General features: G+C 43.1%; 1 protein-coding gene across 2 annotated transcripts; it reads left to right on the forward strand.

The window, feature by feature from the left end:
- Positions 1-15,723: 15,723 nt before the first annotated feature.
- LOC137356119 (Fc receptor-like protein 3) lies at positions 15,724-49,294 on the forward strand. Of its 2 annotated transcripts, XM_068021916.1 has the most exons (13): positions 15,724-15,820; positions 16,193-16,307; positions 20,464-20,493; positions 24,203-24,454; positions 27,318-27,584; positions 34,849-35,151; positions 37,236-37,502; positions 41,361-41,462; positions 41,942-41,972; positions 43,624-43,715; positions 46,803-46,868; positions 47,290-47,321; positions 48,515-49,294. In XM_068021916.1, the coding sequence occupies exons 2-13, from the start codon at positions 16,277-16,279 to the stop codon at positions 48,767-48,769; spliced, it is 1,728 nt and encodes a 575-aa protein (XP_067878017.1). In that variant the 5' UTR covers positions 15,724-15,820; positions 16,193-16,276; the 3' UTR covers positions 48,770-49,294. The 2 variants fall into 2 exon arrangements, with proteins under 2 accessions (XP_067878017.1, XP_067878018.1); XM_068021917.1 differs by lacking the exon at positions 24,203-24,454.
- Positions 49,295-72,089: the final 22,795 nt, after the last annotated feature.

The raw sequence follows: 72,089 nt of genomic DNA on the forward strand, positions 1-72,089 counted from the left end.
GCAGGAACTGGAGCGACATCTAAGAGGCATCTAGACAGATACTTGAATGAGCAAGGCATGGAGGGATATGGGATTAATGCAGGCAGGTGGGATTGTATAGATAGACATTACAGTCGGCATAGATGTGGTGGGCCTAAGGGCTTGTTTCTATGCTGTACGACTCTATGACTCTATGACATCCACTCATTGCTAATTACACACAGAGCGGAACTCGATTCTCCGTAGATGACTTATCAAATACATTAAAAATGTTAAACACGTTGATTAAGTCATATTTGCGAACTCAACAGTTTATCATAAAGTGTGTGATGCATCAAGGTAAATGAAAGGAAGCGTGGAACATATTAGCTGCCAAAATGGAGTAGTTGTCCTTGCAGGCAGAGGCACATGATGGAGTGCAGTGCTTCTGTTGCTTTTTGTTGTTGGCTCAGGGCTATCCATGGCGTCAGCTGAGGTACTCATATTATCAGTATGAGGTTGCGTCAAATGTTTCTCCATTTCAAAGTAAGTTACTCACATATTATCAGTAATTAGCTTTTTTGCGTGTCTTTTTGTTGAACAGAAGTATACAGCTGCCAGAAATGGCGGCAAATGCGAAATGTGTTCAAAGAGGTATATTTCTATTGACTTTTGTTTGCTCTAAATGGCACCCGTGAGCCTTTTGTGGAGCTTTCAGGCACAGTAAACAAGAGCATGTTGTTTTGATTTTAACAGTCTGTCTCGGAAGCAGGGCTGACCGGTGGTACAATAATGCCCTGGGTGAAATGTTACTTTGCCTCACTTGCTCTCAGTTTAAGTAAGCCGTACATAAAATATTGGAGAACTTGCATTCTATCATTCAAGGGTGAACGTATCTGGGCCCAACTACCAGCCTTGTATCTGTGGGTCCTTCTGCCGATCTGTGGGCCGCTCCCAGAACTCATCCATTTGTGCTCCTCTCCTAGATGAGGCAGCTGATGCACGCTGAGCTGCAGATAGGGCGAAGCACATTGCGGCCCAGCACCCAGGCTCACACGAAGCCCGCCTCTGGCCTCCGCGCAGCGTCTAAAATTCCAACTGGACCCTCGGTGCAGGCAGAACTCAGTATGAGTATAACGACCCCTACGTAAGACAGCCCGTGCACACTGACATTTGAGGAGGGGTAGTGACACAACTCGTGATGTATCGAGGCAGAAATCCAAACTGGAATAGACAGACAGGAAGAGAGAAAGGTGAATATAGAGACATTCACATACTGTACTATTACCATCCCTGGTTATGTATAGTCCAACCAGCAGGACAGAAATAAACAGATGCACTGTTATACCACGGAGGTGAGATAAAAATGAAGAAGAGACTATAATAGTGATCACGTTCTATGAACTGAGCTAGAAACAGAAACGGTGATGGAGACAGAGATGGAGATAAAGGTAGTCATAGAAATCAAGATACAAATTGAGATGGATAGTGAAGTGATAGAGATGACAATGCAGGACACTTGAGAACGGAATTGCTTTTGAGGGAAGGACTGTGATGGAGCTATGGATAAATGGAGATCGAGACACAATTTGGCATAGACAGAGACTCAGAACAACGATGAATATAGAGGCAGTCCTAGACAAAAGGAAGTGAAAGAGACGGTCCCGATGTAGGCAGTAATTGTTTGAAATAGTGATAGTGATATCGCTGGGGTAGTTGTACACTGGCAACGAGTGGGAAGGTTGCTTGGCAGCCATAAATGTGTTTTGCTCAAGCGACAGAACTTACAAAGCAGCATTAATCATTTACAGTTTCCGTGGTAATAAAGCAAATCTATCATGCATAAAGCGTCTGTCATGAACTCATGGCATGCCATTTCGATTCAGAAACAATGCATTGCTTTGGAATTGCAATGGGACTTTCAATGTAAGTAAATTCACCAGATTAAAAAAAATAATTCATTCCTGGGGTGGCCGTCGCTGGCTGGGCCAGAATTTATTGCTTGTCCCTAATTGCCCTTGAGAAGGTATTGGTGAGCTGCTTTCTTCAACCAATGCAGTCCATGAAAGGTAGGTACACCTACAGTGCTGTTAGGAAGGGAGTTCCTGCATTTTTGATCCAACGACAGTGAAGCAACGGCGACATAGTTCCAAGTCAGGATGGTGTGTGGCTTGGAGCCGTACTTCCAGGTGGTGGTGTTCCGACGCATCTGCTGACCTTATGTTTCTAGATGGGAGAGGTCACCGGTTTGGAAGGTGCTTCCCGACTCGACTTGATCCGTTGCTGCAGTGCATCTTGAAGATGGTACCCACTGCTGCCACTGTGTGTCGGTGGTAAAGGGAGTGAATGTCTGTGGACGGGGTGCCAATCATGCGGGCTGCTTTATCCTGGATGGTGTCTAGATTCTTGAGTACTGTTGCAGCAGCACCCATCCAAGGAAGTGGAGAGTATTCCATCACACTCCTGGCTTGTGCCTTGCAGATTGTGGACAAGCTTCGGGGAGTTAGGAGGTGAGTTAATGAGCGCAGGAATTCCATTTTCCGATCTGTTCCTGTAGCGACGGTACTTATATGACTACTCCAGTTCAGCTTCTGGTCAATGGTAAGCCCTAAGATGTTGATAGTGTTGGATTCGGCGATTTCAATGCCGTTGAATGTCAAGGGAAGATGGTTAGATTCTCTCTCGTTGGAGATGGTCATTGTCTGGCACTTGTGTATGCGAATGTTACTTGCAATTTGTCAGCAGAAGCCTGGAAAAGAGGCGTCATGACACGGCAATGATACCAACTGCACGATAATGTCAGATATTCAATTCAAATGTTTTGAAATGTAACAGCTACCTTACCGTTTTAATCAGAACTTAGTACAATGCTAGATCTAAGCGCGCTTGGTGAAGGAAACAACATATTTTGCTTTCTATGAGTCTCTCTCTGACTGAAAGATCCAACCCACTGAGCACTGTTTCCAAACTGCATAGTTTATTTTTGTTTGTGCAATTCATTTGTCTTGCTTAAAGAAAATGCTTCGAAATTTCATTTTTTTGTAGTTTTCTTAATATAAATTAACGGTTGTATGCACTTCTAATTGCAGCATTGGCTCGGTGGTAAGTTTCATTCCCGACTTTTGCTAACGATGCCGAAATTCACGTTTATTCGTTCTGTTTCCCCATGCCAATCTTTGCCCAAATCTTTGACTCGTGATTTCATGTAGAACAAGCACGGTTCGTCTTGGCAACCTGCCATAATTTAAAGTTAGACACTCAGAAGCATGCAGAAAAGAGAGAGAGAAAGCAACAAATACTGAGTCAGAGGCAGTAATGAGAAAGAACAATAGAGAGAGAGGGAGTGAGATAATAAATTACAGGGGGAAAGAGGCAGATATGCACAGGGAGTAACAGAATCAACGGGATGCAACAGCAAACAGAGACAGAGTGATAACACCAGAAGGGGTAATAAGGAATGGCAGAGACATAGACATAGATTAACCAACAAACTAGGCATAGACACGGGGGCATATAAAGCGAGAGATATACAGACTCAAATGCGGACGCTGACCTGGACATAGAGAAGGATAGAGTGAGATCTTCCAACAGATGAACAGATATAGAGTCAGAAAGAGTAACTTTCTGGGAGGGAGGGAGAGACGGTGAGCAAGAGAGAGTGAGAAAGGTGCAGAAAGAGCTAGAGAAAGGAAAACCTTCAGGGAGACAAAAATACAGAAAGACAGAGGAATAGTCAGAGCGATAGTTTTTATTTCAGTTATTCCTTGATGTAAAGTGTGCCTGGTTGGCAAATCCAATAGTTTTCTGCCCATCTCTAATTGCTGTTAACAACTGACAGACTTGCTCAGCCATTTCAGAGTGCAGGTAAGAGTGACCACAATACTGTGGGTGGGGAGTCACATGTAAACAGACCAGGTATGGATGGTAGATTTCCTTCATTAAAGGATATTATTGAAGCAGTTGTTTTTTTTTTAAGGACAATTGTTGATAGCTTTCAACTCCCGATATTATGAAACAATTGAATTTACATTCCACAGGCTGCCGTAGCTGCATTTAAGCCGATGTCCCTTGACAGTGGCCTGGGCTGCTAGATTAAAGGTTCTGGGACATTACCACTAGACCACTGTCCGCAGATGCCAAACAGTTTGTGACAAAGAGCAGGGAGACAGAGATAGCGAGAGAGTGACAATGAAATGAATTAAATGGAGACAAAAACACAGAGGGATGAAGCAGCAGTGTTCACGGCAACTCGCCTTCACTACAGTCAGTTTTTGTTTTGTTATTTTCTAGTGTCAATCAGAAAGCATAAAGTAAGGTGTTGGCATGATATTATTTCCAACTGCTACCTGTCAGTGAATTAAAAAAAGCCGAAGGGAAAACAGTTCCAATATTATAATTTACCCTAAACCTATACCTTAAGAATTATCTGGCAGCGAACTTTATAGAAATTTGTAGCAGTACATCTTCACTCTAAGTTTCATTCGCAGTTTGCTCGAATTGCAACAGGAAATCGTGTGTTGTTAGTGCTTCCACTAATATTTTGCAATATAACCTAAATACCGCATTGTTGACATGACTGCATTAATGTAGTACTTGAAGCAGTCACGCACCGGAAGCTTAATTGGATGGTTAATCAAGGTTTTGGTCGTCGAACAGTTAGATACAAATACAATTCCACTCACCTACAGTGTAATCTTTTGCAAATGTATTTGCAACGCTTGCAGCAAAGATGCACTGCCTTTTTAATGTCATTTCCTGTCGACTGCGGTGTGAAGGACGTTTTGTGTGGTCTGCTGTTTGGTCAGCTATGTTTTCACCGACAATGGTAAGCCTGACAAACCAGACATGAGTAAAGGTGATGATGGTTGAGACGGGAATAGAAGCGAATGAAGAGAAAAATGTCATTCAGCCACTCGAGCCTGATCTGCAGTTTATTTAGATCATGGGTGGTCTGTTTTCCACTCCATTTCTGCCTCCACCCTCCTCCTCCGCATATTTCCCTTTCACATCACAATCTTACCCTTGAAATATTTATCAATCTAAGTTGAAGTCCCCTATTGTCCGTGAACTTTAGTATCATTTTGGGAAGATAGGTACAGAATTTTGCTTGCGTGTAAGTGGAAAGATACTTGCTGAATTCTCTCCAGACTTGCTTGGCTCCAATTTTAATATGACTTTCACTCATTGCTAATTCCACACACAGAGTAACTCGATTCTCTGTAGCTAACTAAACAGATCCATTAAAAAATGTTAAACACATGGATTAAGTCATATTTGTGAACTCAACAGTTTATCATAAAAACGTGTGAGACCTGAAGATAAATCAAAGGAAGCGTAGAACATATTAGCTGCCAACACAGAGTAGTTGTCGTTGCAGGCTGAGGCACATGGTGGACTATCCAATCTCTCCTCATAGCTTAAATGTTCCATCCCGGACAACATCCTGGTGAATCGACAATTCACCCCCTCCAATGCAATCACATCCTTCCTATAATGTGGCGACCAGAATTGCACACAGTACTCCAGCTGTGGCCTTACCAAAGTTCTGTACAACTCCAACATGACCTCCCTGCTTTTCTAATCTGGGCCTCGATTGTTAAAGGCAAGTGTCCCATATGCCTTTTTCACCATCCCATTAACCTGCCCTTTTGCCTTCAGAGCTCCATGGACAAACACGCCAAGGTCCCTTTGTTCCTCAGAACTTCCCAGTGTCAGGCCATTCATTGAATACTTCCATGTCGCATTACTCCTTCCAAAGTGTATCACCTCACACTTTTCAGCGTTAAATTCCATCTGCCACTTTTCTGCCCATTTGACCATCCTGTCTATATCTTCCTGTAACCTAAGACACTCCACCTCACTGTTAACCACTCAGCCAATCTTTGCGTCATCCGCGAACTTGCTGATCCTACCCCCCACATAATCATCTATGTCGTTTATATAAATGACAAACAATAGGGGACCCAGCACAGATCCCTGTGGTACGCCACTGGACAATGGCTTCCAGTCACTGAAACAGCTGTCTGTCATCACTCTCTGTCTCCATACAGCGAAGTCAACTTTGATTCCACCTTATCAATTTACCTTGCATCCCATGTGCATTTGCTTTCTTGATAAGTCTCCCATGTGGGACCTTGTCAAAGGCTTTGCTGAAATCCATGTAAACGACATCAACTGCACTACCCTCATCTAGACACCTGGTCACATGCTCAAAAAATTCAATCAGATTTGTTCGGCATGATCTCCCTCTGGCAAAGCCATGCTGACTATTGCTAATCAAATTTTGCCTCTCCAAGTGGTTAGATTCCTTCAGAATTTTCTCTAATAGTTTCCCTACCACTGACGTGAGACTCACTGGTCTGTAGTTCCCTGGCTTATCTCCACATCCTTTCTTAAATAGTGGGACCACATTAGCTGTTCCCCAGTCCTCTGGCACCTCCCCCGTGGCCAGAGAGGAATTAAAAATTAGGGTCAGAGCCCCTGCAACCTCCACCCTCGCCTCCCACAGCATCCTGGGACACAAATCGTCCGGACCTGGAGATCTGTCTATTTTTAAGCCTTCCGAAACCTCCAATACCTTGTCACTCCCGATGACAATTTGCTCAAGAACCTCACAGTCTTTCTCTCTAAGTTCCATATCTACATTCTCTTTCTCTTGGATGAAGACATATATGAAGTATTCCTTCAACACCCTATCAATGTCCTCTGACTCCACCCATAAATTTCCCCCTTGGTCCCTAATGGGCCTATTCTTTCCCTGGTTATCCTCTTCCCATTGATATACTTACAGAACATCTTGGGATTTTCCTTACTTTTAACAGCCAGAGCTTTCTCATATCCCCTCTTTGCTCTCCTAATTGCTTTCTTAAGCTCCATCCTGCACTTTCTGTACTCCACTAATGTTTCCATTGATTTGTTCTCCTTGTATTTGCCAAAAGCTTCTCTTTTCCTTCTCATCATACCCTGAATGTTTCTGGTTATCCATGGTTCTCTGGGCTTGTTGCTCCTACCTATTATCCTAGAGGGAACATGTTGGGCCTGCACCCTCCCCATTTTCTTTTTGAGTGCCGCCCACTGCTCGTCTGTAGATTTCGCAATAAGTAACTCTTTCCAGTCTACCTTGGCCAGATCCTGCCTTATTTTACTAAAGTTCGCTCTCCCCCAATCCAAATACTTTTTTTGCAACCTGTCTATTTCTTTCTCCATAACAATCTTAAATTGTACCATGTTGTGGTCGCTATCGCCAAATTGGTCCCTCACCAACACACATCAACCACCTGTCTGGCTTCATTCCCCAGAATTAGGTCCAGCACTGCACCCTCCCTTGTTGGATCCCCTGAATATTGAGCTAAAAAGTTCTCCTGTATACATTTTAAGAACTCTATTTCATTTAAGCCCTTAACACGATGACAATCCCAATTAATGTTGGAAAAGTTGAAATCACCTAATATAATTAATTACCCTATTACTTTTACACACCTCTGCAAATTGCGCAAATATTTGCTCCTCAGTTTCCCGCTGACTATCAGGGGGTCTACAATAAACACCTAGCAATCTGGCTGTCCCTTTTTTATTCCCAAACTCTACCCATAAAGCTTCATTTGATGCACCCTCCAAAAAATAATCTCTCCTTACTGCAGTAACTGACTCCTTAAGTAATATTGCAATGCCCCCTCCTCGGTTACCCCCTCCTCTGTCTTGCCTGAAGATTCTATATCCCGGGGTATTGAGCTGCCAATCCTGCCCCTCCCTCAACCATGTCCCTGTGATGGCTACTCTATCACAATTCCACGTGTCAATCATTGCCTTTAACTCATCCGTTTTATCTGCAATACTCCAGGCATTAAAGTAGAGGCCTTGCATCCTGTTCTTACTCACTTGAAACTTACTTCCACTGTATTCCCTATGACTTGTTCGCTTTCCTGTGTTTAGCAGTGTCCCTATTCTGTTCGGAGTCTGCATCCCCTCCCCCTGCCAAATTAGTTTAAATTCCTCCCAACAACACTAGCAAAACCGCCAGCAGGGATGTTAGTCCCCCTCTAGTTCAGATGTAGACCGTCCCGCTTGTACAAATCCCACCTTCCCCAGAAATGGTCCCAGTGGTCCCGGAAACTGAAACCCTCCTTCCTGCACCAACTCTTAAGCCACGCATTCATCTGTGCTATTCTCCTATTTCTATACTCGCTAGCACGTGGCACTGGGAGTAATCCAGAGATTACAAACTGGGAGGCCCTGCTTTTTAGTCTACTGCCTAACTCCCTGAATTCTTGATGCAAGACCTCATCCCTCTTTACACCTATGTCATTGGTACCAACATGTACCATGACGTCTGCCTTATCACCCTCCCCATTCAGGATGCCCTGCAGCCGTTCAGTGGCATCCCGGGCACTGGCACCAGGGAGGCAACACACCATCCTGGAGTCACGTTGACGGCCACAGTAGCGCCTATCTGTTCCCTTGACTATAGAATCCCCTATTACTATTGCACTTCCTCTCTTTCCCCCTTCCTGTGCAGGCAGGCTGCTTGCAGTGTCTGAAGCTTGGCTCTGTCCGCACTCCCTGGAGGAACCAGCCTCATCAGCCTCCTAAATGGAATACTGATTTGCAATCAGGACCCCTGGGGACTCTGAACTACCTGCCTTATTCCTTTGGACTGCCTGGTGGTCACCCATTCCCTTGCTTCCTCAAGTCTCTCCAGCTGCGGTGTGACCACCTCTCTGTACATGCTATCCACAATGCTCTCAGACTCGCGGATGCTCCACAGTGTTTCCAGCCGCCGTTACAACTCTGAAACCGAGCTTCCCAAGAGCTGCAGCTGGGCACAGTTTCTGCACACATGCTGGTCTCGGGGACTGACAATGTTCCCGGATTCCCACATGCAGCAAGAGGAGCAAATAACGGCTTCAAGCTCTCCTGTAATGATTAAACCCTTGAAATTTAAAACTTTAGAAGATTATAATTTTTCAAAAAAACAACAAAGTCTTGCTAAAACAATGACTTACAACTCAATTCACTTTGAAAATTACCTAGCAGGACTAACTCACCAGTCAGCTGTGCTGTTTGGAAACTGTCGATACCCTTCACTCTGAGGACAGGTAGAAAATGAAAGGACCTCCTCCCTCCCTCCTCACCGAACATCCTCAGTCACCAAACTTCCACTTTAACAATCTAATGCAACCCAAGACAGCACTCCAGTGCAAACAATGTCAGCACTGCAAAATGGCTCACTTTTATACTGACTGAATGTAGCCCCTGAAAACTGTTTAACGCCAATTCTGTAATTAACAAGGTGCAGCTGCAAGCAGGGCCTGAGGGGAACTCTGTTTAAAGCTGGTCTAAAACTCACCTTCCCCAACCCAAACAGCAACTGCTAAATTAATCTGCTAAATAAAAGACAGACTGGACTTAAGATAAAATTAACCCTTAATTATCCTCAGTCACCAAACTTCCACTTTAACACTCTGATGCTACCCAAGTCAGCACTCCAGTGCAAACAAGTTCAGATTCAGCTCCAGTACAGCTTCTGGTCAATGGTAAGCCCCAAGATGTAAATGGTGGGGGATTCGGCGATTGTAATGCCATTGAATGACAAGGGAAGATGGTTAGATTCTCTATCGTTGGAGATGGTCATTGTCTGGCACTTGTGTCATGCGAATTTTACTCGCAATTTGTAAGCACAAGCCTGGAAAAGAGGTGTCAAGACACGGCAATGATACCAACTGCACCATAATGTCAGATATTCAATTCAAATGTTTTGAAATGTAACAGCTACCTTACCGTTTAAATCAGAAATTAGTACAATGTTCGAATTCAGTGCGCTTGGTGAGGGAAACAACACATTTTGCTTTCAATGAGACTCTCTCTGATTGAAGTATCTAACACACTGAATACTGTTTCCAAACTGCATAGTTTAATTTTGTTTGTGCAAATCATTTGTCTTGCTTAACGCAAATGCTTCGAAAATTTATTTTTCGTCGTTTTCTTAATTTAAATTAACTTTTGTATGCACTTCTGGTTGCAGCATTGGCTCAATGATACGTTTCATTCCCGCTTTTTGCTAACAATGGCGAAATTCGCGTTTATTCTTTCTGTTTCCCCATGCCAATCTTTGCATAAATCTTTTACTCATCATTTCATGTAGAACAAGCATGGTTCGTCTTGGACACCTGCCATAATTTAAAGTTAGACACTCAGAAGCACGCAGAAAAGAGAGAGAGAAAGCAAAAAATACTGATTCAGAGGCAGTAACTAGAGAGGGGGAATGAGAGAACAAATTACAGGGGAAAGAGGCAGATATGCACAGGGAGTAACAGAATCAACGGGATGCAACAGCAAACAGAGACAGAGAGATAAAACCGGAAGGCGTAATAAGGAAAGGCAGAGAGATAGACATAGATTGACCAACAAACTAGGCATAGACACGGTAGCATATAAAGCGAGAGATAGACAGACTCAGATGCGGACGCTGACATGGACAGAGAGAAGGAGAGAGTTAGACCGTTCGACAGATGAACAGATATTGAGTCAGAAAGAGCAACTGTGAAAGAAGGAGAGACGGTGAGCAAGAGAGAGTGAGGAAAGTGCAGAGAGAGCTAGAAATTGGAAAACCTTCAGGGAGACAGGGAGACAAAAATACAGAAAGACAGAGAAAAAGTCAGAGCGAGAGTTGTTTATTTTCAATTATTCCTTGAAGTAAAGTGGGCCTTGTTGGCAAGGCCATTTTGTTCTGCCCATCACAAATTGCCTTTAAGAACTGAAAGGCTCGCTCGGCCATTTCAGAGTGCAAGCAGCAGTGTGGGTGTAGAGTCACAAGCAAACAGACCAGGTAAGGATGGCAGATTTCCTTCTCTAAAGAATATTATTGAAGCAGTTGTTTTAGGACAATCGTTGATAGCTTTCAACTCCCGATTTTATGAAACAATTGAATATACATTCCACAGGCTGCCGTGGTGGCATTTAACCCTCTGTCCCTACGTCAGTGGCCTGGGCCGCTGGATTAAATGTTCTGGGACATTACCACTAGACCACCGTCCGCAGCGGCCAAGCAGCTAGTGACAAAAAGCAGGGAAATAGAGAAAATGAGAGAGTTACAATAAAATGAACTAAAGGGAGAAGAAAACGCAGAGGGATGAAGCAATAGAGTTTAGGACAACTCTCCGTCACTGCAATAAGTTTCTTTTTCATTATTTTCTAGTGTCAATCAGAAAATATAAAGTAAGGTGATAACATGACATTATTTGCAACTGCAGCCTGTCACTGAATTAATGACTAATTAATAATGTGGCCGAAACCGATGGCTTAAGAATTATCTGACAGCGAACTTTATAGAAGCTTATAGCAGTGCATCTTCACTGTAGGTTTCATTCGCAGTTTACTCGAATTGCAACAGAAAATCTAGTGTTGTTAGTATTTCAACCAATATTTTGCAGTATAACTTAAATACCACATTGTTGACATGACTGAACCAATTAGGTACCTGGAACAGTCACGCTGCAGAAGCTTAATTGGACAGTTAATCAATGTTTTAGTCATCGAACAGTTCGATACAAATACGTTTCCACTCAACTAACGTGTAATCTTTTGCAAATGTATTTGCAAAGCTTGCAGCAAAGATGCACTGCCCTTTTAGTATCGTTTCCTGTTTACTGCGGTGTGAAGGACGCTTTATGTGGTCTACTGTTTGGGCAGCTACTGTTTTCACCGACAATGGTAAGCGTGACAAACCAAGGCATGAATTGAGTTGATGTTGGCTGTGACGAGAATAGAAACGAATGAAGAGCAGTTTCTCATTTAGGCACCCGAGCCTGATCTGCAGTTTATTTGGATGGTGGTCTGTGTTACTTCCGCTCCCCCCAAATCCCTCCCCCGCTTAGTTTCCTTTCGAAAGATAATCTTGCCATTGGAAATTCTGTCAAACTTAGTCTTGAAATCCTCTATTTTCCATAAAACATTTGCAGCATTTTGGGGAAATAATTATAGAGTTTTGCTAACATGGAAGGGAAAGTTGTTTGCTGATTTATCTCCAGAATTTCTTGGTGCCAATTTTAAGATGACATCCGCTCATTGTTAATTTCACACAGAGGAACTCGATTCTCTGTAGCTGCCTTATCAAATCCATTAAAAATATTAAACACGTTGATAAAGTCATATTTGTGAACTCAACAGTCTTTCATCAATGATGCGATACTTGAAGGTGAAACAAGGGAAGCGTGGAACAGATTAGCTGCTAACAAGGAGTAGCTCTCATATGGTAGAGGCAAATGGTAGAGATATTATATCAGTACATTGTATCCATCTTCAGTGGAGGAGACAGTGCTGCCAATTTAACAGCAAAACAGGCAGCAGTAGCGACATTAGGTATATTAAAATAAATAAATAACCAGTTGGTCCTTGAGAAATAATTCAAAGTAGAAACGTCACCGTCTCTGGTTGAGATATATCCCAGTTTACTGAAGGGTGTAAACGTGCACATTCCTGATGCTCTGGCCACAATCCTCTAAACCCTCTTAAATTTCAGGCTGGTGCCAGAGAACTGGAGGATTACAAATTTAACACCGTTGGTCAGAAAATGCGAGAGGGGTAAATCTGGCAACTACATCCCAGTCAACCACATGATTGTGATGGGTAAAGGTTAGAGACAATATTCCAGAGCTGAATGAAGTCAGACTTGGAAAACAATGGCTGAACAAATCATAGCCTATATGGCACCATTAAAGGTTAATCGTCTTTTATCTAGCTTGTTTGAGCTATTCAATGAAGTTGAGGGGATTTACAAAACATGACTGATAATGTTCCATGATAATCTTATCAACAGCGTGTGATCCCATGGAAATGAAGTGGCATCATGCAGAGAAATTCGCCAAAGGGAAAGAAAGCAGGGAGTCGTGGTAGATTGAGTTTTCTTTCTAGACTGGAAGGAAAGATATAGCGCTATCCCTCAAGCTTTGTTGCAGCGACCATTGTTTTTTTTCTTGAGATGCATCAATGAACTGTACTTGAATATACAGAAAATAATTCCAAAGTTTGCAGATGGATATGTTGTAAATTATGTCACAGAGTCATTTACGTCTCAGAGGCATGCCATTGGGCCCATCGAGTTCATGCCCGCTCTCCACGGAGCAACTCAGTCAGCCTCACGCCCCGCCTAATTCCCATACCCTTGCAAGTTTATTTCCTTCGATTGCCCATCCAAATTCCTCTAAAATTTTACCCTATACATTGCCTCTACTCCGTCCGCTTCTACCACCATTTTGTCAGAATCCTCTTCCTTAGCAAACACTAGTATAAAGTACTCATTAAGTATAATAACCTTGCCCTGTACAACGAAGAATATCTTATCGCCTTTGTCCGTAATACGCTCCACTTTACCATTCACTAACCTCTAACTATTTACATGCTGGTGGATGAATTTTGGGATCCATTTTATGTTGACTGTCACCTATGCTGGAACTCTGAAATAAAAACAAGAGATGCTGGAAATACTCAGCAGGTCTGACAGCATTTGTGGAGAGAGAAGCAGAGTTAAAGTTTCAGGTCAGTAGATGCCGGTAGATGAATTTTGCGTTCCATTTTCTGTTGACTGTCATCTATTCTCAAATTCTCTTTTTGATAGTCTTAAGTTCGTCTTCAGCTCCCCTCTAAACATATTGCAATTGGTTTGGTTTTCGCTTGAAATATTGGCCTGACATGCATCATACACCCTCTTTTTATTTGTTCCATATTAATCTCTATCATTGAATTGAACCCCCGCTGTTGGCATAATTCTGAAACACAAGTCAGCCTTCTAAACCTGAACCCAACTTGGTATTGCAACTGCAACCGCTGAAATTTGAAATCACTTAGGTCACCATTAATATTCCTACATCAGAATCAATAATCTATTCACTGTTTTGCCTGTAAACCCTTTTAACTTTCTGGCTTGTGTCAGAGAACTGGAGGATTGCAAATTTTTGACAGTTGGTCAGAAATGGTGAGAGGGATAAATCCGGCAACTACAGGCCAGTAAATCTCATGTCTGTGATTGTTCAAGGTTAGAGACAATATTCCCGGACAGAATGAATTCAGACTTGGAAAACAATGGTTGAACAAATGATAGCCTATATGGTACTGTTAAATGTTAATCATGCCTTTTCTAGCTTGATTAAGCTATTCGATGAAGTAAAGGGGATTTACAAAAGATGACTGTAAATTGCCCCTAGTGTTTGTAAATTGCCCCTAGTGTAGGTAGGTGGTAGGAGAATGGTAGGGAATATGGGATTACTGTAGGGTTAGTATAAATGGGTGGTTGTTGTTCAGCACAGACTCGGTGGGCCAAAGGGCTTGTTTCAGTGCCGTATCTCTATGTCTATGACTAAGGCTGATCATTGAAATCAGTTTTATCGGCGCAAGTTTGGAGGGCCGAATGGCCTGTTCCTGTGCTGTACTGCTCTTTGTTCTTTGACTGATAACGTAGCAAGATAATCTTATCAGCAACAAGGAATTGAAATAGCAGCGTGCAGACTGCATCGGCTTAGGGAAAGAAAGTGGGGAGTCGTGGTCGATGGAGTTTGCTTTCTAGACTGGAGGGAAAGATACAGTGCTGTCCCTCACGTTTTGTGTTAGGCACCATTGTTTTGATTGAGATGTATTAATGAACTGTACTTGCATAAACAGGATATATTTCCAAAGATTGCTGATGGAATTATGTTAAATATGTCATAGAGTCATTTACGGCACAAAAACATGCCATTGGGCCCATTGAGTCCATGTCAGCTCTCCGCGGAGCAGCTCACTCAGTCCCACGCACCTTGCGATGCCCTTACTTCTGTAAGTTTATTTGCTAAAAAGGGCCCATTCAAATTCCTCTCAATTTTTACCCGATACATTGCCGCTACCCTGTCTGCTTCTATCGATATTTTGTCAGAATTCTCTTCCTTAGCAAATACAATACAAAGTACTCATTAAGTATAATATCCTAGTCCTGTGCCCCGAAGAATTTATTATCCATTTGTTCCTAATATGCCCCATTTACTAACTTCTAACTATTTACATGGCGGTAGAATAATTTTGGGTTCCATTTTATATTGACTCTCATCTATGCTCATATTCTTTTTTTAACAGTCCTAAATTTCTCTTCAGCTCCCCGCTAAATATATTGTAATTGGCCTAGTTTTCGCTTGAAGAATTCAACTGTCATGCATAATACACTCTCTTGATTCATCACATTTTCTATCACTGAATTGAACGCCGCTGTTAGCGTAATTCCGAAGCAGACGTCAGCCACTTCAGCCCGAACCAAGGTTCGATATTGCAACTGCTACCGCCGCCATTTGTAATCACTTTAGGTGACCATTAATATGCCTGCATCAGAATTAATAATCTAATCACCAATTTGCTTGAGGAAATAACGTTCAGTGGTCAATATGCCCATCGGTTACAGCCCTTCAGCATTGTTCCATTTCTACCATTGTGACAGGACATGTGCACAGAGGTCACCACTTTTGTCGCTTGTAAAAGAAAAAAAATGATGAAGCCCTGGGGCTGCAGATAGCATCTGCCTCTATGTCAACAGTATAAGCTACGGATAGAGCCAATCATAAGAGACTTTTCTGACCCGAACGACGCCTGTTCGCTTCTGATAAGAATTCTTTAATTGCTGACAGGGCTAAGTTCATTTTTAGCATGTGGGTGGACAAGCTCATTGCGTACAGAGGAATTTGCTCACTTTGCAAAAGCTTTCACCAGTCACAGTGATCTTCATGTGCAGTCGCCCGATGGCTGCGTGTCATGGAACCCTCTGCAGCCATTGTCTCCTCAATCCACATAAGTGGTGTTTCAGGAGTTGCGAGTACATGTGGTTCATATTGAAGCATTAGTACCATAGGTACTGAATTTGAGCTGTAACAGCTGTAGCGAACGAGAATGTGAAGCTGACCAATGTGCTTAAGAAGAGTTTGTTGCATGTTTGACAGAAACGATTTGTTCTGGTGCTCAGTGCAAATGTTCACCCAAATCTGATGAAACCGATTCTTCATTGAAGGAAAGAAAATTGTAATCTTCAATTTATATATAAATTGGCTATTTCGGTCTTTGTGGTGAAGTTGACTGCACATGACAAGATACAATTCTGCGGGGTAAAGGTACTGGAGTGAAAGCAATTGGCCAGTTCTTTCAAAGGACCGATAGTGTCAGATAAGGCACAATGGGTCGAATGTCCTCTTTCTGCAATGTATGATTTCATGCTTGCACTTTGCAGGTAAATAGAACAGGAAGCGACTGATCCGAAGCACCCATCTCGACAGAGAGAGCTATACTCCTGTTTGGACTCCCCCTTTGCGAAATGAAATGCCTCTGTCTCCTTCAGATCTTCTGTAAGTGGATGTCAAATATTTGCAATGCATTTCAAAATCTGCTTTATTCACCAGGAAAGTGTAATCGAAGTAAAAACGTAAATCCTTTAATATGGTGTATCGCAATCAATTGATATTGACAGCAATATGAAGCTCAGACTAAATAAAGTGCAATTAAATTTTATTCAGTTAAATTGCTTTGAAATCGTATTTTTATGTTTCCGTGTGAATTGTGTTTTGCAATAACACTAAATCTAAATTTGAACGATCAGGGGAGCAGATTGTTTTTTCATTCATCGAAGAGGCTACCACTTTAGTACTGAAGGCTGAATCCTGGCGCTTCGTAACTGCAACATAATTATTCCTTAGCGACATCGATAGAACATGCTATAAAATATATTGTTCCGTTTGTGTTTACCAAATAGATAAGCATTTTTATGTACTACATGTCAGGTGTGGTGTTTGAGTTGTTAGACGCTTATTAACTTCTGCTAATAACCGTGGTGAGCTTTACGGGTGGTGGTTTCTTTAGGTAGATGTTGATAATGTCTTTATCCATGGTTTATTATGAAGCGTGACACAGGTACACTTGTTCTTAAAAATCTGCTGCACAGTCAGAGAGAAGCAGTGAGAAGCTCACACATAGGTAGAGTCTCGTTAAAAAGATACACCAGCTAAACAGAGAAAGAGAGAGAGAAAGGCAGATAGCGAAAGAGGAATATAAAAACATGAGAGCGATTCAATGGGATGAAGCTGGTGATAGACACAGATGACAGAGCAATGGTGTGAGACAGAGAGAAAGGCAGAAAGTGGATCAGAGAGCAACATAGTGACAAAAATAACACGGATAGGATAAGAAAAAGAGATCTGAGCTGCTAGTTTTTTTAGAGTGACAGATAAAGAGATGGCGAGAGTATGTGACCGAGCGAGAAAAAGAGCTGTGTTTTCGTTAACACACCCTTTCACAGGCAGTATAATTAGATTTTGTTAATTTTCGAATGTCAGAGAGAAAATATGCAGTCATGTGCTAGCGCCACACGATTTCTCACTTAATGCCAGTTCCAGAAACTGCTGCTGCTCCTTGTCATGGAAACAATTGAAGATCAAACGATAAATATGATTTAACTCGATGGAAAATGTTGGCTTATACAAGTTGAGACAGTGGAATTCATGGTGGTGGATTTACAGTATTAAGTTTCCTAACATGCACCACAATTAAAGAAACTTAATGATTTTAGTCATATGACGTTAAGGTTGCCTTTCTCGAACAGCCTGATGTCAATGTTCTGTTGTCTTGTTAAGATGCAGAAAGGAGGAACAGACACGGGATTTGCAAATTTCATGTATGACCAACGCTTTGACCAGAATCCCATCTATTTTACTGAATAAAAATAGTTATGGAGACTGGTTAACCTCACTTATTCCACAACTGACTGCAGCAGACGTTAAATGGCTTTAAATAGTCTTAAAGAGGAAATTATTGATGATATGCTGACCCTTGTGTTTCTTCTGATGCCCAGCGCATCGAACACAGTTTGAGGAAAGCATTAACCAGTTTAAATAACTGAAACAATCACCCTCTGCAAAATGTACATGAACTGTTTGTTAACAAATCAAATACAAATGTCTCCGCATTGATCATTGACCCGATTGCGATTCTTGCTTCAATATCTTTGCAGCAACGTGCATTAGCAGTGTGTTGCCTGTGATCTGAGGCACGAGAAAATGTTTTCTCCTCCCTCTCGCCGATTCCTAAAGAGCGTTCAAGGGCTAAATGGAAATCCTGACAATTGTATCATTATAATGTTGCTGCAAATTTGTATATAGTCATTTAAGAAACTTCTGAACGTAAATTTAATAATTTTGGAAATGTTCTTGCTGTCTGAAAAGCAGCAAATGTAATCTAGTCAAAAAGAAAAAGAAAGTATTCATAAGGGCTGGAAGGCTAGGAACAGACAAATACCTCGAGAATTATAAAGACAGTAGGAAGGAACTTAAGCAAGGAGTCAGGAGGGCTAAAAGGGGTCACGAAAAGACATTGGCAAACAAGATTAAGGAAAATCCCAAGGCTTTTTATACGTATATAAAGAGCAAGAGGGTAACTAGAGAAAGGGTTGGCCTACTCAAGGACAGAGAAGGGAACCTACGTGTGGAGCCAGAGGAAATGGGCGAGGTACTAAATGAGTACTTTGCATCAGTATTTACCAAAGTGAAGGACTTAGTGGATGATGAGCCTTGGGAAGGGAGTGTAGATAATATCAGTCATGTCATTATCAAAAAGGAGGAGGTGCTGGTTGTCTTGCAAAGCATTAAGGTAGATAACACCCCAGGGCCTGATGGGATCAACCCAGAATACTGAGGGAGGCAAGGGAAGAAATTGCTGGTGCCTTGACAGAAATCTTTGCATCCTCATTGGCAACAGGTGAGGTCCCAGAGGACTGGGGAATTGCCAATGTTGTTCCTTTGTTTAAGAAGGGTAGCAAGGATAATCCAGGAAAGTATAGGCCGGTGAGCCTTACGTCAGTGGTCGGGAAACTATGAGAGAGGATTCTTCGGGACAGGATTTACTCCCATTTGGAAACAAGCGAACTTATTAGCGAGAGACAGCATGGCTTTATAAAGGGGAGGTCATGTCTCACTAATTTGATTGAGTTTTTTGAGGAAGTGACAAAGATGATTGATGAAGGAGGGGCAGTGGATGTTATCTATATGGACTTCAGTAAAGCCGTTGACAAAGTCCCTCATGGCAGACTGGTACAAAAGGTAAAGTCACACGGGAGTAGAGGTGACCTGGCAAGATGGATACAGAACTGGCTCGGTCATAGAAGACAGAGGGTAGCAGTGGAAGGGTGCTTTTCTGAATGGAGGGGTGTAACTAGTGGTGTTCTGCAGGGATCAGTGCTGGGACCTTTGCTGTTTGTAGTACATATAAATGATTTGGAGGAAAATGTAGCTGGTCTGATTAGTAAGTTTTCGGATGCCACAAAGGTTGGTGGAGTTGCGGATAGTGTTGAGGATTGTCAGAGGATACAGCAGGATACAGATCAGTTGGAGACGTGGGCGGAGAAATGGCAGATGGAGTTTAATCCGGACAAATGTGAGGTAATGCATTTTAGAAGGTCTAATGCAGGTGGGAGGTATACAGTAAATGGCAGAACCCTTAGGAGTATTGACAGGCAGAGAGATCTGGGCGTACAGGTCCACAGGTCACTGATAGTGGCAACGCAGATGGATAAGGTAGTCAAGAAGGCATACGGCATGCTTGCCTTCATCGGTCGGGGCATAGAGTATAAAAATTGGTAAGTCATGCTGCAGCTGTACAGAACTTTAGTTAGGCCACACTTAGAATATTGCGTGCAATTCTGGTCGCCACGCTACCAGAAGGACGTGGAGGCTTTGGAGAGGGTACAGAAGAGGTTTACCAGGATGTTGCCTGGTCTGGAGGGCATTAGCCATGAGGAGAAGTTGGATAAACTCGGATTGTTTTCACTGGAACGACGGAGGTGGAGGGGCGACATGATAGAGGTTTACAAAGTTATAAGCGGCATGGACAGAGTGGATAGTCAGAAGCTTTTTCCCAGGGTGGAACAGTCAGTTACTGTGGGACATAGGTTTAAGGTGCGAGGGGCAAAGTTTAGAGGGGATGTGCGAGGCAAGTTCTTTACACAGAGGGTGGTGAGTGCCTGGAACTTGCTGCTGGGGGAGGTGCTGGAAGCAAGTACAATAGCGACGTTTAAGAGGCATCTTGACAAATACATGAATAGGATGGGAATAGAGAGATACGGTCCTCGGAGGTGCAGAAGGTTTTAGTTTAGGCAGGCATCAAGATCGGCGGAGGCTTGGTGGGCCGAATGGCCTGTTCCTGTGCTGTACTGTTCTTTGTTCTTTGTTCATATTATTTTAAAAAAAAGTGAAGGAGAAACTGAGAACCACAGATCTCTTAGTCTGACGTCAGAAGCATTGCAAATGTGAGAATATATTATAAAGGATGTGAACAGTAGACATTTAGAAAACACTGATATCACTGGACAGAGTCAACATGGATTTCTGAAAGGGAAAACATGTTTGAAAAACTCTTGGAATTTATTGAGGATATTTCTTCAATTTAGTAGCCTTACTGTTTAGCAGACATATGAAGATGTTCATAGTTAATGACGTACATTATTTTGTGTTGCAGTGCAAATTGCTCTTCATGGGACCACACAAGGTATGATGAGAATATTTTTCATTATTGATAATAATTCAATTTGTCGAGTGAATACTTCCAGTTTATACTTATAACAAAGGAGCGATCAAACAGTCGATTACTTTTCAGCTGGCTGCTCGAGCGCAAATACTGATGTTATGGATTCTCCACCTATAATAGAAATGGTTGATTTTCATCCTCATTGATTTCAGTGGGAATATAAATCGGGGAGTTTCTACAATGGCCGGACAATCCGATACCAAGTGCTAAGACCAAGTTTACGTTCCACCATTATATTTAAAAGACAAAGTTATTTTAAACTCAGAATATTTGCGAGCAGGAAAGATAAATCATAAGTGAAAACAAATATATAGACGAATGGATAGAGAGACATTTCATTGAAGAAATAACACAGGGAGTGATCAATTAGTGTAGTTTATGTTGCATATATAGAATTTCAAACGTTGTTTGCAGAACAAATACAAGAAGCTATCTTTATGTGTCGCCTTTAAAGAAACAAAATGTCCCAATACACTTCACAGGAGCGATATATTGCGAAGTTATAACCGAAAGTCATAAGGCGAAATGAAAGTAGGCAGATGGCCAAAAGTTTGGTTAAAATACGTTTTAAGATGCATCTGAAAGGAGGAAAGAGAGGCACAGCGGTGGACAGCGTTAGGGAGGGCATTCTGGAAATTGGGACCACAGTTAAATTCGAGGATGCTGAAGAGGCAGAATGAGGTGAATGGGTTATGGGACTGGAGAAGATTACTGCAATGTGGCCATGGGTTTTGAAAAGAGCGATGAGAATTTGAAAATCGAGGCATTGCTTAACCAGGAGTCAATGTAGCACAGCAAGCACAGAGCAATGGATGCATGGGAATTAAGTCACAGGCAGGAGACCTTTGGAAGTCTCTAATTTACAGAGGGTAGAATGTGAGAGTCCAGTGAAGAGTGCATTTTAACAGTCATGTTTTGATGTAACAAAGACATAGACGAGGATTTCAATAGCAGATGACCTGAGGTGGAGACAGAGTAGGGCGAGGCTCCAGAGATGGAAATATTCTTTATGATGCTGTATGTACGGTCAAAAGCTGATCTCAGAGTCAAATATATCAGCGAGTTTACAAATGCCTCGTTTCGGCTCAGACAGTTGCCAGGGTGAAAGATGGGGCTGGTACTGAAGGAATAGAGATTGTAACAAGAGCCAAAACGAATTGCTTTAGACTTCCCAAAATTTAATTGGAAGACATTTCCACTCATACAAATTCAGTTCCGGTTAAGCAACTTGATAGTTTCGCCAAAGTGGAGGAGTCGAGCGTGGTGGTGATGAGACAGCACTGCGAGTCGTGAGCATGTGTGTTAAAACTAATGCCCTGCTTCCAGATTATGTGCTTGAGGGGCAGCATGTAGACCAGAAATTGCAGGGGGACAACGATAGATCCTTGGAGACCAGCAGGTATAATGGTGTATTTGCAGGAATAGAAGCCATTGCAGGTTATAATCTGGCTATGATGTGATTAATAAGAATGAAACAAGACGAGGTCAGTGCCATCAGTTGTTGGACAATGGAGAGGCTTTGAAGGAGGATGATGGGGGTCAAACATGTGAAAATCCGCAGAGAGGTCAAGAAGGAGTAGGCGGGGTAGTTTAGCGATCTGTGGCATGGGCAGAAACCTGATGGGAGTGATTCTAACATGAAGATCCAATAATGATGGACACGTATTTGGAGGTGACAACACGTTCAAGGACTTGAACAGCGAATGGAGTTTGGAAATTGGACAGTCGATGCAAGGACAGAGGGGCCAAGGATTGGCTTTTTGAGGAGTGGGGTGCTGCAACTCGATTGTTAGGAGAGAGAGGTAGCACCTGAAGAAAGAAAATTATGAACAATGTCAGCTAATTTGGGGACCAGGAGCTACATCTGGGTTGTCAGCATTTTAGTTGGAATACGGTTGAGGGAGCAGGAGGTGGATCACATGGACAGGATAAGATTCGAGAGGCCATGAGGGAGAGAGCAGAGAAAAAGCCACGTACAAAGGGATGGCATGGGGAATCCTTAGAGGAATGTTATCTGGGTGGGCAAGTGAAATGGAGGGACGTGGCAGAGGCTGCTGTTTGGATGGTATCGATCTTAATGCCAGGTACGTCCATGAGCCCCTTGCACTTAATGTTGGAGGTGAAAATCGAAGAGACAGAGGACAAAGGTTTAAGAGGGCCGTTTGCAGTAGCACAAAGAGGCTGGGGCTTCCTTGTGCATTCGAGGATAATCCGAGAATAATAAATATAAATCGCAAACGAGAGCAGTACCCTGTTTTTTTTTTGTGGCCCAGACGGATCTGGTGGTAAATTGTTAACTTGGTTGGCTGCTGCATCCATGAAAGTCTGCGTCCCGAGTTGTTTTTTTTTGTATTGGGTGCCAGGGGGTCAAAGGTGTGCACTTTGCTCACTGCAGAAATTTTGTGGTGAACGGAGAGAAATAGCAATATTTTTTTGGAAATGGAATGTTCTATATTATAAGAATTGAGAGATAGTATTTTTTTCTTCTCCAGGGCGAAACAGAGAGTGCTTGTGTTAGTGCATGTAAGGGGTAGATGGATGGACAGAGACAAAATAATTGGTTAGTCATAGCCTTATCTGGGATTTATACGAAGGGAATATGGTAGAAGTTAGAGGCCCAGAATGGATAAAACAGAAGTTTTAAAAAGGAACTGGCGTAATTAAACTGATGGGTGCTGATCAGGTGTACCAGCCAAAATGCGCACACGAATGGACAAAGGAAAAACTCAAATTACATCAGTTTGTTTAAATGCAAATCGATACTTTCAAAAGCTTGATAGTAAATCAGAAACACGAAATAGATAGGAGATACTAGGAAGGGTCCATAGCTCAAGTCAGTGGCACTGTGATGCGAAAACGATGGAGTCAGTAGGGTGAAGTGAAGTGATTAATTCGCAGTGGCAGCGTTGATGCGAATTTGTCTTAGACAGAAAAAGAAGTAGTTTGGAATTTTTTTTCTGAATGGAGGGCCTTGCTAAGTGCTGCTTCATCAGTTAGGTGTTCGGATCACTACTCTGTTTGATCATTCTTAACTACTTGGACTTAGGTGTGCCAGAGATAATTTCAAACTTTGCAGTGATCCAAAAACGTGGAATTCCAAGAAACAACGAGGAAGATGGAAACAGATTTCGGGCAGAAATAGAAAGGCTAGCGAAATGGACAGACGAATTGCACATGCAATTTAATGCATTATGCTGCAGAAGAAATGTGACAAATTGAACCGAGGATACGGGTTTTCTGTTACAAAGAAACATTAAATAAACTGAAGGAATGACGTTAAAGGTGATAGCTGTTATACATTTTCAAAATAATAAAGGATTTTGACAGAGTAAATAAGGAAGCACAGCTAAGATTAAAGGAAATAGTATAGTTAATGTCTCATGAATCCATATATGGGAAGTGATCTGTGCCGCCCAGACATCGGTCCTTCTAATATCAGAAGTGGGGGCAATGTCAGTATTCACCGATACCATTTCGAGACCATTATCACCCGGTTTCCCCAATTTATAATCTCTTGTTTTGCTGAATTTTCGAACAATAGGTACCGGATAGGTATGGGCTGGTTTGGGCACTGAGTAGAAATGTCCATTGAGTTCACGACAGTGCAAAGTGCGAACCTTAGAAGTTCCAATATTGTTGATTATAAATTCATTTTATTGGCTTTTTGCAGCTCAACATCTGGAGTTTCCAGTTATTTATACGAGCAATGCAGCTGTAAAAGAAGGAGAGATATTAGAACTGCAGTGTCGATACAGTGCCAGAATTAAATGCTTTTATTGGTTTAAAGATGGCATCAAGTTCAGTGGCTGTTCAAGTTTTCATTACAAAATATTTGTGGACGGAGGCAGTGGTGGGTCTTACCAGTGTGGAGTGCAGTTGAACAATTGGAAGAAGAGTCAATCTGTGGATGTATTCACCATCGGTAGGTGAATTTTAAAACTTATAATTACAGAACGTATGAAAAACAAATAAAGGATCTGCATTTATATAGCATCAATCACCTCCAGTAATTTCCACAGATTTGGTATACCCCTCGTGGCTACAATTTCTAATACGTGGTAGCCAATTTTCACAGAAAAGTGTCCCACACATGGCTATACTTTTGATGAGGTAACTTGTTTCCGTTATGCTCGCTTTAATGATTGTTCTTCTTCCGGTGCTGGTTTTGGTTTCTTTTTCTTGAGTGAAGAATGGACTTGGATTGCATGTCTAATTCAAAAGATGGCACATCAGGCAGTGCACAGCGAGACAGTATTGGCAAAGGTACCCGTCAGATTAGGGCTCAAACCTATGGATCTGTTGCCCTAGTGTCGTGTAAGCTATCAGCTGGGCCTAGGTTGCTGACAGACTTTCTGCTGAAGATTATAGCCTCTGGAATAGGCCAAAATGGGTAGGTAAGCTTTCGCAGTAAATCTGTCAGCATCTATCCAAAATACTTATTTTTAAAGAGGCTCTAACGTAAAATTGTAAATGAAGCGCCTTCAATCATAGAATAAAACTGCAGAGAACTGTTCGGTCTGCCCCAGAGTTCAAATGGGTATGAGTGTTGGTGGCACAACATTTTTATATTGTTCTTAGAAATTTAATTTGCAATTACTTGAAGGGAGACATAATACGGTTGTCAACATTTGAAGATAGGCTCTGTAAATTAGTAGACAAAAGAAAGCAATCACTGAAAAATGGGCAATGTGTCCTGCAATAATTTCATATTGATCTTGTTGGTGTTTTTACATTATATCCGTGAATGCACTTTAAAAACAGTACTTCATTGGTAATGAAACATTTTGGGAGGTTTTGAGAGTGTGAAAGACATTGTGTAAATGCACATATCCGGTTCTTATCTGAGAATTGTTGCATTGCATCCAGGCTGCACTGTGCTAACTCTAGGAATGTAGGCAGTGATTGCTGTGATTTAATGTTGCTTCTATGGATGCTCCAAAAGAGCAGATAAACGTCAATTCCCATATACGTGTTAAATATGCGTTAAATATTTGGTATTACACCTGTTATCCGTGGCAAAACTAGACCAAATATGTTCTACATCAGTAAAGAGTATAGCCTGCTCCACTTGTTGGCGTCCCTTGAACAGTGGAATTTTACCCTGAGGGAGCTTTCTGCCAGTGTCTGCATACGCTCAGTTCAATCGTTATCTCGAACAGTAAAAATAAATCAGCCAGGACAAGTTAATTCAAATGTTTAATCAGTCACTCTCTTGACTTAAGAGAAAGGGAGTCTAGAAGATATGAGTATGCACAGTGAATCTGCGATCATTTCATTGAACACCAAGTTGTGGAACCAACTACCAATAAAGCGGTATTATATCTAGGATTGCGCAACGAGACTAGTTTCATTAATACCCTCAGAGTAAAAGAGCCTTTCAGAAGGATCATGACGCAAATGAATTCCTTATTACGTTTGAAAGCTACACAGTCCAGTCCCGAACAACAATCTTGAACTTAAATAAATCCAAATACATAGATATGAGAGAAGAGCCAATAAAGATAGCTGGGATAATTAAACTGATTGAATGATGGAGCAGGATCGAAGGGCCGAATGGTCTACTGCCACTTCTCTTTGTTATGTTCCTGTGTTCCAAATGACTCCAAAATAGGCCGCTATTTACAATGGAAGCAGTGTTGCCCATTTTCTTTTTGATGATTAAAGTGCAAATTCCCTCCAATAGATCTATCTCGCCCTTCAAGGGGAGGGGAATCAGTTGGAATGGCAGCTGCAGGACTGAAGCCTACACATCGTGCCTTGTTTGCTGCCTCAGTAAGAAGTGACGTGCAGAAATGATAACAGGATATTCCTGAGGATCTGCGAAAACACCGCTGTTGTAAATTCACTGGCGGTGTAATAGAAAACCCCATTAATGAGAAAGTTAGGTTCCTGCTGCTTACATTCTGGAGCGATAGAGGCGGAGTGAAAGCAGTCCCAGGCTATTCCCAAGTTCTTCCACCAATCGTTATCAAAACAACGCACTCAAATTGTGTCATGGCCTTTGTAACTGGTAACTGGCACGTGAGCAGCCAACACCTCGATTTTAAGGCCCTGACTCAAAACATAAAAGCTTGGAAGCAAAGGAACACATTATTACTCCCATTGGGCATATGCCTGCTCTTTGAACAAATTTATCCAATTAGCCTCTTCCCCAAATCAATCATTATAGATTCAATTTCCCTAAGGCACTTCTGGCATCTCTGTTAAATCTCGGTCCTCTCCTTACCAGACATCATACCAATGGAAACATTTGCCAACTATCAAAGAACATTATAAATTTCTACAGCTCAATCTTCTAATTTTTTGTTTAAGTGATCTGATTCCCGTTGGAAAACGTGCAGTTTTACTTTTTCATGGGACTTGTGCATCGCTGGCGATGCCTGCATTTATTGCCATCCTTAATTACCCTTGAGAAGATGGAGGTAAGCTGCCATATTGAACCATGTGGTGTAGGTACACTCACAGTGCTATTCGGAAGGGACTTCAAAGAATTGCAGGGCTGCTTTATTCAGGATGGTATCGAGATTCTTAAGTGTTGTTGGAGCTGCAATCATCCAGGCAAGTGAAGAGTATTCGATAACATTCCCAACCGTGGCCGTGTACATGGTTTTACAGGCTCTGGGGAGCCCGTTGGGCTACTCGCCACAGAATTCCCAGCCTCTGTCGGTGATACTAAAAATCTGGATATTATGCTGCTAATTAAAGCCAATGGCCTTCATGATTTGCTTTGTGCACTGTGATATATTCTAATGTTTACTTGCTTTATATTACTCGTGTATTTACAGCTGCTGATATGAAGTTATCTCTGGAAGTCAGACCAATAGGAGCCCTCTCAGGTGAAAGCATTACGATGAATTGTTTACTGCCGGCTGGGAAATGGAAAGGTTACAAAGTCTTCTTGTGGTATCGAAACGAAAAGTTAATAGCACGGAATAATCAAGCTCAGTACATCATTAGAAGGGCGAAAAGATCAGATGCAGCATCATATCGGTGTGAACTCCAAATAAACTACAGGAAATGGATCTCACTGGACGTTAACGTCAGCGTAACAGGTTGGTAACTTGCTGTGTTCTTTCTCTCCCAATATGCTCATTGGAAAGTTCATGAACCATGGAATATGTTTTCCAGGAAATCTTTGTTGTAGTTTGGGAATGTTTGCAATTGCTTGTGAAAGCAACCAGCTGGGTTCATTTCTTCAAGTGTCTGGGGTTCATCTGACAAAATTACTCACCTTGTTAATTGTAATAGGATAAACGTTGGAAGAACGTTTTATACGAAAGCAATTACTGGAGATTGGAATGACTTGTCACGTGGGGCTGTCTATTTAGATACCAATACAATTCGGTAGAATAGTGCTTATGGGACTTGATTACTGATTAATCCAGTCGGTCACTCTCAGATTTGTTTTAATCAGGGTCAGGACGGAAATATATGTGTTTCAATCTGAAGAATTGTACTTCCAGAATCAAGCGTGCTTCTGTTAAATCTGCATCAGAGAAGGGAAGTCTGGCGCCATGGATTGGAGTGGCAACCTGATTAACAATGCTGATTCTAATGATGAGAGTTCTTGTTGTTCTTTAAAGTAACACTACACATTTGACCAACGCAAGTGGAATCCCAGTTTCAAAACCTGACCGAGAATCCAGCCCTAGTAATGAGTTAAATTAAGGAAACACAGCATCGTTAGTCTGCACAGCGTCAAGCGGTTCCACCCCGATTACTTATATTGTCGACATAGACTCAGATATAGAACTCGACTGAGAGGATTCCGACCTAACTGAAATTACACACAAAATCAGTAACCTTCACGAAAGCACCGGAGGACGTTGCAGTTGCACTGTTGGAAACGACTTTACATAACTTCCGAGACATGGAGTCATAGAGTTATATAGGACGGAAACAGGCCCTTCTACCCATCGTGTCTGTGCCGGACATCAAGCACCTTTCTAGTCTACTACAACTTTCCAGCACTTGGCCCGTAGCCTTGCTTTCTATGGCGTTTCAAGTGCTCATCTAGAAACTTAATAAATGTTGCCTCTACCGCCCCTTCAGGCAGTGCATTCCAGATTCCAATCACCCTGGGTGAAAATATTTCCCTCAAATCCCTTCTAAACCTCCTGCCCGTTACCTTAAATCGATGCCTCATGTTATTGACACCTCCGTGAAGGGAAGAAAAGTCTCTTCCTATCTACCCTATCTATAGCCCTCATAATTTTATATAGTTCAATCAGGCCCACCCCCCCCCCCCCGCCTCAGCCTTCTCTGCTGTAAGGAGAATAACACTAGCCTATCCAGTCTCTTTTCATAGCTGAAATGCTCCAGCCCAGGCAACATCCTGGTGAATCTCCTCTGCACCCTCTCCAGTGCTTTCACATCCTTCCTATCGTGTGGTGAGCAGACATGTACACAGTACTCCAGCTGTGGCCTAACTAGCGTTTATAAAGCTCCATCATAACCGCCCTGCACTTATATTCTATGCCTCCTCTAATAAAGACAAATATCCCCCATGCCTTCCTTACCAGCTTATCTACCTATGCTGCAGCCTTCAGTGATCTGTGGACAAGTACACCAAGGTCCCTCCGATCCTCTGTACTTCCTAGGGTCCTGCCATCCATTGTATATGCCCTTGCCTTGTTAGTCCACCCAAAATACATCACCTCACACTTCACAGAATTAAATTCCATTTTCCACGGCTCTGCCCATCTTACCAGCCCATCTATGTCGTCTTGTAATCTAAGGCTTTCCTCCTCACTATTTACGACACCACCAATTTTCGTGTCATCTGCGAATTTACCGATCATACCTCCTATATTCACGTCTAAATCATTAATGTACAGTACAAACAGCAAGGGTCCCAGCACCGATCCCTTCGGGACACCATTGGTCACAGGCTTCCAATCGCAAAAACAACCCTCGACCATCATACTCTTGCTCCTGCCAGTAAGCCGATTTTGGATCCAATTTGCCAAATTGCCCTGGATCCCATGGGCTCTACCTTCTTAAACAATCTCCCATGTGGGATCTTATCAAATGATTTACTGAGGTCCATGTGGACTACATCAACTGCTTTACCCTCATCCACACACCTAGTCACATCCTCGAAACTTCAATCAAGTTTGTTAGAAGTGATCTCCCCCTGGCAAAGCCAAGCTGGCTATCCTTGATTAATCCTTGTCTTTCCAAGTGGTGTTTAATCCTGTCCCTCAGAAGTTTTACTAATAGTTTCGCTGCCACTAATGTTAGACGCACCGGCCTGTGATTACCTGGTTTTTCACTGCTACCCTTCTTGAATGATGGTTCCAAATTCGCTGTCCTTCAGTCCTCTTTCAGCTCTTCTGTGGCCAGAGAGGATTTTATTATTTTTTTTCTTATCTCAGAGCCCCTGCTATCTCTTCCCTATACAAAGTGAATTCGTTGCAGTTGCAGTAGCAGATCAGTTATTATAAGTGCACCAGTGGTAAAAAGAAACAAGCGACTCAAAGATACATAATCCCAGGATTGCTGCTTGTTATCTAAGATTGTAATTTGTAACTTCTTATTGACATCCATCTGTTTAAATTGAGCCACTTAATGCTAATAAAAGCAAGCAATGTCTCCTGAACGCATCAAGTATTAATTCTATCAACAATTAGAGTTAGTTGTGCATTTAAACAAGTTGGTCTGTCTTTTTATTGACACATAGAGGGGAGGTATTCGGAGAGGTTAATGCTTCTCGACAGATGTTGCTGATATTCCTCAGCGCAGGTGTGTCGAATTTGAGGCAAGATATGAAGTTTTTGCAGCTGTAGCTGTGGCTCAGTTATTCACTCACTTGCCTCTGAGTCAGCAGTTTGTCTGCACAAATCCCATTGCAAGACTGGAGAACTGAAATCAACGCTGAGGTTCCATTTCAGTATTGTGGGAGTGCTGAACAGTCGGAGAGTCAGTCTTTTCACCGAGAATGTAAAATCAGGCTCTATCTGGACTGTCACAGCATCGGAGATTTTCTTTTTTTATTCATTCATGGGATGTGGGCGACACTGGCCAGGCCAGCATTTATTGCCCATCCCTAATTGCCCTTGAGAAGGTGGTGGTGAGCTGCCTTCTTGAACCGCTGCAGTCTATGTGGGGTAGGTATACCCACAGTGCTGTCAGGAAGGGAGTGACAGCATTTTGACCCAGCGACAGTGAAGGAACGGCGATATAGTTCCAAGTCAGGATGGTGTGTGACTTGGAGGGGAAATTGCAGGTGGTGGTGTTCCCATGTATTTTGCTGCCCTTGTCCTTCTAGTTGGTAAAGGTCGCGGGCTTGGAAGGTGCTGTCTAAGGAGCTTTGGTGCATTGCTGCAGTGCATCTTGTAGATGGTACACACTGTAGCCACTCTGCGTTGGTGGTGGAGGGAGTGAATGTTTGTAGATGGGGTGCCAATCAAGCGGACTGCTTTGTCCTGTTTGGTGTCGAGCTTCTTGAGTGTTGTTGGAGCTGCACCCATCCAGGCAATTGGAGAGTATTCCATCACACTCCTGACTTGTGCCTTGTAGATGGTGGACAGGTTTTGGGGAGTCAGTGGGTGATTTCATCGCCGCAGGATTCCTAGCCTCTGACCTGATCTTGTAGCCACAGTATTTATTTGGATGTTCCAGTTCAGTTTCTGGTCATTGGCAGCCCCTAGCATGTTGATAGTGGGGGTTTCAGTGATGGTATTGCCATTTACTGTCAAGGGGAGATGGTTAGATTCTCTCTTGTTGGAGATAGTCATTGTCTGGCACGAATGTTACTTGCCACTTATTAGCCCAAGCCTTGATATTGTCCAGGTTTTGCTGCATTTCTACACGGACTGCTTCAGTATCTGAGGAGTCACGAATGGTGCTGAACATTGTGCACTCATCAGCCAACAACCCCACTTCTGATCCTCTGATTGAAGGAAGGTCATTGATGAAGCAGCTGAAGAGGGTTTGACCGAGGACACTACCCTGAGGAACTCCTGCAGTGATGTCCTGCAGCTCAGATGATGGACCTCCAACAAGCACAACCATCTTCCTTTGCGCTAAGTATGACTCCTGCCAGCGGAGGGTTTTCCCCTTGATTCCCGTTGACCTCAGTTTTGCTAGGGCTCCTTGATGCCATACTCGGTCAAATGCTGCCTTGATGTCAAGGGCAGTCACTCTCACCTCACCTCCTTTGTCCATATTTGAACCAAGGCTGTAATGAGCTCAGGAGCTGAGTGGTCCTGGCGGAACCCAAACTGAGCGTCACTGAGCAGGTTATTGCTCAGCAAGTGATGGCACTGTTGATGACACCTTCCATTACTTTACTGATGATTGAGAGTAGGCTGATGGGCGGTAATTGGCCGGTTGGACTTGTCCTGCTTTTTGTGTACAGGACATACCTGGGCAATTTTCCACATTGCAGGGCAGATGCCAGTGTTGCAGCTGTACTGGGACAGCTTGGCTAGGGGTGCAGCAAGTTCTGCAGCACAGGTCTTCAGTACTATTGCCGGAATATTTTTTTTATTTTTAGAGACACAGCACTGAAACAGGCTCTTCGGCCCACCGAGTCTGTGCCGACCAACAACCACCCATTTATACTAATCCTACTTTAATCCTAGATTCCTACCACATCCCCTCAATTTCCCTACCACCTACCTATACTATGGCCAATTTACCTATCAATCTGCAAGTCTTTGGCTGTGGGAGGAAACCGGAGTACACGGCGAAAACCCACGCAGTCACAGGAGGAATTTACAAACTCCACACAGGCAGTACCCAGAATTGAACCCGAGTTGCTGGAGCTGTCAGACTGCGGTGCTACCACTGCGCCACTGTGCTGCCAGGGCCTATTGTCAGGGTCCATAGCTTTTACAGTATCCAGTGCCTTCAGTCGTTTCTTGATATCGCGCGGAGTGAATCGAATTGGCTGAAGTCTGGCATCTGTGATGCTGGGGACTTCAGGAGGAGGCCGAGATGGATCATCAACTCGGCACTTCTTGCTGAAGATTGTTGCAAATGCTTCAGCCTTATTTTTTGCACTGAAGTGCTGGGTTCCCCATCATTGAGGATGGAGATATTTGTGGATGGTGTTTTGGCCAATATTTCTCCCAGGAAAAAAAAATGATGTCTGATCACCATCACATAGATGATGTGCAGATTTGTTATGTGCAAGCTGACTGCTGCGTTTCCTACATTGCAACAGTGACTGCATTTCAAAATTATTTAAATGGCTGTAAAGCACTTTGCGACGTCTGATGCACGTGAAAGCGCGACATAAATGCAGGTTTCTCCCCTTTTTGAGACGGTGCAGAGAGGATTTACAAGAATGGGCTCAGGAATTTGGGACTTCAGTTACGTGGATAGATTGGACATCCTGAGCTTGTTCTCATTAGCCAACAGACGGTTGACAGGTTATTTGATGGGGTTGTTCAAAAACATGAAGTGTTTAGACAGAATAAAAAGGGATAAACTGTGCCCTTTTCGCGGAACTGTCCAGAACCATTGGACACAACTGATTAGCAGGACATTTAAAACTGCCATGAGGAAAACCTTTATTACAAAGCGAGTGATTACAGTCTGGACCACATTACTTGAAAGGGTAGCGGAATCAAATTCAATTGTGGCTTTCTAAAGAGAATGGGATTAGCATCTGAAGGGAGAACAATTGCAGGTCCATATGGAAAATGCAGGGGAGTCGGACTAGGCAAATGACATTTTCAGTTGTGGCTTTCTAAAGAGAATGGGATTAGCATCTGAATGGAGAACAATTGCAGGTCCATATGGAAAATGCAGGGGAGTCGGACTAGGCAAATGACATTTTCAGAGAGACAATACGAAATTGAATGGCCGAATGGCCTCTTGTTGTTCTCTAACCATTTGTGCTACTGTTCTATTTAGGTTTCAGCTCTGTAACATTGGAAGATTGTAAACAGTCCGGCGCTTAGTTTCCAATCCTCTGTTAAGAATCTGAAAGGGGAATTTTAACTTTGAGTGAAAGAGACCCATGAATCAGATTGAATTGTCTACACTACTGTAAACACAACCCGATTATCGCTTCCATTGCCTTACATGGCAATGAAAGCCAGCAGAGGTGCAGGATTTGTGGCATTGGGCAATTCTCACGATCTTACAAAATTCAAATTACCATATGAAACTCGGCCTAATTTTGTTGTAGGCGCATTGTCACCGTAAATGACACGAAGGTCCGTAACAAAGAAATTCAGCATGTGCGTCATTCACTACATTAATGAACCGTGTGCTGACTGGTAGTGCGAAGGTGATGGCACCTCATTGTCCACCTTCGATACTGTCTGGTTGGTACTGTCATGATCCTATTTTTTTCCAGGAAATATACAGTGTGCATTTAAGGCTGTAAGAGCTATACTGCTGCAAGAACCAGCAAGCCTCAGGAGTTAAAGAAAGTGCATTTTCGTTGCCTGAGATGCAGCCACTAGGAGTGAGCATCGGGAGATACATTTGTTACAACTTAATTTTGAACTGGCTTATCGTGCAAATATTCTGTTCTAACAGGGAGGCTCAGGCAGACAACTATGTGTTAGCATATGAAAGAAGTGTTGTCAGCCCATTTAAGCAAAAGGAAAAGAATTTAAACTGTTTATTTATTATTATCCCTCGAAATTCTCAAAGCAGTCGAGCCAAAACAGATATCTCTGATAATTTAAACTGAAGGAAGGCAAGCTAGACGGTGACAATTTTTCATCCGTCAAAAACTCTGAAGTCAGATTGATTCTATCGAAAATGTTTGCAAGTTGTTAATTGGTGAAATTCATCACGGGAGAAGGAATGCATCACTTGCTGCTGAAATTGGACTATGGTCTGTTCTCCTGTTGAAGAACCTTTTTCTCGACATCGGACGGCTTTGAGAACTTCAAGGAACCTTGGACATTTTCACCTCCAACAGGGGCGTAAATTTTTGAGGGTTTTTTGTTTCTATTTTAAATGTTATTTATATCTTCATGGCGTTTAAGAATTTAGTTTGTCTAATTAAAAAGTTAATTTGTTGATTTAAAGACACCTGGTTTGGTTAGCCACATTCCATGCTATTTGGTACAATTTGGCTGGGTCTTCCTTTAATTTGGAAAGTTTAAAATGATATGTTAGGCGATCTGTGGAGGGACAGGATTGAATTAACAGTGCCTTTCTACAACCGCAATCAGAATCACATATTTTGACTGGGGGCTTTGACTGGAGCTGTTGGTCGTAACAGTACATAGTCCTTTTTAGACTTGCACCTTTCGATGAAAACTTGCTCTTGCAGTAATGCCCAGTAAAGATTAGTCAGAACGAATAATTTCTAATAGTTTCTCCCTCTTTTCTTTCCTCTAGTTCCAGTAGCTGGTGCAGTTTTGGCCTCCAATAGCAACAACACTGGGATTTCAGCCGGGGACCTTCTCGTTCTCCACTGCCAGGTGAAGGCAGGCACAGAACCACGTTTTCACTGGTACTTAAACAATCAACAGTTGCAAAACACCAGCGAATCGTATCAGATAAACACAGACGGGAGTGTGCTCATTATTGAATCATTCCAGAGAGGCCATGGAGGGCGATATCATTGTGTAGCGACAAACCAAGGGGCCAATGACTTGGAATTTAATACAACCAGCAATTTTATCGATGTCAAGATGCAAGGTAACACATTTGTTATGTTTAATCTGATATAATGAATTACATTTTTTTCTGTAAATATGTTGAATACACACATCATATTTCTTATTAAAGGTACATCGATATACTCAACGACTGAGCATCCACAACATTATGGAATTTAAAAAAGTCAAACATTCACAACCCTTTCTTTGAAGAGATGTTTCCTTATCTCGATCCTCCAGGTTCGAATCCTTATGGCGAGACTCTGGCCAAATGTGTCACTCACTAGCCAGTGGAAAACATCTTCTCAGCATCCACCCTTTCAAGTCCCTATGAATTATAAAGCAGCATTAAGATTATGCTTCATAATTTTAAACTTTAAGGAATAGGGATCAAGTCTGCTCAATCTTTCCTTCAAGGACAAACTGTGAATCGCAAGAGTTAATCTAGTGTTCTCTCGTTGCACTCCCTCCAAGGATTGAGATGAGGATACATTTCTTCACTCAGAGGGTTGTGAATGCGTGAAAAGGTCTACCACAGAGGTTGTGGGGGCTCCATCATAGATTATTTCAAGCCTGCTATTGGTAGCTTTTTGATCTCTCAGAGAATAAAGGAACATGGGGAGAGGGAAGGAACGTGGAGGTGAGATACATCAGCCATCACCGTATTGAATGGTGGAGTAGGCTCAAGGGGCCGAATGGTCAAGCTCTGTTTTTCTTTCTTATGTTCTTATATTCAAATGAATGGAAAATCTGGCGCCGTGTACAAGAGAAGCTGATCCACTGCCGGCCATTTTATTTCTGATGGTAACAGTGAAAATTCCCTCCAACGTAACTTATTCACCCTCCAATGGGAGGGTATCAGTTGGAATAGCAGTTAAATGATTGAAGCATACATATTGTGCCTTCTGTGCTTCATAAAATCGCATTAATAACCAAAATAGTTTTCTACTGCATGCATGCTGGAGCGAAAGAGGCAGAGTGAAAGCAGTCCTGGGATGTTCCCATGTTCTACCACCAATCCTCATTGGATCAATGCTCTCAAAACAGTGTTATATCCTTTGTAACTGACAGTTGATGCAGGCCAGGTTGTGATGTTAAGGTTGATTCGACATTGAAGCATTGAATCATACGGTACAGGGCAGATCATTTGTGGCATTAGGCTTGTGCCAGCTATTTAAAAAGAAAAGCTTTCCAATTAGTCCCTCTCTCCAATTCATTCAGTTGAGCCACATATTCCTTCAGGAACGTTTTCCAATTATGTTAAATATCGGTCCTCTCCTTGTTGGACATCATTGTAATGGAAACATTTGCTTCCGATCAAAGCACTGCATCAATTGCAACAACTCATTTTCTCTTGTTTTTTATAACTGTTCAAACAATGTCATTCCCGCTGGAAAACGTGCATTTTATTCCTTCATGGAATGTGGACGTCACTGGCTCGACTAACATTTATTGACCACCCCCATCTGCCCTTGAGAAGATGGTGGTGAGCTGCCTTCATGAACAGCTGCAGCCCATGTCGTGTCGGTACATCCACAGTGCTGTTAGGAAGTTCGTTCCAGGATTTAGATCCAGAAACAGTGGAGGCACTGTGATATATTTCCAGTTCTGGACTTCGTGTGACTTGGAGGGGACCGTTCAGTTTGTGGTGTCCCCATGCGTCTGCTTTTCTTGTTGTTCTAGGTAGTAGAGGTCGCGGGTGTGGAAGGTGCTATCGAGCTAGCCTTAATGAGTTGCTGCAGCGCATCATGTAGATGATACACGGCGCTGCCACTGCCGGCTGTTGGTGGAGGGGGTGAATGTTGCAGGTGATGCCTGGGGTGATAATCAAGTGGGCTGCTTTATGTTGGATGGTGTCAAGTTTAATATGTATTGTTGGAGATGCACTCATCCAGACAAGTGAAGAATACTCCATCACATTCCTGACTCGGGCCCTGTGGATGATTGATAGGCTTTGGTGAGACAGGGGTGAGCTAATCACCTCAGAATACCCAGCCTCTGTCGGTGCTCCCAATGATTCTGGATATTGTGCTGTTAATTAAAGCAAATGGCCTTCATGATTGATTTGTTTATTATGAAATATCCCACTTTTTTTCTCACTTCATATTCCTCTTATCCTTGCAGCTTCTGATACGAAGATATCTCTGGAAGTCAGCCCAAAAGTACCCCTGCCGGGTGAAAACATTACCATGAATTGTTTACTGCAGGCTGGGAAATGGACGGGTCCTAAAGTCTGCCTGTGGTATAGAAACGACAAGTTAATAGCCCGAAATAATCAATCTCAGTACACCATCAGAAGGGCGAAAATATCAGACGGAGCATCATATCGGTGTGAACTCCAAATACACTACAGGAAATGGACCTCACCAGAGGTCAATTTCACTGTAACAGGTTGGTAACTTGATGTGTTCTTTCTCTCCGAATTTGCCAGTTGGTAAGTTGATGGACAATGGAATGGGTTTTCCAGGAAATCTTTGTTGAAGTTAGGGAATGGTTGTGATTGAATGTGAAAGAAATTAACTGGGTTAATTTATTCAAATATCTGGGGTACATGCGGCAAAATTACTTACCCTGTTAATTTAACAGTGTACCCGTTAGAAGAATTTCTTTGCGGAGGCGATTTCTGGAGCATTGGAATGTCTTGAATACATGCGAATTATATTTCCGTAAAGGTAACTCAATATTCTCCACGATTGAACATCCATAGCAGTCTGAGGTAGAGAACGTCAATCATTCACAGCTCATTCAGTGAAGATATATTTGCTCATCTTGGCCCTACACGTTCGACTGCTATGCTGAGACTCTAGTTCGATGTTTTCACTCGCTGCCAAGGCAAACATCTTCCCAGAATCCACCCTTTCAAATCCCTTACGGATTTGTAAGCGTCAATGCGTTCACACCTCAGAATTCTAAGGAATATTCATCCAGTCCGCTTAAGCCTTCCTTAGAGGACGAACCCTTAAATCACATGAATTAATCTAGTGTACCTTCGTTGCACTCCCTCAAGTGAAAGCAAATCCTTCCTTACGTCTGGAGACTAAATCTGTACAAATGCTCCAGCTTTGGTATCAAAAATCAAAAAAATGGTATTATTGCAGTTGGACAGTTTTATTCTTATACTCCTAACCCATTGTACTGAACGGGAACATGCCATTTGCTTTCCTATTTGTTTACTGGACTTTGATTCGTGTACAAGGACATCCAATTCTCTCTGAATCCCAGTCCATCACCATTTAAATTAATTCTGCTTTTGCATTCTTCCTGCCATGTGTATCGTTTCACAGTTCTTCACATTAAATTCCTTCTGCCATGTTCTTTCCACTCACCCAGCCAGCGTAAATCCCTTCCCTGCATCCTCTCATAGCTACCTTACCTGTTAACTACGTATCAACAGAAAATATGGATACATTACACTCAGTACCCTCTGTTAACTCATTGATATAGCTTGCAAAATAGCTCTCAGCACCAAGACTTGTGATACCCTGACGTTTCAGGATGCCTACCCAGAATTGATCCACTTATTATTAATTGCTGTTTACTGCCCATTACCCAATCCTAGATCCATAAACTATTACCCCCAATTCCGTGAACCTTAATTTTGGATAACAACCTTTTGTGAGATGCCATACTGAATTCTTTTTGAAAACACAAACACACTACACCCACTCGCTTCCCCTTATCGACCCTAATTGGCAGCAAACGCAAAAAAAACCCCAGATATAATAAAGACGACTTTAATTTCCTAAATTTGTGTTAATTCAGCTGGATGATGCTATGAACTTCTAAGGGCCTTATTATCACATCCTTAATAATATATTTCAACATTTTGGTATACTGCTATTAGGCTAATAGGTGCATAGTTTCTTGCTTTCTCTCTCCCTACATTATTGAGCAGTGGTTTATGCTTTGTAGCTTTGAAATACTCTGGGACCGTTCCTGAATCTCAGAAATTCTGGAATGCCAAGACCAGCACTCCTATTATCACTATACCCACCAGTTCTGAAACCCTGAGACGTAGACCATCAGGCTCAGATGCTTTATGGATTTTATCCCGACTAATGTATCCTATACCATATATTTACTAACGATATTTTGTCTAAGTTCTTCAATTTCACGGGACTTGGTTTCCCACTGTTTCCAGAATGTCTCCCTGTCTTGTGCCGTGGAGGCATATGCAAATGTTCATTGAATGGCTCTGAAATTTAAATTTTTCCCATTATAATTTCTTCTGTCTCTGCCTCTAAGGGAGCCAAGTCTGATTTTGCCAATCCCGTCCTTTTTGTGTGACAATCAAACATTTCACAGGAAAACAACACGGAGCCATGGAGGCAACGTGAGTGAAAAAGAGATAGAGAATTGGAGGGGTTGGGAAAACCTTGTTTGAAAATAGACCTTTGAAGCAGGAGGTAGTTGAGACGGAACAAGGTTATTGAAGAGCGTTGAGAGCATGGGACACAACCACTTTTTTGTAATTGTGTGATGAAGGAGCTAAATAGCTCAATAGGCTTCAAATAATTAAATTAAGTGCATAAATACATATATTTGGAGGCGATTTGTCAGAAATGTGGTGAATTTGAGGACCTGCACGTTATATTAGCTACATCAGGAGATAGAAAGCTGAAGGAGAATAAATGCGAGTTGCACTTTGAGTAGGAGTAGAGCCTTTGGTTAGATTGGAGCTTTTGGACAGTGGGGTCTGGAGCCCAGAACATAAATCATGGCAACCACTTACATTCAAATGGTGCGGTAAAGTAATAAAGAAGCCATGGTACTTCAAAGGGGTGTTGAACGAAAACATTACACAGAGCCACAAAAAGCGATATTAAGGCACATGAGCCTGTGTTCGTTAAGATTAGGCTTGAAGGAGTGCCTTAAAGGAGGAAAGCGTGGTGGAGAGGTAAAGAGGTTTGTGAAGGAAACTTTAGAACTTAGGGAGCTTAGGACTGAGACAGCTGAAGGCACATCTACCAATGGTATCGCGCTTAAAATTGTAGACGCGCAAGAAGGCAGAATTCAAGGAGTGCATATATATCCCAGAGCATTGTCGGGCTGTACGAGATTGCAGAGAAAAACAGCGGGTGTCCGTGGAATGATTTGAAAACAAGGATTTTAAAAATATCGTTCTGCTGTTTAAGTGGCAGCCAGTATCGATCAATGTGGATACGATCAATGAATGAAAGGGGGTTGGTGCAATTCAGGACATGGACAGCAATGTTTTGGTTGACCAGTCATTTATGGGGACAGAGTATGGGAGACTGACCAAGATTGTATTAGAATAGTCAATTCTGGAGGTATCAAATAAAGGTCTGCTACCCGACTCGAACCCAACTGGACCCGACGACATGTGTCGCACTTCCGGGTCTGACATTCGGGCTCAGGTCGGGTTTCCTTTGCCGACCTTTAGCAGCAACGGCATGGATTAGCCACAGGTGAGCTGAGACACTGGCGCAGTCGTGTTACGTTGCAAAGGTAGTAAAAGTCGGTGTTAGTGATGGCACGGATATGTGGTTAAAACCTTATTTCCGGTTTATATATGACAACGAGGCTGCGAACTGTCAGGATCGCTTTAAACACCCGGCAGGGAGAGGGATGGAGGTGATGTGTGAGGAGCGGAATTTATGGCGGAGACAGAGGGAAAAAAATGGCCTCACTCTTCCCCACGTTTCATTGGCGTAAATTTCTTCTGATGCAGTACCGGATGTCAGCCAAGCAGTCTAACAACACATTGTCAGCGTCAGGGTTGTGAGCGCTGGCAGTGAGGTAAAACTGGGTGTCATCAGCAAAATAATGCTGAAACACTGGAATGTTTTCAGGTGATGTCAAAGGGGCAGCATATCAGTGACAAATAGGAGGGAGCAACGATAGATCCTCACGGAGCACAGGACATAACTGTGCAGCAGCGGCAAGAGAAGCTATTGATGGCGTTTTTCTGCCTTCGGTTAGATAGGTTAAAATGAACCAGATGAGAGCAGCTGATCATAGATGGTTGCAGTGTGGTGGTACTGCAGGACTAAAACGTGATCAATTATGCTAAGGGCGACGAGAACGGAAGGCATTGTTATAATCGAGCCTGGAGCTGACAACTCCAAGGATCAATCTATCCGTGGAATGGACTGAGATGGAGAGACAGGGAAACATTTATCAGTAGATGCTAATATCCAATACTAATTATGCATGACGTTCGGGGTTGAATGTCTAATATTTGGAGCGATATAATGTTATTCACTGAATCTGCTTATTTGATTCTAGTACAGAGTTACACAACCACCATCACAGCATTGTTTCTTTCACCTTTTCTGATCGCCTTCCTGATTGTATTGATTTTGCACAAACGGCGCAACAAGACGAAAGGTGAGTAATATCTTCAGGGAAAGTGAGTGGCCGTCTGATCACGTGACGGGCTTCCAGTAACTCCATTTTCCGCTGCAGCATTGCACATGTGTCGGTCCGATTTCAAAGGCAGTTAGTTTGGATCGGAGAACGAAAAAATATTTCCAATGATATGTTTGGAACTGTTTTTTGCTGAGGAAATTTTACCCCTTTTCAATTTTGGAATTGTTTACATCTGAAAGGAACAAAGCAGCCGCTGGCCATGGTTCGCGTGAGCAGGGGAAATTAGATTGCGAAATTGTAATACATTGTGCCCGGGCGTCTTTTGTAAATTCGTGCTGTATTACTACCATGAGTGCACATTTGTAAATGTTTACCAATCAGACCAATGTTATTTTCTGTTCGTAAATTACATAAATAAGCACAAACCACCTGTTTACTCTAACATTCAATATTAACTGTGCAAGTTGCTGAACTTTCTCTATTCCTATTCTATCTAGACAATTTCTCAAGCTTTTCACTGCCACCGGGGTAAGTGAGCAACATTTTTTATGTTAGTATGTAATACCTGTGTTCGTGAACATCCTGAAAGGATGAAAGTTGCCTTGGGTGTGGAATCAAAGCCGGTGAATTCACATTTGCCACCAGTTATTTGTGCCAAATAGAACTAAACAATCAATGGCGCTATCGGGCGAAAGATGCAATGACGCCCAGTTTGCCTTCCATTCCATTTCGTGTTTCACCCCATTGTCAATGATGTACCTCAGCTTGAGACCGTTACAGGTTATTAGACCTGAAATGTTATTTTATTTAAGTTCCGTTGCTCTTACATTGATGAGTGGGAAGTTATTTGAAACCGCGATCAGAGACAAAATAAGTTTTAATTCAGAAAGGCATGAATTAATTAAGGAGCGCCATCTTGAATTTGTTAAAGGCACATCGTGCCTGACGAAATTTTTTGAATTACTTGAAGAGGAAACAGGGAAAGTTAATCGTGATTTATATGTCAGACATTCACACTGGTAGTGTCTTCAATAAATTGCCACATTGGAGGATTTTTGAGTTCATGGAACATGTAATTATGAAATTAAGGGGAAACGACTGTATGGTTACGGAATTGATGCAATGACAGGAAGCAGTGTGTGGTGGTAGATTGAATGTTTTACAGACTTGGAATTGGCTTGCAGTGGTGTTTCACAAAGGTCAGTTGCGAGGCCATTACTCTTCACAATTATGTAATCAAGCTAGACCTGGCTGTAGGGAGCAACATCATAACGTTTGCAGGCGATGCAAAACGTTTAAACATAATGGATAGAAAATTGACTGCTTCAGGATAACATAGACATGATTGTTAAGTGAGTCTCAGCAGGTAGAGGGATCACAATGCGATCAAATGGGAAGTGTTGCACTTTGGGGGAATTTATATAGAACGACAGTATATCATAAGTGTCAGGATTGAGATACCTATAGATATCCATATATACAAATGCTAATTATTGCAAGGAGGCTGATAATATAATGCAAAAGCATAAGTGTTACTTGGTTCTGTTATGACAGACATGGACTATAAAGGCAAATAGAGTTTATAACTCAGTGTGCAGGGTTCAGCCTGAGTACTATGGACAACCCCGTCTTCCAAACATCAGGAAAGCTGCAAAGATCTTAGAAATTGTTTGATGGCGGTCTACAGCATGTTATCAGTGGTGAGGGAGTTCACTTCTCAGCAGAGGTTGGAAAAGCCCGAAATCTTTCTTTGTAACAGGGAAGATTAAACATTACCTACAGAGAATACAGAAAGAAAAATCTGCTTTTGTTACATGGACAACCTTTACCAGGGATGATCCAATAGGTGTTTGTAAGATTATGAGATGTTTTGGCAGATTAAGCAGGGGAAAATGTTCCCTCTGACAAGTGACGCAATAATAAAAGTCATAGAGTTAAAATAAGTATGAACACTAATCTTGAGGGAAGATGTGGAGAATTGGTATGCATTTGAGGATGAATAATCTACAGGCTTACAAAAAATGCAGTGTTGTTGCACCAAGCAGGACTCTTTCAAAGACGTCCAAGTTCTGTAATCTTACTGAACTAAGTGTCTATGATACTTTAACATTTTATTGAAAGTGAGGTTTGAGTTACTTCTGCATTATTCCTTAATATCTGACAACATTTCTTTGCAAAGTGAATCAACCAGAAATGAAAATCAACCCTCGAGCGAAGGATCTTCTCCAAACAATTGCATGCCTGCATTTGTAGCATCAGCCACAAATATAGGTAAGAGTGCAATGAAGCATGTGATAAAATGTGGTAGATTGCTCGTGGTAACATTTTTGTGGATGTTCTGGCCAAATCTCCCCCGAATCTTACCAGAGGTTTGGTGAAAATCTCAGAAAAATGGTGCGTTCAGAATTCCTGATATTGATAGTCTACTGATGTTCTGATGCGAGATGGAAAATCCTGAGAGAACATTTGCTTTCTTCATCCGCATGTATTTCATCAAATCTTGGGTTAGATGTTTGTCTTTATTTCCCGGATATTAAGTATCAGTTGGGGAGGACGTAAGAAAAGCAGTAGTTTGGGGAGTTCGGTTCCGTCCTATTGTCTCATGTTAATCGAAAAAATACTTGATAGGTTTAGTGAAGGATGTGAATCTGTGCGGTTGCTATTTAACGTTCGTGTATCAAGATTTACAAGAACAATTAATTTCTTTCTATTTTGTGGTGCTTGTACTCGTATTACATCCTCACACACTTTCATTTCATACGGTGCTGTTCATTCTTGGCCAGGATAGAAGTGGGGTTCTGTTCCTCTGGGTCCTAGTCTGAATGTGTAAATCTAGGGCCCTGATATTCAGAAAAAATGAACAATACCTTGTGTGCTTAATGGCATTTGAGTATTTCTCTCTTCCACATCATTACAAATCAAATTTTCTGCCAGACGATGCTGTACATGAACCCCAAAATATATCTGGATGCTTAGCGTGGGACAAATTCGATCATGTGTGTTGCTCAGCGTCACTCCATTTGCTATCTAATATCTAAACTCTGATGCCCCTGGCCTTCATCGCTCAAACTGAAGCCACTTCGTGCCTTTACTCTCGGGACTGTGGAGATCTTGAATTGATCAGGTTAATTAGCTGTTCATTTTAAATTCAGTAAAGATTAGACCAAATTTTCAATCATAAATTTTGCAATGGATCTGGTATCCATACGTTTCTTTGTTTGAAGTTGTCAGTGAGCACAATGGATTCGTTTTGTTCTCTGCAGCTTCGACTTCTAATCAGCCATTCCACTGTGTAGTACAAGGACTGGAAATAAGAGAAGGTGGACGTTCATTTTGTTCCTTGGTTGAAGGGATTTGTATATGTCACAGGGCTTAGTCACTACTTCAATGGCAGTAGTTAAGTTATAGCTGTGGGAGGTTATTTCAAATGGGTCTGAATTAATTAGTGCATTGTAAGGCAGGCACCACAGTACCTGCATTTGTTAATTGCAAGAACGCTATTGCCACTTTATAAATTCAGTCTTTGGTTATAGGATCCTTAGGACCCGCATGCAAACACACTTGTTCTGGATATTAGATAACTACTGAATGATTCACAGTAATTGACCTGGCTATTATTGTTGCTGTAACCTGATGCAACTATTGCAAATGTAAAATATACGTCGATTATATAGTTGTGGGAAAACGCATTAAGCAAATTTTGCCCAGTCCTCGACATTGCAATGAAAGCTATCGACTTGCTTATGTTCGGGCTGTATACACGTAGGATACATACCGTTTAACATATATCCTTCTTGAGACAGGATTTATAAATAAGGCAAGAGAAGTCTCGCGAATATTAAGATCTAACTGGAGGATGACAGGAACAGATCTCACACCCTACACAGTGACATGCCAGGCCAGCAAAAAGAACGATCTTCGCCATGAGAAGCGTATTTCAAGACTTCCACGTGCACTTTAGAATTCCATAAATTACTAAAATTCTGGGGGAAAAGTCAGCAAGCCTCGCAACATCTGTGCAGAGAGAAAGAGTTTGCATTTCAGCTGGATGACCTTTCATCCGAATTGGAAACAGTTCGAGCTGTAATGGCTTTTAAGCAAGTGGGAACAGGGAGGGTTGGCTAAAAAACAACAGTACATGTCTGTGTTCAGGCAGGAGGCAGCAGTGATTAAATGACAAAAGGGCTCCTATTGCAAGGCCAAAACGACTGGTATAAGTAAACAAACAGCAGATGGGTCTCGGTGAGTTGTCAATTGCAGAATCATGAACAGCTGCCACCTGTAAGCAGCAAAAAAAAGTTTTAAAAAAGGAGAGAGGAACAAGAGAATAAAAAGTAAAGCCGAAAGAGAAGTGGCAGAGGTTACAGTCTAACATTGTTGAATTAATTTTTGCGTTTGGAAAGCTTTAAGTTCCTAGGCAAAAGTTGAAGTGATGTTCCTCCAGTTAACCTTGAACTTCATTGGAACACTGCAGGCCGCCGAGGACAGAACTGTGAGAGCAGGAACAAGGTGCAAATTAAAATTGCAGGTGGCAGGGAGCTAGGGGTCATGTTTGCGAACTGAAGGATAATGTTCAGCAAAGCTATCACCCAATTTTCGTTTGGTCACACAAATTAAATGAAATCACATTCAGGAACAGCGAGTACAGTACACAAAAATGAAATTTAAGCAAGGAAATCGCTCTCTCACCTGGAGGGAATGTTGAGAAGGGAGAAAGTAAATGGACAGTTGTTGCAATGGGCTGCATTTGCCTGGAAAGGTGCCATGGGAAGGAGAAGGCATGTTGGGGGTGAGTAACGAGTGGGCTGGCTTATCGGAGAGTGAGCTCTCACTTTGCTATGCTGAAAGGTGAGGTCAATGGAAGATGTGTCTGGTGCTGGTATCATGATGCAGGTGTTGGAAATTGTGGAGGAGACGCCATTGAAGGGTTGAGAAAAATAGGACGCGCATCACGGTTCTGGGAGGGAGGGGAAGTGCTCAAAGCAAAGTTGCTTGAAATGGAATGGATGCAATCAAGGGCCCTGTCAACAATGGAAAGGGGAATATTTGGTTGAATAAAAAGGATAAACTGCCGGAAGTGTTAGTATGGAAGGTTGCATCCTCAGAAGAAGGTGACGGTCGTCATGCAAATTAGGTACTATTAAATTGAATGTTCTATCTATCTATCTATCTATCTATCTATCTATCTATCTATCTATCTATCTATTTATGCATCCATCTATCGATCAATCTATCTATCTATCTGTCTATCTATCTGTCTATATCTCTACCTATCCATTATCCATCTATCATCTATTCATTAATCCATTTTAATACAGCTTTCTTATTGTTATGTTTCATCTTTTTGCTTCTATTTAGCTGATGACAACACTGCTGCTGATTTGACTTACTCGATGATCACGGCCACGAAGTCAAGCGTCGCTGGTAAATTACGTCAATATTTGATAGCTATTGCTAAGCAGATGATAATTACAGTTCTAAACTTCGAACTGAAGTGGTCGGTTTCCTTATTTGCGTGTTTTCAGGAACACCTTCGTGAAATAATTCCTGCAATGATTTCGTATAAATGAGCATCCGACTCGCTGCCAGACGTTTTCTGCCTGCAGTAAAAGTGCAAAATAATCTGAGCAAACATAAGCCAATTAAAAAAAAACTTGCATTTAAATAAGGCTTTTAACATAAATAAAACAACGCAACGGGAATCCCAGAGGTTTATGGGATTGATCCTGTCAGTTTTACTCAAAAACCTGTTCGATTAAAATGACCCCAATCAGTAGTGATTTATGTAAGTCCCCTCGATAACATGCACAGTTTTCCACCTGTTCAATGTTTGTTTCATTTACAGATAACGGTGCTGGCGTCTCAGGTGCAAAGAGGGTAAGTGCCCCAATCGAGCAAGTTTCGGTTGATAATACCACAATAAATGCTGACAAATAATTAACTTACTGCCACCAGCTGGAAAGCTTGGTGTCAGTTTTAGCGAGGGCACAACTGAACAATTCATATTTATGGAAAATAATGGTGGGTGGCATATGAAACAAGCAGCATATTCACTGCTGCCCTTTAGCTCCCACTGCCCAATAATCATGTCAATCATGATGCTTGGGGTTGATAGCTAAATGCGTGTGCTTAAAGGGCGTTGTGAATCTGCAACACATATTAGAAACCATCTAATTTCCATTTGCATTGAGTTGAATTAAAATTGAATTATGTCAGTTCCGATCCATGCCAGATTTGAGCTTCGACAGCAACTCATAAAATCGACGTCAGCTGCGCTTGACATTTCAGCTGCACTCCACGCCGTTGACAAACAAATTGTAGTTTTGTTCCCATTCATTATCTTAAATTTTTATTTGCGATTTCCTGACAGAATGATCAAGGATATTGTAGCTAATTCCCCCAAAGACGTAGCACCATCATCTCATACTTAAGTTTGGTGGGTGCTTTCTTCATAGCTTCCTCCTTCCAACTAATAAATATTTTCAACTATGAAAATAAACTCAGTCGGGGATCGTAAGTGGAACGTTGGAACCTCAGCCAGTTAGATGTAGGCAAGACGTTTTTAAAAATTATTATTCTTTCATGGGATGTGGGCATCGCTGGCAGGGCCATCATTTATTGCCCATCACTCATTGCCATTGACAACTGAATGACTTGCTAGGCTTTTCAGAGTGCAGGAAGGAGTCAACAACATTGCTGCAGGGCTGTAGTCACACGTAGGTCAGACCATGGAAGGCCAGCAAACTTCCCTCCCTGAAGGACCTGTGTGAACCAATGGGTTTTGACAACAATCGACGATCATCACAGAGACTAGCTTTCAATACCGCATTTTTATTAATAATTTGAATTTAATTTCCACCAGCTGTCGGTTTGAATTCATGTCCCAGTCACATTACCAATAGGGCACCGTCTCCCCTAATGCTGAGCACAGTGTAAACTGGGTGATAGCTTTGGCCGCTCTTATAATCCTCTGACGTCCCTGCATTCCTGATAAATCGCTTTTGATTCGCTCTCGTCACTTGTCTGCTACCGTCAAAGACCAATTTCACCCCCATTTTTTTTGATTGCAGCATACCAAGAGTGGCTCCAGTGGCCACAGTGTCGCATACTCTGTGGTTAATCGCGAGGAGATGGAAGCTAGTTTGGAAGGCAACCAACTGGAGGAAGCGAACGGCCGCGATGCAAATGTCTACGAAAACCTTCCTCGGAAACAAGAGCGAATCAGGAAGAAAAAACCCAGAAACAATAAAAAAGGGGAAACGTCAATGATGTTATGCTCTCGCAAATATACTGACCCCGGGGATATCAGCCTGAAGACAGACTAATCCATCGTAACTTGCACACGTCTTTCTAAGCATAGATTTCAGGCTCACTAGTGATTTACACAGATCAGTTCGGCTTGTATTCTTTACTCTGACTGAACTTCACATCTCAAGCCATATTAAATGGCATGATCTGTCGTTCATATTTTGCGGAAGGATACTACATTTTACTTTGGTGTAGCTAGTTGAGCATCTTTGTAACGTGTTTCAAAGTAATATCCTAAGGTATACACAGGTTTTCTATGTTCTTGTGCAATTAGTTAAAGGGATGTGGTGAGGTCCTGTCCTCAAATTCTGCCCTGTGTCTTGCATTCAACTATAACTGCAGAGGGAAACCAGTAGATCCGATGGAGAAATTATGCAAATGACTGAAGAAAACTAGAGACCTCACGCAACAAAATTGAATCTTTATGGGAAATTCACCTTTGAATCGCAGAATCACTGAATTGTTACAATGCCCACTGTGTCTGCGCGGGACCACCGTGTGAGTAATTCTCTTAACATCATTGCCCCAACACCACCCCCCGCCATCCCCCCCCCCCCCACCCCGACTTCTGCCCGGAAGCCTGCACGGTCTTCCTTTTCAGGTACTGGTCTAATCCCCCATGGAATGCTCCAAGTGGAATTGCTTCCACCTACCTCTCTGGTAAAACATTCCACACGTGAACCACTCGATGTACTCGATGTTTCCCTCATGTCGCTGTGGCTTCTTTTGCAAATTACTTTAAAGCTGTACTCTTTCATTCACGATCCTTCCACCAACGGGAACAGTATTTCCCTCTCCACTCTGTGCAGTTCCCTCATGATTTTGAATAGGTCTATCAAATTTCCTCTATGCCTTGTTTTCTGCAAGGAAATTAGTCCCAGCGTCTAGCTTCATAACTCACATTCTTCATCCATGCAACCATAGTCGTGAATCTTTACTGCTCTCTCTCCAATGCCTTCATATGCTTCCTAAAGTGTGTCATCCAGAACTATACAAAGTATTCCAGCTGGGGTCGAACTAGTGTGTTATGCAAGTTCAACATAACCTCCTTGTTCTTGTACTATTTGTTCCTATTAATGAATGTTTGCTTGTTATTGAATGAATGGTAACAAAATGGCCTCCTATTATACCCCTTAATGGTTGTTTTCTTCTATTGACATCAATATGAAAGAAATTCGTCTGAGTTGGATAATGTGAGCCTTATTTGATATTGTCAATTTCACAACATTGTTCAAAGTTGCAACGATTCCCATTGTCTCTGAGTCTCGCAACTATACGGCACAGACAGAGTGAATGTATAGATGTTATTACCAGCAGTTGGATGTTTATCATTCCATAGGCAGATCGCAAGAAATAAAAGTAGGTGCGGGGGGGGGGGGGGGGGGGAGGTGGGTGGAGGTGTTTGTGGTGGAGGTGATAAGTCCATTCCTTACAAAGCCCAGTAGATTTTCATTTCGCCCATTCTTACTAATCCAGACGGTTCTGTTATTAGTATTCCTCTTATGAAATTTCCTTCTGCTATCCGGCACTCAAGGCTACATTCCACCCCATTATATATGTATATATATGGGCGGCACAGTGGCGCAGTGGTTGGCACCGCAGTCTCACAGCTCCAGGGTCCCGGGTTCAATTATGAGCACTGCCTATGCGGAGTTTGCAAGCTCTCCCTGTGAGTGCGGGTTTTTGCCGGGTGCTCCTGTTGCCTCCCACAGCTAAAGACTTGCAGGTGATAGGTAAATTGGCTGTTGTAAATTGCCCCTAGTGTAGATAAGTGGTAGGAAATATGGGATTACTGCAGGGTTAGTATAAAGTGTCTGGTTGTTGGTCGGCACAGACTCGGTGGGCCGAAAGGGACTGTTTCAGTGCTCTATCTCTAAATAAATAAATATTATGCTGGTTGCTTGCACTCTAAACTGCATTTCTGTCATGTTTTCCATTTTTATTCTAGAGGCATGTAATGCTATAAAATATGATGAAATACACTACATAGAAAAACACAGAATTTATTGCATAACGATGTGACATTCGGCCCAACTAGTATGTGCAGGTTCTTATTTTCCTGTCGCTTTCCTTCAACTAACTTTACCAGCACTTGTTCTATTCCTTCCAACTTCATGCATTTATCTAGAGCCCCTTAAATGCAACTGATATTCGCCTCAAATAATCCACGGAGTAGCAAGTTCCACCTTCTCACCATCCTCTGGGTAAAGATATTTCTCTTGATTTTTTATTGAAGGGATTAATGTCGATCTTACATTTCAATCCCTTAATTTTGTACCTTTGCACAAGCCGAAAAATCTTGCCTACTTCTACCAAACCCCTTCATATCTTGCAGAAACTTTACTGGTCACTCCTCAGACTTCCCTTTTCTAGAGAGAAAAAAATCCAGCCTTTCAAGCTTTCTTCTGATCTCTCACCTCTCATTACCGGTGTCATCGTTGTCAATCATTTTGGCACCTTCTCCTGCACCTCTATCCTCAATACGGAATATAGAGACCAGAAAGCTACACAATTCTTTAATGTGGTGCAACAAAGGTTCTGTAGAAATTTAACATGCCTTATTGCTTAACAATTTAATTGCTCTAGAAATTATCCCCTCTGCTTTTGTTGTCTTTACCATGGTCTTATTAACTTACAATGCGAATTGTAATGTTTCTGAATGCGTACTTCAAGATCTCTATGTTCATCTAACCTATTTTTCGAGGAAAATGTGGCTTCCTAATTCGTAGCACCAAAATGCCCAGTCTCAGAGCTAATGGCGCTGAAATTAATTTGTCTTGTGTACTTTCAAGTTCATTCACGTCTTCTGGTATTTTGTAGCGATTCCACAACCTCTTATCATTGAATAATAAAGATACATATAAGGTACAATCTTTGTTGTCAATAGATTGCTGACAAATGGATAGATATTCACAGTGATTTCCACCAAATGTCCTGCTGTGTACATGGAGAAAACCTGTGTAACTGGGAAATGCCGATACCTCTCTTTCAGTGTTTCGCTGGGGACCGCGTAATGAGCGGATTAGTCAAGAGAGGGAATATCATTTTTTTCCAGATCTTTCACACTCATGAAGCTTATTTAAAGGAGTACATCTATTTAAATCAAGAAACATTCGATGATGCCAGGCATGATGAGCATTAAAACAATTAAGATCGGTGGATGATGACGCAAGAAATAGGAGCATGCGTAGACCAAACGGCCCGTAGAATCTGCTTCACCATGCAATACGATCTTGTCTGATATTTAGCGTCACTCCCACCCTTCCCTTCCCTCCCATTCCCTGAGACAACAAAGAACTGTCTATCACAGCCATAAATATATTTCACGATGGAGCTTCCATTACCGTCATTGATAGAGAAGTTCAAATATTCACAACCTGTTGAGTAAAGACGTTTTTGCTCATCTCCCGTTATCCTGAGACTGTGCCCCCGTGTTTAGATTCCCCAGCCAGTGCCAATAGCCTCTCAGTGTTCAACCTGTCAATCCGCCTTCATTCTTGTGCACAATCCAATTGCAATAAAGGCCAATGTGCCATTTGCCTTGCTAATTGCTTGCTGTACTTGCATGTTCACATTTTGTGCTGCTTACCCGAGCACCGCCATGTTTCTCTGAACAGAAGACAAGCGATTACACTGTTAGTTTTGAAATTTAGTGGAAGGAGCAACAGAAATCTTTTACTTACCAATTCGAATGTCATATGTTGTTGAATCGATTTGTCTATCTGTTTTTTTCCTATCTCTTTATCAATGCATTTGTTTATTTTTCCTTTCCGTCTAACTATCTGTTTATTTATGCATATCGATTTACATCATCCAAAACTGAAGTTTCGAGGTAAAGCCTGGCTCGGGTATAAAATTAAAACATGTCCTGGGCCCAACAACAGCCAACTCAAACCCGTCCCGGGCAGAATCCTTTAATTCATTTTCATGCCCGATCCCACCCTAAAGTATCAAAGATATTATTGAAAGAGGAAAAAAATTGCAGATTAAAAAGTAAAACAATACCACCAGCTAATGGGAACGGTAATTAGTATTTCAAATTGTAAATCTACATCAGAAGTACTGTGTCAGAGAGTTCCCAAACTTTGCTAGGGTGCCTAAGGCAGACGAGATAAGTCAACAAGTGTGAGGAAGAGCCATCCAAATTAATCTTGCATTCGCAGACAGTTCAGGAAACCAGAAATTGTGCTGTTAGAAAGCATAACCAACTTTTGTCTGTTTTAGATCCTCTTCTACTTACTTCTTCATCCGCAATATTGAGGAATGAGGTACTTGTAGCATTTGTTGCATTCAGGTCCCTGTACCATTTGATTAGACATAGAGGGAAATTTCTAGCTTACAAACCTGTGGACATGACTCAGGAAGGCTAGCAGGCCCATCAAGACGGCCACACACCGAGAAAGCTCGACCACCATGGCCATACATTTCTTCCTCTCCCTAACTCGCATATAAATCTACGAGGAGTGGCAAAAACCATTATAAAAAACTACTCCAATGAAGGAAGAAAAGCTCAGTAAATTTCCTCTCCAATGCCCTGCAGTCAAAAACTTTCCCAGGAGATTACATGGATCACCTGTTCTTCTTTGGCCTCCTTCTCTCGACAGACAATGGGGAAGCGCCTAGAGGTGGTCAGTGGTTTGTGATGCAACGCCTTCAGTGGCTATAAAGGCCAATTCTAGAATGACAGACTCTTCCACAAGTGCTGCATATAAAGTTGGTTCTCGGGGTTGTTCCACAGTTGGCTCTCCCCTTCGTGTCTGTCTTTTTTCCTGCCAACTGCAAAGTCTCAGACTCGCCACACTTGAGCCCCACCCTTATGGCTTCCTGCCAGCTCTGGCGATCACTGGCAACTGACTCCCACGACTTGTGATCAATGTCACAGAACTTCATATCATGTTTTCAGATGTCTTTAAAGCGGAGACATGGACGGCCGGTGGGTCTGATACCAGTGACTAGCTCACTGGACAATGTCCTTGGGGATCCTGCCATCTTCCATGTGGCTCACATGGCCAAGCCATCTCAAGCGCCGCTGGCTGAATAGGGTCTATATGCTGGGGATGTTGGCCACCTCGAGGACATCTGTGTTGGAGATATGGTCCTGCCACCTGATGCCAAGGATTCTCTGGAGGCAGCGAAGATGGAATGAATTGAGACGTCGCTATTGGCTGACATACGTTGTCCAGGCCTTGCTGCCATAGGGCAAGGTACTGAAGACACAGGCTTGATACACTCTGGCTTTTGTGTTCCATGTCAGTGCGCCATTTTCCCACACCCTCTTGGCCAGTCTGTACATAGCAGTGGAAGCCTTTCCCATGCACTTGTTGATTTCTGCATCGAGAGACGGGTTACTGGTGACAGTTGAGCCTCGGTAGTTGAACTCTTGAAGCACTTCCAGAGCGTGGTCGCCGATTTTGATGGATGGAGCATTTCTGACGTCCTGCCCGATGATGTTCGTTTTCTTGAGGCTGATGGTTAGGCGAAATTCGTTGCAGGCAACCGCAATGCTGTCGATGAGGCTCTGCAGACACTCTTCAGTGTGAGATGCTAATGCAGCATTTTCAGCAAAGAGGAGTTCCCTGATGAGGACTTTCCGTGCTTTGGTCTTAGCTCTTAGACGGGCAAGGTTGAGCCACCTGCCACCTGATCTTGTGTGGAGAAATATTCCTTCTTCTGGTGACTTGAATGCATGTGAGAGCAGCAGGGAGAAGAAGATCCCAAACAGTGTAGGTGCGAGAACACAGCCCTGTTTCACGCCACTCAGGATAGGAAAGGGATGTGATGAGGTGCTGCAATGCTGAATTGTGCCTTTCATATTATCATGGAATGAGGTGATGATACTTGGTAGCTTTGGTGGACATACGATCTTTTCTAGTAGTCTGAAGAGACCACGTCTGCTGGCAAGGTCAAAGGCTTTGTTGAGATCAATGAACGCAATGTAGAGGGGAATCTGTTGTTCACGGCATTTCTCCTGTAGCTGTCGAAGGGAAAACAGCATGTCAATAGTGGATCTCTCTGCTCGAAAGCCACACTGTGCCTCAGGGTAGACACGCTCAGCCAGCTTCTGGAGCCTGTTTAAAGCGACTCCAGAGAAGACGTCCCCCACTATGCTGAGCAGGGAGATTCCACGGTAGTTGTGGCAGTCACCAATATCACCCTTGTTCTTATAGAGGGTGATGATATTGACATCGCGCATGTCCTGTGGTACTGCTCCCTCATCCCAGCAAAGGCAGAGCAGTTCGTAGAGTGCTGAAAGTATAGCAGGCTTGGCACTCATAATTATTTCAGGGGTAAGACCGTCCTTCCCAGGGGCTTTACCGCTGGCTAGAGAATCAATGGCTTCACTGAGTTCCGATTTTGTTGGCTGTCCGTCCAGCTCATCCATAACTGGCAGAGACTGGGCTTCATTGAGGGCAGTCTCAGTGACAACATTTTCCCTGGAGTACAGTTCTAGGTAGTGCTCAACCCAGCGGTCCATTTGCTTGCTTGGTCAGTGATTGTGTCCCCTGATTTAGATTTGAGGGGGGCGATCCTATTGATGGTTGGCCCAAAAGCTCTCTTAATGCCATCCTACATTCCTCTGATGTTTCCGGTGTCGGAGGTCAGCTGAATATGACTGCCCAGCTGTTGCCAGTAGTCATTTGCGCAGCACCTTGCTGTGCTTTGCGCAGCACTTCTGGCTGCTTTAAGTGCTGTGGATGTTAACTCGCTGGGGGCTTTCTTGTAGTTCAGCAGTGCAGTGCATTTCGCGGCTATGATAGGATCCAGCTCTTCAATGTGAGATTGAAACCAGTCTGCATTCCGCTTCACACGTTTGCCATAGGTGTTCATGGCTGACTCATAGATGGCGTCTCTGATGTGGGCCCACTTGGTCTCTGCATCCCCTGTAGGAGTGTTTTGAAGGGCATTTTCAAGTGAATTTAGAAACTTATGTAACAGCTGTGAATAAGAAATTCAGCTCGTGCTGTTGCGCGGGCGGCCCTTCAGCTTGGAGTGATGCAGTTTATTTGGTTTGTGTCTAACCTTGCTGCACACCAGGGAGTGTTTGATGTCGCAGTCCGCACTGTGGAAGCTGCGTGTGATTTGAACGCTGTTTAAAGAGGCTCGTCTTGTGATGATGAGGTCCAGCTGGTGCCAACGATGTGATCTTGGGTACCTCCAAGAAACCTGGTCACAGGGTTTAGTATGAAAGTACGAGTTGCTGATGCAGAGGTTATGATAGGTACACAACTCAAGCAGTCTGTGTCCATTCTGATTCATCCTTCCAATGCCATTGCGCCCAAGGCAGGAAGGCCATGAGTCATGGCTGGCCCCAACCCTGGCATTAAAGTCCCCCAGCAGGAACAGATGATCGGTATTGGGGAAGCTACTGATGATATTATGTAGTTCCTCGTAGAACTGGTCTTTAGCTTTAGGTGGGGAGCAGAGTGTTGGAGCATAGATGCTGAGTAGGTGAACTAGACCAGAGGCGGTGAGCAGACGGATGGACAGTATGCGTTCTGAGCCATTTGAGGGTGGCTCTATCATGCTGAGCAAAGAGTTTCTGATGGCAAAGCCCACTCCATGCTGTCTTTGTTCTTCAGGATCCCTACCTCGCCAGAAGAAGGTGCAGTCTCGCTCTCTTAGAGATCCACTCACAGGGAGGCGTGACTCCTGAAGTGCTGCAATGTCCACGTTGAGCCTACTGAGCTCGTTGTTAATTATGGCGGTCTTCCGAGAATCGTTGATTTGTGTAAGGTCTTCCAACAGGCCAAAACACATAGTTCTGACGTTCCAGCTTGCAAAACGATCGGGTAGTACCTTCTTTCCTTTTTTTGTCGTACAGTTTGGTGCGGTGTTGCATTCCACTTTTCGGGCAATGACCCTGAGTACCAAGCACCAAATGAAGCAGGTGGACTGTGGTGGGACAGAACCTTACTGACCAGGATTGCCCGGTTTGAGGCGGGCGGTAGCTGTCCAGTAAGATGTGCTGACGTCTCCCACCGACAAAGGCAACCCGTGGCGCCCAATCTCTACGCCAATTGAGCTGGATTTATAACCCATAACTGCTGCCTTCTGTGTTGTTTTGGTTGCTGTTGCGACTATGGAGTGACCTCTCCATGGCACATGCCTGGGCGGATGTACGGAGGTTGTGCTTTGCCCAAGCGTCAGAACCCCCTCTCGGCCTTCCTGGTGGGGTCCAAATGAGTGCAGAGCACGATGTTTGGCAGCGGTATGGCTTCAGGAGCTGCCGGAAACATGCCAAAGGTGACACATGACTGTCTTCGGGGTTCCGATCCAGGTTTTCTGTTAGCGTTTACTCCCTTAGCCTTGGTCTCTCACGAGATGCCCACAAGGCAGTGGCGTTAATAGGGCCCCTGGTCAGCGATAGGTGGATGCAGGTGGGAGGAGGTGGGGGGAAGGAGGTGCGGGGCGGAGGGGGTGTGGGTGGGGGAGGGAGTGCGAGGGGGAGGGATGCGGTGGGAAGGGGTGAATGGAAGGGCATGCGAGGGGGATCTGGGAAGGCGGCTGCAGGGGTTAGGAGAGGGGGTGCAGGGGAAGGGGGTGCGAGGGGAAGATGGAACGAGGGGGGAGCTGGGAAGGGGGAGTGGGGGGTCCAGGGGGTGGGGGGAAGGGTGCAGGTCACAAAACATTACATCAGCATCCACCATCGCCGCCGAGAAAAGCTCACCGCGTCCTCCGGGAGGTGGGCGATAGCTTCGAACACCAGTACCAGCAGGAATTCGCTGACATTGCGCTGCAGATGCTCTTTGAGCCGAACACTGCCCGAGGGCGCTTTGAAGTTGTGGCCAAGGAGCTGTTCCACAATGGAGTCAGCTGGGACCAGGTCGTGGCTGTGTTCGTGTTCGGGGGCACCTTTATTCCCAATAGGCTGTCCACATCGTACAAACACATTCCTCGTCCAGGCTTTTCCAATTGCCATGTTCTCTACCTGATGAAAAATTACTGCGATGTATTTTGTGGTAAAATTTTGTGAACCTGTTCTTGCATTTGGTCTTTGTGGCTGAAGTCATGTATTTCTGGGGTGAGTAGCAGGAGCATGATCCTGATAGTGGCATAATCAAATAGGCATATGCAGTAATTCCATGATCTTGTTACGAAGAGAAGCTTGATAGTAGTGTTCAAAATTATGATAGGTTTTGAATGAGGCCGGCGGCAGGAGGATCACGTGTAACCTATAAACACACTTACCTTATACATGACGCAATCTTTCTCACCATCAGGAACAGATCGAACTCCCTCTTGAAGCTGCTGAGAAGGCCAGCATCCACCACACCAGCTGACAATGTAATCCAGAGGCTCTACATTCTCTGGGAAAATAACCACCCAACATCCTGTCTATTCCTATGTGTACTTGGTTTGATATACTTAAAAAAAAATTAAGCTCCTAAATTTTTCTCCAGATGGTTTTCTCCCTGCAATGTTACTTATCTGTGACTGAAAAAATGAGTTGGCAAGTCATGGGGCAAAGGCTTGCTTTTGAAAATCAATCAACATTACTTCGACAGCATTATAGCGTGTTTGAAAATATCTGCATTTGATGGGAAATATAGTATTAATAATGCTACTCTGTTTAATGTCTTCAAAATGGTATTGACGTGAACCGAAGTTTCTGGAGATAGCCAACACTCTATTCACTCCCTGGAACAGAACACTAGCCCTTTGGGATCAGAGAAATACTTAATTCAAGCAACACAGCTATTCGGTTGACTAATAGAGACTGCAACGGCAGATTAATATTCCAAGGCGTTTTAATTCATTACTGTGAAAGATTTAGAATTTATACTTGGATGGCCAGTGGGGATTTTGCAATCCCACCCACGCCATAAAAACGAAAGAAATCAGTGTGCACAATGGCAATTAACGCCTCGTCTAGATAAAATCAATATTGTTTCCAGGCATTTTCATTTTTAATATTTGCATTTTCAACACTGTATTTACAAAATTAATACGACTTGAGTAGACGTTAGTATCTCACCTACTCAGTACTGAGAATTAAGTAAGTTAGATCCCATGTTTTGGCTTTTCTCATAACTCCTAGTGGATTTTGTCCACAAGATCCATTGATGTGGTTAATGGCACTCGCTTTCAATCACAATATCGCAGCTTTCCAGATGTACATCACACAACAGCTGCAACATTATTTTATATATAAACAAGCCCATCACGGTATTTCGTGGTAGACTAATTTTTTGTCCTCTTGCAATAGCCGGGTAGATCTAATTCTTGAAAATGCTTTTTGTTTTAAGTAAAATAACAATCATCAACGTTCTAACAACCAGGGTGGTCTGGGCAAGGCTCTACAGCTATTTTTCCAAGTCTGTACTTGCAATGTTAAAAAAAACAAGTTCATAAATTATATTTTAAGATTGTTTGATGTATAAAATGAGATATTAGTATTCATTTAGAGGCTAATGTTAACTCATATGAGTGTTCCTCGTATTGTCAAGTAAATTTCATAGAATTCTAGCAGCCACTGTAACTGAATTATGAATGGACCTTATTATCTACTCCTGGGTCCTGGGTTTTCTATGGGCAGAGAAAGCAGCCTCTAACTCGTGTGATTGAATTTTATACTATAAAGTCCTTTCAAATACAATTGCCTTAGAAATGCAATTCACAAAAAAATTCCAGACTTAAAACCAGTCGATAAAGATACATGTGTTCCCACATTTTGATTTTTTAAATATTGTAACAGTGCAAAGTTTGGTTGAATAATGTCACAGCTAATTTCAATATATGTTTTTTTTTTTACGTAAACAGACATGACAAGTGGCACCAAGACTGCCAAAGCTAAACAGGAAGTCCATCTCTTCCCGACCGGAGCCCGAACGCTGGACACAGAATATCGACCCGACCCGAACCTGACACGAGTAATTGGGTTTTGTTGGGTTCCGGTCGGGTAGCCAGGCTTTATTTCCAGAGATCCAAAATTCAGGTTAGTCAGGAGAGTAAATCAGGCAGAAAGGCCTTATGTACCCCAAACGACATTCACTTCCATTTTCCTTCCATTGTGAAGTAGAATTCTCGAAGTATTTAGGTGAACGTTCAGTAATAGAGAGAGTGAACGTTCTTGTGTTGGATTAGTTCTATCTTATCGATGGCCTATCAACGTGCACACGAACGACAGTTATATTGAAAATGTCCAAAGCGACTATATGCGTCCAACCATTGTTTTGCGATGACAGTCGCCTCATTATTGGAACTATCGATGTTCAAGCACGATTGATTAGGAACTGAAATTATACAATCAAGTTATAAGCAGCCAATTAGTTACAAAAAAGACATTTTAGGTGAAATAGGTCAATGAAGTGAAATGTCCATTATTTAGATACATTTAGGTACATATTTAGGTTGTTATTTAGGTACATATGAAAAAAATACCATCATATTCAGGAAGTTGTTCTACCCATCATTCCAATAGTTTACTGACCATCTAAAATCGGGATCCTTATTTTTTGGCAAATGTAATTAAGATAGATGCTTTATTCGAGAGATGTATAAAACATAGGAAAAGATACAGGATCTGCACATGGAAGCTCATCTGAAGAGAGATGCAAATCGTCGTTGAAATGTGGGGTTTCCACACATTGTGCTGCGATTGAAATGAAGCACTCCACTGGCGATAAACCTCTTCACATCACGGAAGGCAGAACATTTTTGCTTTTACTACTCGCTCCGGAAATGCACACAGAGTCCTGTAGACTCTGAACAGCAGTGCTTTTGCTCACAGGCCGTGTCTCAAGATCAATTTCCCGTCTTAAGTATTTAAGGCAATGGTTTTCAAACTATTTTGTCTGAGGGAACCCTTTTCTAATGGATTAGTAATCGTGGACTCCCAATGAAATTATAAACTCGACGATATACGTAATATGTGTTGCAGTTAAATAGAGTTTTAATAATTCTTTTAAGAAAACATTTCGTTAGTTGCAGTTACCGATGGCATGGAAATGTTTTCTTCTCACTGTAGACTCTGTTTATCCTCTGTGCGATGCTCGACAACGCAACAGTTAAATCACACTCCAGTTCCAGCCAGGCCTGCACGTTGACTATATTGCTGCCAAAGTAGAAAATGATGCTTGGCAAACTTACTTTGTTGGGAATATTGGGAATATTCTCATTGCTTCTTTAACAAAATCTGATTATGTCACAGCCGTAGGTGCCTAAAACTAAATTTGAGTTTTCTGACGAATGGGCTGTTCTTGTATCGATCAAAGAAATCCTGAGATCGATCTGTATATCTAGTTGTCACCTGTCGCTTTAGCTTTTCAGGTTTAATTGCATTACTGAATAAATTTTATGAGCTCGCAAAACTCATTGTGCTCCTTAAATCCATCTCGGAAAGTTGTTGCATTGAGTTAAAGAATCGTTTTTTGGTCTCGATTGTGCATTTTTTCCAAACTAAATCAAGTCGAAGGGATACAATTAATAATCACACAAAACGTATTGCGCTCCATAAATCCTAATTTTATGCACCTCTGTTAATGCTTTGCAAACTTCGACTAATTTTTACTTTTGGTTTCAAGACTATCCATGGCGTCAGCCTAAGTAATTGTAATATCAGTAAGAGGACGTTTAAAATACTTCTTCAATTTCATGCAAATTACTCACACACTATGTGGTTAACTCTTATTAGATAATAAACACTGTGTTGCCCACATCTGAAGAAAGAAAATTACTTCATGCAAAGAAAAATTTGCATTTACGTAGTGCTTTTCACACCTCAGGATACCCCAAAGCCATGTGGTAATTTTTGAAGTATACCTCGATCACCAGGTTCAAGATGGCTCCTGGGCTGGAAGCTCCCTAGGAAGCTCCCTTGCTGTTCAACTCTATCCATGGCCATCTGCTCCCATCCCTAACGTTTTCTCCCCCAATCTGCCCTCTTAAACTGTTTAAATTCCCCGGGCTCTTTAAATCAGTTCATTTTCGCCCTATCTAAAAGTTAACAGTTAGTTTAGTGTATGTTACCTGGGCCCACTGCCCTCCCCCAGCCACACCTGCTCTTTGTTTTCTCAATGAAATTGATCCGGATGAAACTGACGAGCACAGCTGCCAATACTTCAATCTCCGATCCTGCTGTCTTCACAGTCCAGAGTGTCTGCAGCCACGGCATGCGGTAAGTCCATTGAGGTGAAGAAGGAGCTGCGGGACCCGAGAGAAGTCCTGTGAAAAGGTGCCCCGAACACCCAAAACATCCACGAACTGCCCCCCCGGCCGCAACTTCAAAGCGCCCGCGGGAGATGGCTCGGAGAGCATCTGCAGCGCACTGTCGGCAATGCTGCATGCCTTTATTTAAACCACTGCAAAAAAAAAAAAAACCCTTAGCAAATGTAATCACCTCTAAGTCTGCCAAATGATGCTTCACCTCCCGAAGGACGTGGATGAGCTTTCCGGACGTCGATGGTGGGCACTGAGGAAATGGCTTATTACCTGCACCAGATTCCACCCCCCCTACCCCCCTTTACCCCCCTTCCACCCCCCCACCCCCGTCCCCTTCCCTGCTCCACCCTCTCAGCTCACCCCCTCACAACCCCGTCCCAGCCCGCCCCCCCTCGCACCATCTTCACCCCGCACCCCCTTCCCCTGCACCCCCCCACCCCCTCCCTCTACCCCTCCCCCTTGCATCCCCTCCTCCCACCGGCACCATCCTACAACTGTGTAGGGGCCCCAACAACCCCACTGCCTTGTGGGCGTCTCGGGAGAGACCAAGGCTAAGGGAGTAAACCCTAACAGAAAATCCGGAGCGGAACCCCGTAGGCGGTCATGTGTCACCTTTGGCATGTTTCCGGCAGTTCCTGCAGCCATACTGGTGCCAAACGTCGTGTCCTGCACTCCTTTGGACCCCACCAGAAAGGCCGAGAGGGGGGTTTTGACGACTGGGCAACTCTCAACCTCCATAAATTTGCCCAGGCATGCGCCATGGAGAGGTCAATCCATAGTTGCCTCACAGCGACTAAAACAACACGGAAGGCAGCAGTTACGGGTTATAAGTCCAGATAAATTGGCGTAGAAACTGGGCGCCACGGGTTGCCTTTGTCGGTGGGAGAGGTCATTGCACCTCACTGGACAGCTACCGCCCGCCTCAAACCGGGCAGCCCCGGTCAATAAGGTTCTGTCCCGCCACAGTCTGCCTGCTTCAATGGGTGCTTGGAGCTCAGGGTCATTGCCCGAAAGGTGGACTGATACACCGCACCAAACAACATGAAAAAAGGAAAGAAGGTACCAGCCCTTCGCTTTGCAAGCTGGAACGTCAGAATTATGTGTCATGGCCTGTCGGAAGACCTTACACAAATCAACGATTCTCGGAAGACCGCCATCATTAACAACGAGCTCAGTAGACTCAATGTGGACATTGCAGCACTTCAGGAGACTCGCCTCCCCGCGAGAGGCTCTCTAGCAGAGCAAGACTACACCTTCTTCTGGCAGGGCAGGGATCCTGAAGAACCAAGACAGCATGGAGTGGGCTTCGCCATCAGAAACTCCTTGCTCAGCATGATAGAGCCTCCCTCAAATGGCTCGGAACGCATACTGTCCATCCGACTGCTCACCACCTCTGGTCCAGTACACCTACTCAGCATCTATGCTCCAACACTCTGCTCCGCACCTGAAGCTAAAGACCAGTTCTATGAACAACTCCATAACATCATTAGCAGCATCCCCAACACCGAACACCTATTCCTGCTTGGGGACTTTAATGCCAGGGTTGGGGCCGACCATGACTCATGGCCCTCCTGCCTTGGGCGCTATGGCGTTGGAAGGATGAATGAGAACGGGCAGAGACTGCTTGAGTTGTGTACCTATCATAACCTCTGCATCACCAACTCGTTCTTTCACACTAAACCCTGTCACCAGGTTTCATGGAGGCACCCAAGATCACGTCGTTGGCACCAGCTAGACCTCATTGTCACAAGGCGAGCCGCCTTAAACAGTGTTCAAATCACACGCAGCTTCCACAGTGCGGACTGCGACACCGACCACTCCCTGGTGTGCAGCAAGGTTAGACTCAGACCAAAGAAGTTGCATCATTCCAAGCAGAAGGGCCACCCGCGCATCAACACGAGCAGAATTTCTCACCCACAGCTGTTACAAAAATTTCTAAATTCACTTGTAACAGCCCTTCAAAACACTCCCACAGGGGATGCTGAGACCAAGTGGGCCCACATCAGAGACGCCATCCATGAGTCAGCTTTGACCACCTACGGCAAAAGTGCAAAGAGAAATGCAGACTGGTTTCAATCTCATAATGAAGAGCTGGAACCTGTCATAGCCGCTAAGCTTATTGCACTTTTGAACTACAAGAAAGCCCCCAGCGATTTAACATCCGCAGCACTTAAAGCAGCCAGAAGTACTGCACAAAGAACAGCTAGGCGTTGCGCAAACGACTACTGGCTACACCTATGCAGCCATATTCAGCTGGCCTCAGACACCGGAAACATCAGAGGAATGTATGATGGCATGAAGAGAGCTCTTGGGCCAACCATCAAGAAGATCACCCCCCTCAAATCTAAATCGGGGGACATAATCACTGACCAACGCAAACAGATGGACCGCTGGGTTGAGCACTACCTAGAACTGTACTCCAGGGAGAATGTTGTCACTGAGACTGCCCTCAATGCAGCCCAGCCTCTACCAGTCATGGATGAGCTGGACATACAGCCAACCAAATCGGCAATCAGTGATGCCATTGATTCCCTAGCCAGCGGAAAAGCCCCTGGGAAGGACAGCATTACCCCTGAAATAATCAAGAGTGCCAAGCCTGCTATACTCTCAGCACTACATGAACTGCTATGCCTGTGCTGGGACGAGGGAGCAGTACCCCAGGATATGCGCGATGCCAACATCATCACCCTCTATAAAAACAAAGGTGACCGCGGTGACTGCAACAACTACCGTGGAATCTCCCTGCTCAGCATAGTGGGGAAAGTCTTTGCTCGAGTCGCTCTGAACAGGCTCCAGAAGCTGGCCGAGCGCGTCTACCCTGAGGCACAGTGTGGCTTTCGTGCAGAGAGATCGACTATTGACATGCTGTTCTCCCTTCGTCAGATACAGGAGAAATGCCGTGAACAACAGATGCCCCTCTACATTGCTTTCATTGATCTCACCAAAGCCTTTGACCTCGTCAGCAGACGTGGTCTCTTCAGACTACTAGAAAAGATCGGATGTCCACCAAAGCTACTAAGTATCATCACCTCATTCCATGACAATATGAAAGGCACAATTCAACATGGTGGCTCCTCATCAGAGCCCTTTCCTATCCTGAGTGGTGTGAAACAGGGCTGTGTTCTCGCACCCACACTTTTTGGGATTTTCTTCTCCCTGCTGCTTTCACATGCGTTCAAATCCTCTGAAGAAGGAATTTTCCTCCACACAAGATCAGGGGGCAGGTTGTTCAACCTTGCCCGTCTAAGAGCGAAGTCCAAAGTACGGAAAGTCCTCATCAGAGAACTCCTCTTTGCTGACGATGCTGCTTTAACATCTCACACTGAAGAATGCCTGCAGAGTCTCATCGACAGGTTTGCGTCTGCCTGCAATGAATTTGGCCTAACCATCGGCCTCAAGAAAACGAACATCATGGGGCAGGATGTCAGAAATGCTCCATCCATCAATATTGGCGACCACGCTCTGGAAGTGGTTCAAGAGTTCACCTACCTCGGCTCAACTATCACCAGTAACCTGTCTCTAGATGCAGAAATCAACAAGCGCATGGGTAAGGCTTCCACTGCTATGTCCAGACTGGCCAAGAGAGTGTGGGAAAATGGCGCACTGACACGGAACACAAAAGTCCGAGTGTATCAGGCCTGTGTCCTCAGTACCTTGCTCTACGGCAGCGAGGCCTGGACAACGTATGCCAGCCAAGAGCGACGTCTCAATTCATTCCATCTTCGCTGCCTTCGGAGAATACTTGGCATCAGGTGGCAGGACTATATCTCCAACACAGAAGTCCTTGAAGCGGCCAACATCCCCAGCTTATACACACTACTGAGTCAGCGGCGCTTGAGATGGCTTGGCCATGTGAGCCGCATGGAAGATGGCAGGATCCCCAAAGACACATTGTACAGCGAGCTCGCCACTGGTATCAGACCCACCGGCCGTCCATGTCTCCGTTATAAAGACGTCTGCAAACGCGACATGAAATCGTGTGACATTGATCACAAGTCGTGGGAGTCAGTTGCCAGCATTCGCCAGAGCTGGCGGGCAGCCATAAAGACAGGGCTAAATTGTGGCGAGTCGAAGAGACTTAGTAGTTGGCAGGAAAAAAGACAGAGGCGCAAGGGGAGAGCCAACTGTGCAACAGCCCCAACAAACAAATTTCTCTGCAGCACCTGTGGAAGAGCCTGTCACTCCAGAATTGGCCTTTATAGCCACTCCAGGCGCTGCTTCACAAACCACTGACCACCTCCAGGCGCGTATCCATTGTCTCTCGAGATAAGGAGGCCCAAAAGAAAAAGAAAAAGAACTCACACATTATTATCAATTAACTTTTGAAGGGTGTCTGTGCTGTACAGGAACATATAGTTAACTGAATGGTGACAAGCACGAAATGTGTTCAACGATAACATATAGGTATATTGTATTTGTTTTGTTTACTCTAAATGATAACCGTGAGCTTCCACTGGACACTTTTATGGAGTTTTCAGGCCCTGTAAACAAGAGGAATTTTGTAACAGTCATTCTCAGTAGCAAGGCTGGCCTCTGGGAAAATAACACCCTGGGTCTGCTTCTATTTTAGCTCAGTTTCTCTCAGTTTAATTCTCTCCGTTTAAGTATGCCATAATTGAATATTAGAAAAGCTTCCTTCTGTTGAGCAAGGGTGAATTCATGCGGGGACCACGGCCAAACTTGTACAGTGGATCATCCTGGTAATTCTTGTGCCGCTCTCGGTGCTCATCCATGCGTGCTCCTCATCTGTGTAACGCAGCTAGCAGTGCACTGATGGCGAGGCGCACTGCGCTGCAGCATCCAGGCTCATATCAGGCCCGCTTCCAGCCTCGGTGGACTCCTGATAATTCCCACTGGGGCTCCCAGACGTCGACATAACACAGTTTGAGAACGAAGCCCCTCCTAGGCCAGACAGACTGCTCACCCTGAAATTTAAAGAGGCGTTGTGTTGGAGATAGTGATAGATTGAAACAGAAAGGAAGAGAGAGAGGTGCATATGGAGACAGTCCGCAGAATCCTCCATCGCCACCACTGTTTATGTCCTCTCCAACTGGAAGGACAGAAATAATTTGTTCGCTCGTTGCTGAAATCATCTTCCCAGAGGTTTGACTGTTATGCATCTCTACCTTTGCCTGTTCTGTGCTGCCCATTCTGCATAGGCCAACTGCATTCAGTCCATTATATCTATCGTAAATTTTCTTCTCTTCTCTCTCCTACGTAGTCCATTCACCTTCCCTTCCAATAATTGTCTCGATTGAAGTGACTGAAGTTTTGCATCTTTCAGTGTTTGATGTCATGTACTAATTTCCTCTTTTCTCCAGCCATTTCCAGCTCTTCCGCATTAGTATTTCTGTTTATATAAAATATGTGGAACATTCTCCAATATGTCCATATCTCGAACACGTTCAGCTTCTCAATAGTCTCTTTATTGGTTGTCCACATCTGCGGGGCATACAATGCAGATGGCAAAATGCAACATCTCAGTATGCTTTTCCAAAGATTCATAGAATCATAGAACGTTTAAAGCACAGAAAGAGGCCATTTGGCCCATCGTGAATGTGCCAACCGAAAAAGAACCGCCTATTCGAATCCATACTTCCAGCATTTGATCCGTAGCCCTGCAGATTACGGCACTTGAGGTGCATATCCAAACTACTTTTGAATGAGTTTTGGGTTTTGCCTCAACTAACTTTTCAGGTAGTGAGTTCCAGATTCCCAGCACCCTCTGTGTGAAAACAAAATGCTTTTCCTCATCACCCCTTTAATTTTTCTACCAATCACTTTAAATCTGTGTTACCTTCGTCACTGACCTCCCTGTTAAGATGAACAGGCCCTTCACTTCAATTCTATCCAATACCCTCACAATTATGTACATTTCAATCAAATTTCTATTCCAAGGAGAACAACCCCAGCCTTTCTAATCTTTCCTCATAGCTGCATATTTCCAGTCCTGGCAACATCCTCGTAAATCTCCTCTGTACCCTTTCTAGCACATTTACATCATTTCTGTAATTAGGTGACCAGTACTGCATACAGATTGTGGCAGAACCAATGATTTATACAATTCTAACATAACCTCTCTGCTCTTATGTTCTATACCTCGGCTAATAAAGGAAAAGATTCAATACGCCTTCTTAAGCACCCTACCGTGCTGTCCCGCTACCATCAGCATAAGTTCATAAGGTCACAATAGCTAGGAGCAGGAGAAGACAATTCAGCCCTTCGAGTCTGCTCTGCCATTCAATGTGATCATGCCTGATCTCATCTCGGCATAAACTCCACTTTCCTGCCCGTTCTCCATAACCCTTCAATCGTTCACTAATTAGAAATCTGTCTATATCCTCCTTAAATTTACTCAATGTCCCATTATGTGGACATTCACTACAAGGTCCCTCACTTCCTCTGTTCCTCTACACTTCTCAGTATTTTCCCATTAAGCGGATATTCCCTTGCCATCTCTGACCTCCCGAAATGCATCACCTCGCAGTTCTCCAGGTTGAATTCCATTTGTCACTTTGCTGCCAATCTGACCAGACCATCAAAATCTTCCTGCAGCCTCCAGCTATCCTCCATACGATCAATCTTTCAGTCGCCTGCAAACTTGTTGATCGTGCCCCTAACATTTACGTGAAAATCGTGAATAGATAGCACAAAAAGCAGGGAACCCAGTATGGGGACCTGCGGAATGCCACTGGAAATAGCCCCCAGTCGCAAAAACGCCCGTCAACAATTTGTTTCCTGCAATTCAGCCTATTTTTTATCCACCTTGCAGCATTTCCCTGGATCCCATGGGATTTTACTTTTTTGAACTAGTCTGCCACGTGGGACCTTGTCAAAAACTTTGCTAAAATCCAGGTAGACCACATGAACTACACTACCCTCATCAATCTTCCATGTTGCTTCTTCACAAATATTGATCAAGTTGGTCAGGCAATATCTTTCTTTAACAAAATCATGCTGACTATCCGTGATTGGCCTGTGCTTTTCTTAATGACATTTTACCCTGTCTCTCTGAAGAGATTCATTTAAAGTACCCACATTTAAGTTTCTTTGATGTTAACAGGTCCTTCATTTTGGCAATGCAGGTCTTGGCTATCTCAATTCTTCTTTGGATCTCACAGTCAAATCTCATAACATCTGTGATAACCTGTCCAAGGTTTGTAAACATTTTGACTTGTTCCAGGACTTGTTAGTTAACTTCAATGTTCACTTCCGGCATTAGATCCCTCTTATCACCATTGTCTTGGTTTTCTTCTCATTCATTCTTAATCCAAATTCCATACTCCGTGCATTAACTTTGTTCACAATTTCCTGTAGGGCCTCTTCGTAATCTGCAATCAGTGCAGTGTCATCTGCTCATCTCAAGTTGTTAATGTTAAAACCACCAAAGCTGCAACCTTGTTCTATGTCTCTGAAGGTAGTGTCAGTGTACAGGTTGAACAGTTGCAGTACATAAAACAACCCTGATGCACTGCTGTTTCGATGAAGAAGCTGTGATAAATTGCTATCTGGTCTCCTCAGCGCTGATTGCTCCATTATAGATTCTGAATTATCGTTTTATCGTTTCTGTCAATTTTTAGTTTGTTGAAGCACATCATTATTTTGTTAAACTTCAGAAAATTCCTTCTCCGAGTCTATAAAGCATATATACACAGGTTTCTGCACTGCACGACAACTTTAGTTCACTGCTGTCAAGGTAACTATGCCCTGTCTTGCTCCTTTCCTTGGTCTGAATCCTGACTGACTTTAATCTATCTCTGCTTCGATAGATGGGTCAGAAAAGAATAGACGTACTATTAGACAATGGATGAGAGGCATAAATGAAGAGTTGAGAAATAAATAGTGATGAAGATCAATGAACTAAGATAGATATGGAAGCGAGGATAGAGACTCGGGTAGATATATAAATAGTCATAGACACAAAGGGAGAGATAGAGATGGAGCTTAAAAGTATCGACATAGCAAGACAGGAGAATTGAAAACGAAGTCGCAATTGTGAGAAGGTTTGTGATAGAGCTAGTAATAGATGGAGACAGAGATACAAATGGGCATAGGCAGATAGTAGGGAAGAGAGATGGATATAGAGACAGTCCTAGACATAGAAGAGTGTAAAAGATGTTATACAAACGGACATTTATCGACCTAGCGATAGTGAGAGAGCTGGGGTAGCTTTCAAGACAGCGAGTGGGGAGGTTGCTTGGAAGTTGCAAATGCGCCTTGCTCAAGCTATGGAACTTACAAAACAGCAATAATCATTGGCAGAATCCTTGGTAATAAAGCATCTCTAAAGTGTCAAATGCCACCACATGGCATGCCAATATGCCTCAGAACCACTGCATGGTTCAGGATTATAAGGAGAGTTTCAATCTAAGGAAATACACCAGATAATTAGCTAAAAATACTTCCTATTACAGTTAGCCATCCCATTCCTTTACCAAATAATTTCTAATAGTAAGAAGGAAGTGTTGCCCAAGAATTATTGTTCGATTCCTACGAAATTAACTCATCCTTCCAACCAATTAACACAAAATAAATCATTACCTTGTCTTGGCTTCAAGTCTTCTGCAAGCAGTATCTGATGCTAGATAAATTTCAAATTTCAAAACAAAGTTTGATAGATGTTTTGTTAGCCAAGGTTATTAAGGGATATGGGGAAAAGACATGTGCATGGACTTAGAGCACATGTCACCCATGAGGCGGTGGTGTAGTGGTAATGTTACTAAACCATTAATGTAGATCGCAGGCTAATGATATAGGACCATGGGTTTAAATCCCAGCACTGCAAATAGCGAAATTTGAATTAAACTAATAAAGCTATAATTACACGCCAATCGAATAGTGACCATTAAACCCTTGTTGTTGCTGTAAAAGCTCATTCTGCTCACGAATGTCTTTCAGAGATGGACATCTGCCGTCCTTACTTGGTCTTTGCTGCATGTGACTCCAAAACCACAGCAAAGTGTTTGACTCATGAATACCCTCTGAAATGGCCGGACACGACTCTCAGTTCAAGGGATATTGGGGATGGTCAATAAATGCTGACCTGGTCAGCGATGCCTAAATCCCAAAAACAAGTAAAAAATGATTGTGGTGAATATTGGAACAGGACTGAGAAACTAAATGCCCACCCTTATTCTTGAGTTTCTCTGTCTCGCTCTGCAGATTTGTATAGATGGTTAGCTCAGGAGACTGGAAAGAGGGAAAACTGCACTCGATTTTATTATTTCTCAATAAAGCATTTCAATGTCAAAAAGTGCCGGTGGTAGCATAGTGGCGAAGTCATTGGACGAGCAATTCGGAGGCAGAGGATAATCCCCCAGCACAATGTTTTGGACCCCATCACCGCAGCCCGTGGATTTTTAAATGTACTAATTAATCAAAATCCAGAATTGCAAACTAGTCTCAGTTCTGGTCGCCTCATTATAGGAAGGATGTGGAAGCTTTAGAGAGGGTGCAGAGGAGATTTACCAGGATGCTGCCTGGAATGGAGGTCATATCCTACGAAGAAAGATCGAGGGAGCTAGGGCTTTTCTCATTGGAGCGAAGAAGGATGAGGGGTGACTTGATAGAGTGGAACAAGATGATGAGAGGCATAGATAGAGTGGATCGCCATTGACTTTTTCCCAGGGTGGAAAGGGCTATGACCAATGGGCATAATTTTAAGGTGATTGGAGGAAGGTTTCGGGGAGAGTTCAGTGGTAGGTTCTTTACACAGAGTGTGGTGGGTGCGTGTAATGCGCTGCCAGCGGTGGTAGTAGAAGCAGATAAATTAGGGGCATTTAAGCAACTCTTGGATAGGTACATGGATGATAGTAGAATGAAGGCGAGGTAGCTAGTTTGATCTTAGAGTAGGTTAACGGTTCGGCACAACATCGTGGACCGAAGGGTCTATACTGTGCTGTAATGTTCACTGTTCTATGTTCTATTATCCGCAACTCCACCAACCTTTTTGTCGTCCGCAAACTTACTAATCAGACCAGCTACATTTTCCTCCAAATCATTTATATATGCTACAAACAGCAAAGGTCCCAGCACTGATCCCTGCGGTACACCACTGATCACATCCCTCCATTCAGAAAAACACCCATCCACTGTTACCCTCTGTCTTCTGTGACTGAGCCAGTTCTGTATCCATCTTGCCAGCAAACCTCTGATCCCGTGTGACTTCACCTTTTG

This window comes from Heterodontus francisci, chromosome 45 (genome assembly GCF_036365525.1).
Source record: "Heterodontus francisci isolate sHetFra1 chromosome 45, sHetFra1.hap1, whole genome shotgun sequence".
NCBI classification, from domain to species: Eukaryota; Metazoa; Chordata; class Chondrichthyes; order Heterodontiformes; family Heterodontidae; genus Heterodontus; species Heterodontus francisci.

Bases quoted from the DNA above. Each gene is read 5' to 3' on its own strand.
- LOC137356119 (XM_068021916.1), top strand. From the start codon at position 16,277: ATGAAATGCCTCTGTCTCCTTCAGATCTTCT. The intron at 16,308-20,463 runs GTAAGTGGATGT...TTTGTGTTGCAG, and splicing joins CTGTCTCCTTCAGATCTTCT to TGCAAATTGCTCTTCATGGG. The intron at 37,503-41,360 runs GTTGGTAACTTG...ATTTGATTCTAG, and splicing joins GGTCAATTTCACTGTAACAG to TACAGAGTTACACAACCACC.